This window comes from Beta vulgaris, chromosome 3 (assembly GCF_026745355.1).
Source record: "Beta vulgaris subsp. vulgaris cultivar EL10 chromosome 3, EL10.2, whole genome shotgun sequence".
Classification (NCBI taxonomy): domain Eukaryota; kingdom Viridiplantae; phylum Streptophyta; class Magnoliopsida; order Caryophyllales; family Amaranthaceae; genus Beta; species Beta vulgaris.
Genome location: NC_079204.1, coordinates 21,742,640 through 21,814,728, shown reverse-complemented (window position 1 = coordinate 21,814,728; position 72,089 = coordinate 21,742,640). Strand labels below are relative to the sequence as shown.

The window sequence follows — 72,089 nt, the reverse complement described above, 5'->3', positions numbered from 1 at the left end:
GGAAAATACACATATATATCCAAATGATCCAATATTCCTTTAAAAGGTTGTCAATGCCAGACAAAAGCAATATCAATTCCAATCTCATCAATCACATTCCCCAGACCAGATAGTGTTTAGCAAAAAAGATAGTATTTGTCCAGCACAATAACTTTTCACTTTTCAGTATATGTAGAACATGTGCAGGAAAGATTAAAAATTGGAAAAAATAATAGTTTACCTTTGCAAGAATTGTTCCCAAGAAACGGAAGTACTCCAGATGCTGCTCATGGACTAATCCTGATCCAGGATTAGGATAGAGTAGGTGATCAGCTGTCTCCTGGATGCACAAGCCAAAGTAAACGTTTTAATGCAAAGAGCAAAGCGAGATTATATAAACTAAAATGAAAACTTCAGAAACTAGAATCACTGGAATCTGCAGTGTAGAAGCTGCAAAAAGCGACTTTGTACAGAGGAAAACTAACACGACTGAAGCAATTAAGAGACTATTATCTACTTAATGGCCAAAAAATCACATTGATAATTCTTTGAGAAAGATATAGCACAGGCACGCATGAATACATTCAAGTCACTAACCTTACATCTTTGGCAGCTACACTAGAATGGATATTGATTATCCTTAGGCATCCTCTAAACGGAAAAAAATAGCAACGCTTTATACAGCAGGAGAAAAGCCAACAAATATCAGAAGTCGGAGTTACTCCAGAAGCAAGGGTTATGAGCAAGCAAAGAAAGCGCTAAAAAAGGTAAGGCAGATAAAGGGGTATTATCAGTGTTAAGAATATTGGAAGTCACCCAATAAACTCTAAACAACTTCATTAACAAGCTAGATCACGGTTTACAAATATTATTGAGTACCAGTTACTATCTCTTTGGGTTGCAACAAAGAGGTCACTTTCTAAAAAAGCTTCAAGAACAAAGATATCAACTTTTTTGGCCAAAGAACAGTCATTTATGAACATGTACACTATACAATCTGTAGTCCACAAAAACTTAGCAAACTGCAGAATGCAAACTTTATTTATAGCTTCAAACTAGAATTCAGAAGTGCAATCAACATATTCAACAAGGCATCCAAGAGGCAAGCTCAGTAAGTAAAAAGATTATAAAAAAGGTCAAAAATTGACAACCTTAAACAATCCGTACTGTATATCAAAAGCAGCTCGTGTGACGTTCTCCATAAAATCTTTGAAAATCCCACCACCATCTACTCCAGCTTCCTCAACCCCAAGTTCATTAATGAATGTTACACGCATCTGGAATTGGGAATAGGAGAGGGACTCTGATTAATTGCTCAGAAAGAAAGACAAGTAAAGGCTGACACAAACCAGAAAACAGCAGAACTAAAGACAGTCCCACCACCCCAACAGAAAACAAGAAGACCTAAGGTTATCCATTTTCAATTTAATTATAGGAAGATTACCCGTTCTCGAAGGTCGTCATCTGCACTCAACTGATTAAAAGAATCTTCCAAGATATGATCTCGCCGTATTTTGAGCCGATTTCTAGTGAAAACAGCCCGCGAACCATCTATTTTTCTTGCAGCAGCCAATAGAGACTAATAAAAGGAGTACAAAAGCACAAATCAAAACCGAAGGTTGCCAAAATTATATACTAAAACACAAGTTTTACAAAATGTATGACCTTAAGAGTCGATCCCAACTGGCATTGTAAGAGAAACAAAAAAATACACGCACACAGACAATTGCAGCTTCAAAGAAACAAGATGACAGTCTGTCGACTACTAGCATGAGAAGGCCTACCTGTTCCCATGAATCCTCTTTCAATCCACAGAAGAGAGAAAGAATTCCTTATTGATTGACAACAAGCCAACCAAACCTTAGCTGAGTATGTGGTTTTGACTATATGGCTCCTTTTAACATCTAAATAGCTTATGAACTCGTGCAATGAAGCTCCAGGCAAGTTTCAGAATAAAAGCTATGGCTGCCTGAAATTTTACAGAACTACCTCCCCCCATAGAAAAGTCTCAATTGTGGAAGTGGCCATAAAAATATAATCGGATTTACACCAATTTTCATATGTTGCATTTAGAATTCCTTTGTACTGTTCTGTATAATCTGAAGATATTCATTGCTCGTTAAGGTATGCCCAAAACTTTAAATACATGATAACCTAAAGGTATAATGCAAATATAGCACAGCCAAAAGATTTTGCAACAGACCATTATTCATTTACGTGTAATAACTTTGACAAGAGCTGGCAATAACTGATGTAGTTACATAACAGCTTCTAAAGATGTAACAATTTTAAAATACAATTTTGGATGCCTGCATATAACACCCTGTAAAGCAACAGCAAGCTAAAAATGCATCAACTAGTGGCATTTACGTTATGCAACAATCTGCACTAGGTTTGATACCTCCATCTCTCCTACTGATTGGAAAGCCAACCACAAGGAGAAAAGAAATAAAGCAAAGAAATATGATAAAAAGATAACAGATTAAAGCAATTAGGTGGTAACTCACAGCAAATATTTTAACCCTGCTTGTAAAAGGCACCAGAAATGGAGCTTGCTTCACTATTTCACGTGCCCTAGTATTTTCCTGCATGGCCTGGGAGAAAAACATAATACAGGAATGAACATAAGAAAAACGCTTCTAGCTCTAAAGGATCACAGATAAGAAACTAATACCTGAGAAATGAAAAAATCATTTACACCATCTGCGTGGAAGTCACTTGAAGGGGCAAACTGCCTTCTATTGTTCCAATCTTGCAACTGTAATTATGAGATGAAGTTAAGCAAGTACACAAGCAATTGTATAACTTTAGTACTTTACTGTCCCAAAAATTCATTGCAGGCAGAATAAATTTTTGGAGAGACTCAATGGCAGGTGACCAGCCCTTCAGTTTTGTTCATTTAATAAACTATACAAAATTTCCTCTTTTCTTTCTTCCTTCTGACAAAACATTTGCACAATTAATTAAATAAAAAAAAAAGAATACTATAGAGCTTAAAACTCAGTGTCCAAAGACTTGTTAAGAGTTGTTTTAAACAAATTGGATAAAAATTGTAGCTCTTTTAACTCAGACCTGCTAAAGCTCTATCAGCTCTGCGTAGGTTGGGTTGGTGCGGTTTGGGATAAAACCCAAACCTATCCCGAACAAACCACAAAGATGCAGTTTGATATTGATCCAGACCAAACTGCAACGCACTTTTTTGCCCACACCGACCCAAACCACCACCACGTGAACGGTTTGGTGCGGTGTGGCTTAACCATTTTTTCATCCTTGATGTGAGTTTTGCAACCATTATTCTTATATTCGTGGAACGTTTGGTGTGGTGCGGTTTAACCATATTTAGTTTTTGTTTTGTGGACTATGGTAAAGGTTTATAAACTTGTTGTTGGAAAATAGTTAATTAGCTACAAATTGTTGGAAAAGTAACTCATAAATGACTAAAGTATGTAGCACAAAGTCGTTGAAAACCCAATACATAGTTCTCCCTAAAACTAGATAATCAGATACAAAGAGTCCAACTTTCCAATGTAAAATAAAAAGTTCATCTACATAGTTTTGCGGTTGGGGGGGGGGGGGGAAAAGAAAAAGAATGAAGATATGGTTAGGTAAGGAAAGGAACCCAAAACCCTAAATTCTCCTACACATTTAGTTAGTTTCAGAGCAAAAGGGTACAAGAATTCCTCCCTCCCATCCAGGGGTGCTTATCGGTCTAGCCGAGCCCATAATCTTTTTAGCTTGACTCATGTGTTCATTTAAGTTTATTCGAACTTGACCGAGCTTTAACCAAGCATCGAACAAGCCGTTATCGAACTGTTCACAAACAAGCTTGACCTATTATTATCTTTAGTTTACTCATCTTCCTTACATTTCTTTTTTGAATTTTTTTTGAGTTTATTCTTTGACAATAAAACTATTAACTTATTATTGTGTAATATCTAGAATAAATATAGTTGAGTATACATACATAATACATTGATTCCATATATAAAGAAGTAATCCAACCAAGCTTGTCATAACTAAGCTCGGCTCAATAAGGTCACGTGCCTAACTCGAACTCGAGCCACAACGAGCCGAACTCGAACCAAACTTTAATGAAGCTAAGCTCGAACTATTCACAAACAGGTTAAGCTCATTACCACTCCTACTTCCATGTTTTTCTAAGAGACAAGACAACAAAAAGTTGTGGGAATGGGTCACGGTGGAATCAGCGTTTGACTGAGCTTGTTTTTGGGTCGCCCGTGGGGTTTGTTGCTTCTCCAGATTGCGGGTGTCATATCTCTTTCCCTTTCTCTCTCCCCTAACTCCAGTACAATGGTGGTGGATTGCTCATCTCTTTCTCTAGGGTGGTGGTGGAGTGGGCTGCTAGTCTCTTTCTCTCTCACACAATAGGGTGGTGTGTCTCTCTCTCACGCCAGATCTTGTGTGGTACGAGTGGGGTGGGCTTGGGTCGCCGGTGGGCGTGGGGGGAAGGGGGAAGGTGAGTCAATCGGGGATGGTGGTGGTTAAGCCTAGTCAAGGTGGTTATGACATTAAGGACTATAGGGGAAAAGGAAAATGAAAAACCATCCAAATAAACAACACAAAAGGGAAACAAGGGTTTTATTTCCTTTCCCATCCTTGAAAACCCCTAACGAAACACCCTCTCGATATATCCTATTATCACTAGGAGTATGTCTGTGCATTCCTTGTATCTGATGGATGACAGAACTACACTTTGAATTATTACCGTAAACTGAGTCCATGTATCCTTCGAACCTTAGAACCTATATTAATATTGTACCAAATATCAAATACTCATATCCACACCCTACACATTTACAACAGCTACCCAAATCATTATGTACCACAACCTTTTTTATAAAAAAAGGTAAGGAGAAGGACATTGGCTGGAACTTAATCATGGTCTCTTAGTCCAATATTTGGAGGCTAAGCACTTGGGTATAGGTAGGGAGGGAGGGGGGAATAAGAGATCCCTACCCCCGAGTACTGCATTTTGGTGGATTCAACCTTGTGACCTCAATTTTCCAAGGTGAATCCTCAATCAACTACACCAAGCCTTATTTAATAAGTGTTTGGCACTATTTGTTAATCATTGGGATGATGAATACTTCCAACAAGATTTACCATCAGCTAAGTGCTAGGCTAGCAAAAAACCTAGATTTATCATAAGCTTGGTCATATATCCTCTAAGAAGTTCAGTAATTCTGATTACACTTGCAATTATCGGGCATGAACGACAACAGAATCTTCAGTAGTTTAGTCCAAACTAGTTATTGTGCCTAGCGATATCCTAATTTATTTGGTAAGACGCTATGATATAATTGTTTGGGTTAATAGTTAACATTTTGTTACATGTACAAGTTGTAGCTTGATCGTTAGATAATGAATTGCACATTAAAGAATCAAGAATTTGATAACTCTTACAGATAGTTTGGAAGGAATGGGACCACATGTGGCGGTGCCTCAATTCTCTTTTTCTAGTTGTATCAGCAAATAAAAAACAAGTTGTTTTATTTGTATTTACATATGCAAACAAAACATCATAGTTTAGTCCAATCATATTTTAAGCTATTCTCTTTATTTCTTTTATTTTGTTTTATAAAAACTTGTTATGAATACTTTAATAAGTTTTCTTAGAAGTAAATGAGCATCATTGATATATTAGGTCAATAGAGGAGCTACATATTATGTATACAAGGTTGTGGGTTCAAATCTTATTGCAACGAATTTTGTTTTTGAATGTAAAAGCTTCTGCATGAGAAGTGAAATAGGGCAAACATGCCTAAGTGGTGAAATGCGCCATATCAGGGCTTGAAAGAGGGGTGAAGCGTAGTGGGCTACAATGCTTGCCCACACATTTTGGTAATATATTGAATATTGAGATTTAGTCTATAGTTCAAAATTGATATTCCTTGGAAGCAATCAATAAGCTCTAACAAGCACCTTTTTCACTTATTCCAATTACTAAAATCTATCTAGATAAAGAAACCATCCATTGCCATGGACATTCAAATTTAGAAATTTGAAACTCAGCCATTTTATTGTGAAAGCATCTCAATGATTGACAGTTAACATGATTCATCAAGTTAATGAGACTGAATACCTGACTGAGAAGCTCAGCCACAACTATGCTGACCCTATGCTGCAAAAATTCTAAAGGCTGCTTCTTGGAAGCCAATCTCTCAGCCTTAGATTTAACCATGTCTAATGGAGCCACTGGATTTACCCACAGCAGCTGCCACAAAGCCTGTACAATGAAATAAAAGCATCATTTAGTTGAACAGGAAACCACAGCATAACATTATGACATAACAGGAAACCACACCATAACATTATGACATACTTTTGACGGTGTGTTTAAGTTTCAATGTGAAGTTGACCAACATATATTCATGGGTCTCATGTAATGATGTATCCATGTCAATCTGAAGGTTTTGAATCAGGAACTCATGTTGTTACTTTGTTCACATAGAAAGGGATTCATAAATTTTTCTGGCATTTCTAAGATAACATGACACCACTAGTTTTTATGTTCTAATTAATTCATGAAGTTGGTTGATTCTGGTAGCTACTGAAAACAAAAGATATAAAAGCATAGCTACGGAACTATAGAAAACTTAAGTGCAGTTAGGAGAATCCATAGACCTAAAGGACCAGCAATTACCTGTCGTAAAATAACAATTAAGTATCTAATATCCATCAGCGCCAAGGGTTTTTCATGTTCATAGAACTCTTCATTATCAACAATCATCAGCATGTGCCTACACACCACAATGGAAGGTTTGGTAACCCTTGCATGCAACAGATAATTGAACAAAAAAAAATAATTGTTTCAAGAAAAATAACTACTAGAAGAAGAAAAGAAGCCTGTCATATGATTTATTCTATTGATAGGACATCAAATAATTATTATCTTTTCATCTCAGCTTCAGTCCCTAAAAATTGAAAATTTTCGCAAATTGCACTCATAAAATAGAAGTTCCATTGTAAGCCCTTACAATTAGATATAAGCTATAGCACCATTACTGCCACAAACAAATTAACTCGACATCTTTCATTACTAGCAGTATATGCACGCGATGCGTGCGACAGTATATTAATATTAATAGTAACATCAAAAAGTACTAAAAACTAACTTAGACTGTAATCTTTATGGTGAATATTGATGAGCGTTATGATTTTTTATTAGCATTGCTCTAGTGTAAAGAGTAATGTTTACGATAAAGGACTATGTTGAAGTAGGATACCTTATCTTGTATTTGGTAGATAATTCAACAACTCTCCTTTTTAAATGATGATCTAGGCTATGTTATTTATTTATCTATTTAAAAATACATACATATATTTTATAGGCGTATTTCATGAGTAGTAGTTTAATTTAATTTCACTTGATAATTGAGGTTTTTAGGCATACTATAGTGAGTAGTACTTCAATAAAAAAAATTATGAATTGATATTAGATGATGAATATTTATCTCTTTAATTATTCATTATCCCAACTAATTGTGATCCCCAAAATATTACAAAAATAAATATTCTCTAAGTTTTTTTAATTATTCTATGGTTTGTTAATGCATTTTATTTGAAATTATAAATTGATAATAAGAATATTTATCAATCTTTGCTTTTATTGTTTGAAAATTGATCTAGTCATTAGTTTATATTTTCAATTATGAGTTTCTTTTCACATATTTTTATGTATTTCTTTTTGGTAATGTATAACTTTCCTTATTATCTTGTAAATGAGGAAAGAATTAAGAAAATCTTTTCTTTATTCTTTTTTGTGAGATTAAGGGTATAAAAGTCCTTTCAAGAGTGGACACAATAGCTCCCCCCTTGGCTTATATAATAGAGATATGTGTGAGACAATGGAAGTATTTTATCAATCCTTGCCATAATTCATGTCCAATAATTTTCGACATACAATTCGTCTACGTTATAAACCTTGTAATTTATAAATTGTCTATCAAACAAAAATTTCTCAAACTATATAACTCTTAGTTTAGGAAGTTGATAGCTATTTTCATAACACTTGAGTGATCCATAAAATAAAATTCTTATGACCACATATAAGCACTTCAACTCTTTTACATGAAAAGACGGGGATCACGTCATAATCATATCATAATTGAACGGAAGTTGGATAGGATTACTCCCAACATTTTAGAATATGCTAAACTTTTGCTAAACACTTGAATCCCATATTAGTGGTTTGGTTTCTAAAAATTAATTTCATGTGGGATTCAACTTGTTTTTCAGGTTCCAAAAATATATCCTCTAAGTGGCCACTTAGCTTGGGTGATGGGGGAGATGGAGGGGTAAGTTTAATTTAACCTGAATATGCAAAACCAGTTACTTAAGAATATTTGAAAAGGCAGAGAACCACAATGGAATTATCCCGAGTGAATGAGAGTTGGATTATTCTTGGAAGACCATTAAGAGTTTGGATTATGCCAGTAACTTTTTCCCAATTAAAATGCACACCAAAATATTCTGATGCTGGATGATTTGATGCTGATGATTTATGATTTTTCCCTATTGCCCTTGCTTTAACATATGCCACTTCTCCCTAGCATCAACTACATCTCCCCATTGTTTTCAAAGAATAAAAAAAATATATATTCTCCCCATTTCTCTTTCACCTATTATATTTACCTCTCCCATATTTTATTCATAAGTTAGCTAGTATCAAAATCACTTCCATTTCGGGTAAACATCATGTGCACTCAAGCTAAGTTTACACAAAAAATGGTAGGGGTGTTCCTATTGAAAGTTTGAAACTGTTGCAACTTGCTACACGAACATGGATATGTATAAATCCATATAGCTGTTCAAAATCATTTAATAAATAATGAAATAATGTTTTACTAATTATCTCATCACAAAAGATCAGGACTGAAAAGATTAAGCATAGTATAAACACTACTACACTGAACAGGTACCATATTAATAAAGCTCACATTTGAAGAAGTTTGATCAAAGCCACAGCCATACAGTCTTACACTTATATCGGCACAAATTATTTGCCAATAGACCCTCAAATAACACAAATGTGTAAGCAAGTATACACCCAAACAAGAGGATGCCTGAAGAAATTACTCACTACGACTATTATGAAAGATCCATATACGAAAGCAAATGTTGAAATAAATATGAAAATGTAGAAGATGGGGTCAAAATGTAAATACATAAATGAATACAGTCAAAAGGTCAGAATAGGATCTCCCTGGCAAGAGATAATAAACAGTCTCATAAGAAAAAACTGACCAGAGACAAAAAACCAGAATTAGCACCAAATTATAAACAGCTTACTTGTATACAGGGCAGAAAACGGCCAAAGGCAACAGCCAACCAGGTACACCTTCCGGCAAGTAAAGGGATCTCTCTGCCACTATTGACCAGTTCTGAGTCTCATGACACCGCTTCATAAAGCTCCAAAGAACAGGAACAAGTGTAGTCCTGTATGCTAAGATTGTCATAATGCGTTCAAGTGGCAAGGTGTTAAAAGTCACATGCAAGAAGGCGCATGCTGCTCCAACAGCTATCACTTCTCTGTTGTCCGTACTGACTTTATCCGTGAATGAAGGAAATCCTCCAAGCAAAACATTAATCTGCAAAACAAAATAAATTTCTTTCTCTGATTAGGAATAAATTATATACATACATTCATACATATATACATATACATATATATTCTCTGTGTGAGTTTGACGGCCAAAAGTGGTGAAAGAAAATCATAAAAACAATGTTATTAAGATAAATTAAAAGCAGGTTATCAGCACACCAATTGAAGAAGAAACCGTGGGTCTATCGCGCTAGTAATCTGAGATTCCAAATCCTCACTTAAAACATTTCCACTATATTCTTCCACTTCGATCATTTCATCATCCTCCATAGTAGAATCTGAATCAAAGTTGCAAAATAGTGAGTTCAACTATAATTTACACTTGGCACTTGCAAGATTCAAAGAATAGTTTTTCATAGCAACAAAATAAAGTAAAAGACAAGAGAACCATACTCTCTGTAGTTCCTCTACTGAATGACTTTAGAGGAGGGAGCATTTCCAACAAACATGTCGCTACTCCAGCTAGGTCAACAGCCTGAGAGACAGCAAAGGGAAAAAGATAACATAAACCATCATGACTCTTGACTCATCCTAAAACATCACAACAAAGAGAACACAAGAGAATATGATCTGAACTGGTTATGAAGAAAGAATAGAAAAAACATAAATGCGTCAACAGAACCCAACATGTATCCCGCTATTAGTCAGGGACTACTACGGTACTACCGATTAAGCAATTACAATGATAACAGCATCTCAGACAGTTAAGCGTGAACAATAATCAGTTCAAAACGTCCACTTCCACAATAAACGGAATCCATATCTTATTCTATTTTCTTTTGCTTTCTTTTTTTTTTGGTGAGTGAAACCTAACAATTGATTGTTGAGTAATAAGGAGGACCAAAAGTCAGCTTAAATTCATTGACAAGAGCACTAAAAATATGAATGCTTGAATTTCCCACTACTGCTCCAGGCAGAGAATATATGTAAGCATCTCTGCTATTCTATGTCCTTTCACACCTTCTAAAACCTCAATCAATGCATTTGGCACTTTTGCTCAACTTCAAAAGGTCCCAGAAATCCCATGTTTACCCCTTTCCAAATTTCCTCAACTAGGTACATACCAGAGATCCCATGTTTACCATTTCCAAATTTCCTCAACTTTAAAGTACATACCATAAATCCATGTTTACCCTTTCCAAATTTCTTCAACTTTAAAGTACATACCAGAAATCTAAATGCATGATCATGCCCAGAACAAGACATACTATCACCATGAAAAGCTAGGCTCAACCAATACAAATACCACACATATGAAACTGAAATGTCTGATATGATAAAAAGCTTTGTTCACAATCTGCAGACTATTGCTTTCAATGTACACCACCAGATTGCTAAACAAATATAGTTTTCACACTGAACCAATCAAATTTCATCTACTACCTTCACTAGGCTCCACATATGTCTCCGATCAAAAACCAAAAAAGAAAAGGCAAGAAGTTTGTGACCTTGCCAGTCTCTGGTTTAAATCTGACAAATTCCAAACAGATACAAACACAAACATCATAAACAGAGTAACCAGGCACAACGAACTATGAAAGATTGACAGATAACGTCATAACGCACACAAATTCTGCACAAAAATATATTTACAGAATAAACATTTTTGTTCAACCATAAAAAAATCAGTAAAAATCAAAAAGAAGAAATAGATCCACACATCGCAAAGACGCAAATAAACCGGTTACATCGGCAACACATTCATGTACAACTTAAAAATCTATCATGCAGTCCATGGAAAAAATAGGCGAAAAGGTGCTGAAAAGAAAAGAAACTACGAGAACATATTAGCATCAATACCATCTCAAATGAGCAGCTAGCCTCCGACAAAGCAAGTGCGGCTGCTTCTAATACATTTCCGAGTAGACAAGCATAACTTGGATATTCAGCTGATACATCTTTTGGTAGAATGTTAGTGTGACTTCGCACATGTAATGACATCTGGTGCAAATAATGCTTGCACAACTGCTCTCTAGCAAATACCTGGAAAGATAAATAAGAAACCAAGGAAATTTGAAGTGTAGCCACAAAAAGAAGCATATATTAATGCTCCACAATTGCACGATAGAGCTAACCACCTGATATAAGAGCCATCAAGAAAGAGTTTGGAGAAAAAAATAACCCCCACAAGTTCACAGCAAAAGACATCTTGTAAGCACAGCTACAGCAGCAAAAACCAACATACATAACAATAAATTTTTAAGAGAAGACTCCTAGCTTTTAGTATAATTTCCAACCTAATTCTTTCTAGAATTCTAACATAATTGTGTGAAACTCTGGGGCCTGTGATGGAATTCTCTGATTGGCATTCAGACTAACTGAAACATTTGTGGTTATTTGCTTCATTTTTAGGATAACTTGGTATTTTAATCTATAATCTTTCTCATAATTCTTTAACAATCATTTTTATATCCCGAAATAGGAACGTTAAGTAAACATAGATTTAAACTATTAGGGCTTAATCGTAGATACTGGTTAAAAAGCAGAAAACAACGGGCTTATAAGTAACTCATGTAACTATTACGTTGTCGAGAAAGATTCATAATAAGACACAAGCAACTCTTCTAAGTACTTTCCTAACAATAGATAAGGTAGATCTATGGCAATCAAAATCACTTTGCCCAGAATGAAATCAAATTTATCTCGAGAACTTAAAAAAACCTTTAGCAAACCTACCTCTTTTAGGCGTGGAAACATCTGCCAGAAAAATGGTATCGTAAGAATTTGTGACGAAAAGCTACACCAGTGATCAGCTGTTTGGCACACGCATGGCTTCTCACCAACATGAGGTACAATTAGGGTAAGCACTTGCTCCAAGGAAGACACTTTCATCATATTCTGAGTGTTAAAACTTTCCTTCACAACATAAAGCACGTCATTTAGGTTCCTTAAACAAATAAACCAAGAAACACAGTTGCATTTTAGAATATCACTACCAAACAAAAAGAACATTTCATCACAATGATAAGGATGTAATACAAAGTAAATTATTCACAGTGACTTGTTAAGAACACAATATGTGAAGAAATGCCAAAACTAAAAGAGAGTGTATCTATGAGATGTGTGCACATCACATCAACAATGATATGGTGCAAGCCCAACTTCTTGCAATCTTTGTTTAAATGCCCTTGTAGGAACTCCTTACCTTTCTCCTAAACTGAAGGTTTTGTAAGTGGGCCTTGTTTGGTTTAATTAGTATCTCTTCGGCTTTAGGAAAAGGGTCTTATATGGTCTCAATTTGTTAATTTTGCACTTATGGGTACACTCCATAAAGCAATATCCACTTCATTATGAAGAACGAGATAAAGACCAAACTCTGCATCTTTGTAACTCATGATACAGACATTACATAACAAGTCAAATCTGCAAATTATCAAGAATATTTAATCATCCAAAACGGCCACCCAAAAGCTCTTCAACAGTGCCACAGGGCGCAGGCAAGATTCTTTAGTCAAAGAAAAAATAAAAACCTAAACCTAGGAAACCATAGTAAAGAGTAAAGAGTAAAAAGTAAAGACCCAGACATCCAAACATGGCATTCCCAAATAATGGCTAAGATCTTGAGAATTACTTCATTATGACCTTCCCAAATCATGGCCTGTGAAATAGAACCATGGTGTGAAGTAGAATGAATGAAGCAAGAAGAATCTTATGCCCTTACATTCAGTATCCTCATCTGTTTTCAAAACCCCCATACACCGAAACAAAATGCATCAAAAAAGCCATGCTGACAACTACACGACTTTGCAACTTATCTAAACACACATGACTTCTGTGTGCACATTTCTTGCCCATAAAGAGTTATAAAATAGAAAGGAAGAACAAAATATTTGTTATCTTGTGTGGTCCTAACTTACAGTGTAATATACTAATATTCAACTAATTTCGGCTCACCTGAACTTATCTAAACGCAATTTTATGAGTTATAACTTATCTGAGCTTATTTTAATTACTTATTTGAACTTAACTCATTTTTTCTGGAGTCTAAAAAGTTGTATAGGACTAAACCTTAGTAGAAGCAACCCCCTGTTCTATATCCTCTTAGTGTCCCACGCTCCCCCACTGTCTCTTTGCAACAGATGGTGCTGCTTGGCCAGAACAGCAAAGATTCATCAGAGGAAGGAGGTAAGTGCAAGAATGTCATATACATCTTCATAATCAAGGCTTGCGCTGGCTTCTCTCTCCCGACAAGCGGAGGTTCAGAGAAACGTAGATCAAGAAGAGAAGAGGTAATACAATATGGAAGATAAAATTGAGCAGCTAAGAAAAAATTCCAGCTGTGGCATAAGGAGAGAAAAGAAAGAAGGTGTATTTAAAAAGGATAATTAATGGTAGAAACAAAAGAGAAAACGCAAGAAATCAAAAAAAAGAGAGAAAAGGAACATATCTAAGGCCTAGATCTTCGCATCAAATATCAATGGTGAAGGCATCACTAGTTATCCCTTCTAGTTTACACAAAATGCAGTTGTTTAAACTTTAAGATTTAAGATGTAGAATGGTAAAAGTGATAAGAGTGCATATAACAAGTTCCTACATGCAAACAAGCTGAACCACATTCATGTTTCTTCTTTTACAATGCACTTTTTAGAGCATTAACGGCTCAAATGTAAGATGTTGAATGTGATAGAGTGCACACATGAGTTATTACATGTAAACAAGCTGACTGATACTCTTGTTTCCTTCTGTTAGATATCTAGAGTACGCCAGAAAAGGAAATTTTTATCAGAGATAAGCAACGAGCTATGTTACTGAGCTACTAGAGTCAGACTCTGTTCAGATGTGAGACTGGCCTTTCTATGACAACTCCGCATTTCTATGCCCAAAATGAAGTGTCAAGCCCCCACACCCTTGTCTCCGTATCTGATTACTTAATCTTATATGACAAATGAGAATATCGAAAAATCAAGGATCATAGGTGACAAATCTAGCAGAGGAAAGGCAAAAATAGTATGAAACAGTGCCTACAGAATGCATATGTTACAAAGAGCAAGCAGATAAAAAAGAAACCAAAAATTACATTGCTTTATTTGACATCAATTAGTAATAAGGTCCTCTTTCTGATAGAAATTTTATATCCCAATTTTGATCACACTATATAAATCCCAACCACGGGTTATGCTACAATAATCCCGGCTATAGAACGTGCCTTCTCAAATGAACCCAAGTGACCTAGAACTTGGTATCTAGTTGTTTTTTGTCTTGTTCTTCCCATTTTTTCCCTTTCTCTCTTGTTACCTCCCCTACAGCCTTACCTAACAATGTAGAGCTTCACATATCATCATTTAACCTCCTAATAATTTCAGGTCAGTAGATCATTTTGAGAACGATCCCCCAATTGTTGGGATTATCATGGGATAACCCACAGTTAGGATTATTATCACGAGAAGATCAGCCTTAACTGGATTAATCATGTAAATTATTCAGTCATTCCCAAAAATAATGCTCGAAAAGATTGTCATGTAAAGAACGGATAACACTGACACCGAACAAGATACCATCAGCTTTAAAGATGTGATAAAAATGTATACCTTGGCAGCAAGAATTATCTCTCTAAATAAGGTAAAGATACTTCTGTTAAAAAGATAGCAAACTGTTCCACAAGCCCATGGAAGTTTGGGATCAATCAACCTAGCAGTAGCTTCCAGCAAAACTGTTAAGATGTGTGAATTGGATTCTGAACAGGATGATTGTTTCTTGAATCGACTCCTGCAAAAAGAAAAAAGAATGAGAACACTGTAATGAGGAAGACTTTATGAAGTTACTTTCATGGTATCATCGTGAATAAAGAGACAGTGTACGATACTTAATGACATGTGATTTTAGAAAACCTTCACCCTAGAGGAAAAGAAAAAAGTCTCCACATCAATCGATAGTGAACCTATATGCACAGTAGATACTTGTGAACTTGTGTGAAACCAACAATCTACCGAGTGACCAACAAAGAGACGAGAGAAAGGGGAGAAGAAGATGTGAACGGTGAACCTGGATTATCCTTAGTCCAATCATATTCGATCCCCTTTTAGGGGTAACAAAAGAAGAAATTTTCGTATCAAAATAACACATACAGACTTCGACCACAAAGTCAAGCCTAAGAGAAATACAAGAGGTGCAAATTAAATCTTCTTTTTGGGAGGAGGGAAGTGGGAATGAGATGCGCACTGCTAGTCTGGTATATGGCATGAGCTATACACCACCTTCTACAAGGGCCTCCATAGCAATCTAATCAGGTGTGAAGCACCTAAGACCAATATAACCCAGCAAACTTACCTAGAAAGTGGAATGTTCAAAATGTTATCCCAACATTATTGGACAAAGAGTTATTTTTTCATCTCATTTAGATATGCACCTGAATCCTAACAATATTCTTTATCTTAAAAGGTCAGAGGTGCACCAAGGTGCAAACGGTCTTGGAGCCTAAGCACAAGGCGCAAGCCTAAAGTACGTGCATCCTACAGGCTAGGATTTTCCAATTTTGCTTCACGGGATTAGAAAGTGAAAGAACCCAATTATAAGTGATATTCAAAATAATTTCTTTATTGAAGATGAAAAGTTAACAGTTAAAAATACTCAAATATGAAAGAAGCCATTTGAAAAAAAATAAATTGGAGAGGGGGAAGGGCTCATATGTCTGTCTCAGTAGTCATTCTTCACTGAGTTGCTAATCAGGGGAGTGGGGACAGTGGGACACCAACCACTAATAATTAAACTAAAAAGGGAAAATAATAATAAATTTCTGTGACAGGTAGAGATCAAAGAGGAAGGGAAAAAAAAAAGGACTAGGAGCTGAAATTTGTAGATCCAAGAGAGAAGGATGTAAAGGGTGACAAAAATAGACTGAAGAAAGAAAATGATTCCCGCGAAGATCGAAGAAAGAGGGGTACATCCAAGATAGAGAGAACAAAACTTATCTTGAAAAGCTCTACTGATGTCAACCAAAGGCCCTGATGCCAAATATTACACATCTCTGACAAGAGAGTGACCTTTAATATACCTGATCTGCAAATTAGAAGTTTCTCCGGATTATTAATGCAACTAATTTAGTGATTTTGCCTGAATATGAATGTTAAAGCTTAAGTAAGCTATAATAAGAAAGGATTTGGGTCTTCTCTATTGTTTTCAAATCAGATCTCCTCTCTCTCTCTGTCTCTCTCGCACATTTCAATAAAAAGAATTCAAGCGCGGATGGAGACGTGCATATCTCATCGTCTGTGGTAGGTCATATATAGTTACGCCTAACTTTTCTGACGCAGATTTTCTAGTGTTTGGATCCACCCCTTGCTCAGACGCACCTTGGACATGCTTTTTAAAGCTAAGACAACGTTGCATCTAACATATACATTTTGCAGCAATTGTGTCTTATACTATGTGCTAGTAACAATAAAGTTTTGTCTCTTAAAAACACCATCTTCTGATTCTCTGGAGGCATACAAGCAAAGAGCGCAATTTATAAAGCAAATTATTATTAGTAAAATTAGTCACTTGAATATAAACAAAAGCTGGCAAGGAAACCACAATCTCCAAATCTAAGAAATTTACCCCATATGTCCAAACCAACTACATTAACTGTCTGCCAAAATGTATTCTTCAATAATCCCAACCCTATGTACCATAAATACACAAAATTTAAATGAACACACAGACCCATATGCAATCTGGGTTCTGAACCCATATCCTGATGGTAAACACATTCCATTTCAACCACAGCAACACAGTAGATAAATTTCCTCTGCTTCAAGTGTACATTGTTTTTCTAACAGATATTCTCATCCCAATAATGCTTCCACATCAGAGCTAAAACGTAACCCATTTTGTTGTGATATTGATCTTCTAATTGATGAACAACAAGGGCCAAAATACTATAAGAGTAGCATGGAAATTTGGCATAATATTTGATAGTTCAATGATCAATGCTTCATCTGGATTTAAATTAATGCAATGTATTATATAAGAAAGAAATCTACTATTAGAAATACCAGACCAATATTTTCCCCTAAAATTGCTTTTCTACTTTTTTTGTAAGCCCTGCTTTTGTAACTTGCCAGTTTTGAAAATGTTTTTCTCTCAGCAAGTTTAACATAAGAAACATATATACTATAGTGGTCTGAAAATTGCATTATTGTAAAATACCTTGGCCCTCCCAAATCCTAGTAGATGAATGCTATCCTGTTGTGTCTAAAACCGTAACAAGAGTATTTAAACCTAAGAGGACCCACAGTCATCCAGATGCAACAGAAAATATCACGCCAATAACACTCCAAACTGACAAGGGAACTTCTAACAATAAATCCACAGCATGCAACCCAAAGCAAAAACCCTTTAGCAAGCTGTCCAAAGTTTGCTACTGTTTTTAGAATGTAATGGTTGGTTATATCCTAATTTGCGAATATATAATTCGTTACAATTTTGCGGAAAAATGATAAGGAACTTCATTGCCACTACAGGCATATGTTTTCTGGAGATACCTTTTTGCCAAATACATATGAGAGCAAAACCAAATGATTGACATTAAAGTTCTACTATTTTTATTTTTCATCTGGTGATGAGGGCAAGCCCTATAACATTTTTATCTGGGAGGATATATCCTTGGCAAAATACCTTTCCATCTCTCTCCAAATAGTTAGCAACTCTCTTTACCATCTCTCTCTTGATTTAATACGAAGCCAGAAGAGAAAGATAAAGCATAAATCAACTTGACCCCGAAACAAGAATTCCGAAATAAAAAATTTAATTCAATACATTCTACAAGCCATTTTACCAAACGAACCTATAAGCATGAACAGCACGAATACACCCATAAGACAGCTGCTTCACCCTGTAATCAACCAAACTGCGGTTTGATGAATAAGCCATTCCTGTAAACAACGTAATGACATCCCCTACAAAACATTTAAAATTATCAGCATTGATCACAAAAGAAATGGGATCATTGATACAGAACAAAATCTACCTGGTGAGGGCATAAAGAGTATAAAAACAATACTATTGATTGAGGCTTAAAGAGGCAATCATAATTTTGAAAAAGCCTCTGACTGAGTGATCTCTAAGACACACATACATATCCTACTTCCTCATACTTTGCCTTCAGTAAATTTGAAAAGGAAAAACAAAGAAAAAATGTTCAAGAGCTTGTCGCTCACTAAAGCTTCCATCTTTTAGATAGACAACACGATTAAAGGCTCCCTCTGTATAAAAGTATATGTCACATTGTCTCAACTCCTCATAATCAAGGGGAGGAAAAAAACATACTCATCTTTCAGGATATGACATGATTTAACACATAGGCAATCTAAATCATAGTAGTTGGGTACTTGTGTTATTCCCAGCTCACCCACACTCTTCCCAGCTTCCCGCCACTTATTCTAAGCAAGGTAATATTGGAAAATCCCAATCATCAACTATATTAGAAAAAATTATAAATTCTTCAAACATTTTAAAATAGTATATGTGCCTAGTATTTTCATGAAGAGGAGCAATATCTATCTTTAAATGTCCCATCCCCATATTTTTGTCAAATCAAATTTATTTTTCCAGGATACGGAAACATAATAGATCATCCTATCTTAAAACTAAAAGAAAGACTGTTAACATCCAGTGCAACAATATACTATCCACCCTTCATAGAAAAACGTAAACTGCCTCCTATATGTATAGCACAAAGAGACACAAATTTTCTTTCAAAGACATGGCCCACAATTCCCACAGTTACCCAGCTCTGCGGACAGCTCATTACATGATACAGTGAAATCAAAGCCTACTAACCACATACACTAAAAGTTCATTATATCATCAAGGAAATAGCTCTTTCAATCCATACAGCCTTTTAGAGACTTTTTTTCATTTAAATTCTCAATATTTCTAATAAAAGCACTAACAAAATCCTTGTCAGCTACAAAAGCCTAGAAGGAAACCTATAAATGAGACAGAATCACATTGTTCATGCAAGCTCGTGAACCGTAGAATAAATCCCAATCAACACGGTTAATATAGACTCCACATGCCTGGTAAAAATGGAAGGTTATAGAGCATTACCCTTCAAGGCTTCATCGTTCAATCACATTAACAGCCAGTATATACAATTATACATACACCATAAGCTTGGGTACTAACCATATCATCTAAAGTCTAGACCACCAATCGTTTCTTCTCCAATTAATTTCCACTCAGCCTTTGCACAAATACCTCTAGTTTGACACAGAATTTGGAGAAATAGCAAAACAAGTGCTCCTAGATATGATCAAAAGGAGCAGAAAAGAACCATCAACAGAATCAAGCTTTATAAGCATTAAACATCCCCCAACAACCTATGTCAGATATGTGAAGGCCTTCAAAGTAATTCAATTACGGAAACAAAAGATAAAAAGCATGAAACACCAAGATAATGTACACTCCCAAGTTACTAACTGAGACCCTTAATGCCACAACACAACAAACCATTGAAGCACAAAAAACAAGAAACTAATAACAATATTCGAACAGAAGTTGAATACAGGAATAAGTAACTAGAAAATCACCACTATCTTGAGCAAAAGCCTGAAGTAGTCGGCAAGTCTCCGCAAGAGCAAAAAGATCTTCCTCATTTCTCGGATTGAAAAAAAACAATAATTCACAGAGAAACCTTGAATCTGGATCAAAACAATGTCTGCAGAAGCAAAACATATATTATACATCAAAGTGTCAGTGAGGGAGGGGGGAGAAGAGCCGAGTACAATATTTAACCTTCACCTAAAATATAACAATTTTCAAACACACGATGATACAAACAGTGAACCAGGCAACCAAAGAGGCGACCAAGGATACAAAAGAAAGAAAGAAAGAAAAACAGATACATTGGAGTAGAAAGTAAACATATATCATCTTTACCTGCCAACATTCTGGCAACGCTTCCCATATTTAACAAAAAACTGCTCCCGCATCTTTTGGTGTTCAACTTCAACAGCCTTCCAGGCTCTGTAGCATTTCTGCAAATAATAACCATGTGTTGATCAAGTGCCTAAAAGGATACGTACAAAAGGCTTTTGCAGCTCACTTGGACTACCAACTAAAATGAACTAAAGGGGAGGGGAGACCAAAAAATGCTTCAGAGAAGAAACATGAGCAACATGTAGATGTAGAGGTCTAAAATGTTAATTAAAAACGTCAAATAAGCTCTCTCTCTCTCTCCAGACATCCTACTGACAAGGAAAACGAAGCAATTCTATAGATGGATGAAGTTGCTCATCAAGTCTAATGATAAGTCTAAGCATGATCATCTAACATATAGCTGCGTGATGAGCATGTTATATTCTTTTTTTTCAAAATTGTGCATTTGCTTTCAATCAAAAACTTCTGCAACTAGCTCAAAGACCAGATAGCTTGGAGCTCTCTACTGCAACCACCGGACAACCTAAGGTTCCTCCTAAAGCTTTTGTGCTCAGAAAGTTAGCAAGGGAAGACTCTGAGCAACATAGTGTAAGGCAAGAAGGTAACTTTGATCCAAAGCAAGCTCATTTATCATAGATTAGGACGTGGTATCCGCATAAACGCAATAATACGGCATGAAACACAGCCTTCCACTAGCAATATATCACACCATTAGAGGCATAAGATACATATCATAATAGTGACTTCCGCATACATAAAAAAGTCAGCCCAAAAACAAAATCATAGCCACAAAATTAACTAAAATAAATTTCTGGAGCAAGTACATATCAACTTCACTCATCCCAATTTCCACCCATAAACTTCATTTTTCATTAATCAATCATCAATTCAATAAATCATAAAGAAAGTAAAGTACATGAAAATGCAACAATACATTATAAACCCAACATAATTTATCGACCTGAACATCACTAAAATACCCACAAAATAATGTTCCAAAAATTCAATAAATTCATCCATACAATGGTCTACAAAAATACAAAAAATTAAATAAAAACAAACAAACCTGAATTTTAATAGCAGCAGAATTCTGTTCACGTTGAAACAATCTACGTTTTCGCTCCAACCGAGTTTGCTCCAAAAGCTTTTGCCTATCTCTCTCCTTAGAGCTTCGACCCCCCAAATCGACCCGCTTTCGAGACGATGGATCGCCCGAAAAAAACATTCTCTATTTTTACCCTCTTCTCTAAAAATCAAATAAACCAAAACCCACAATTAATCAAATGCAATGACAATGAAATTTACATAGAAAATGGAAATTATAGTAATTAAGCTGGAGAAAAAGATGGTTTTTCTTCAAAATAAAGATATTGAGGGTTTTTCCGATTGATCGCTGATACCTTAGTTTGCCCTAAAAAACAAGTTTTGATTTTCACTTTGCTTCTTCTTATACTGATGTTTTGGAAAAGCAAAGATTTTGGAAGTTTTGTTGGAAATGAGTGTTGGATACAATTATAAGTACTTGGAAAATTTTATTTTTTTTTCCTAATTGCGCCTGTTCTTAAACTTGTCTCTCCCTCTCTCTCTCTCTCAAACTCTCTGTAAATTTTCCGAAAGAGCTCACGATTGGACTTGATTTTGTAAGGAAATTTCAAGAATTTCATGCACACCAATAGTCCGATACTAATAGTTTTTTTTTAATTAGGTTTTAGCAGTGGTTAGCAAAAGCAAATATTTGTACTTCGTAGCTTTTGTGAGGGTAATGGTTAGTGGAATATATATTTTATATTTAAATTATGTTTGAGTTTTTTTTTTTTAATAAGGAAAACAGACTGAGACTGACACCCTAGTTTGGGGGCCAGCCTAAAACATCCTTTCAGATGATAAGGAAAAGATCCATACAGTACGGGGGGAACCAGTACACTAAAGAGGGGTAGTCGTGGGCCTTCTTGGCCATAAAGTCAGCCGCCTTGTTTGCTTCCCGAAAGCAATGACGAAACTGACAATCCTAGAACCGACGAGAATTATGTTTGAGTTTTTTTTTTTAATAAGGAAAACAGACTTAGACTGACACCCTAGTCTGGGGCCAGCCTAAAACATCCTTTCGGATGATAAGGGAAAGATTTATATAGTACGGGGGGAACCAGTACAGGTAAGAGGGGTAGTCGTGGGCCTTCTTGGCCATAAAGTGAGCCGCCTTGTTTGCTTCCCGAAAGCAATAACGAAACTGATGATCCTGGAACCGACGAGAATCCTCACCTGCATCTTTCACAATATTAGAAATCTCCCATGGAATATGCCAAGAATTCTTCATAGAATTAATGACAATAAGGTTATCTCCTTCAACTATAATATGCGAGATATCAAGAGATATAGCTCCTTTAACACCTTCTCTAAGGGCCCAAGCCTCGACTTGAACAATAGAAATGTGAGGCCCCAAAGACTTAGCCCCAGCTAGCTAGCAAAACCTCACCATTACTATTACGAATAACAAAACCTAAAGCAACATTGCCAGTGCTATCTTTAGAACCATCAAAATTGAGCTTACAGAAATTAGCGGGAAGGGAGGACCAAACAAGATTGGGACCTGCTCTGGCAACCTTCGAAAAAGGCTTGATGATAGTAGGGGAAGGAACAATGATATCCTTCCCACCTTCAGCAGCAGACTTACTCCACTGAGAAAAAAAAGCTGCTAATCATAAAGCTAACCCTATGAGGGGAGAAACCTTCATCATTAAAAATAACTTTATTTCTGATGAACCAAATAAACCACCACACAAAGGCCAACTTAGAAATAGCATCAGAATCAAGAACAGAATGACACACCTCAATCCAATACCGAAAAGAGGAGTAGTTAGACAAGTTAATATTACCCGGGAGACTAGGCCAAGCATCACAAACTTGGAGACAAGCAAAAACCTCTAACGTAAACGGGCACTGAAAACAAAGATGAGAGATAGACTCTGAGGCATTACAACATAACACACATTGCTGAGGAACAAAAACTTTGCATTTTTCAAGCCTATCCTTAGAGGGAAGCCCATCATGACAAGCTTCCCATAAGAACATTTTAATTTTAGGGGGGACTTGAAGCTTCCATAACCAAGCAAATTCCACTTTCTCAAAATTTGGATTAAAAACACCCTGAGCTAAAAGTGACCTTGTCTTGACTGAATACTCATCGTCAGCAGTCAAACCCCAAACCAGAGAGTCTTTCTGAGAAGACAAAGGGAGATAATAAGAACATATCCTAGAAACAATATGTGAGGGAACTAACGAACCAATCTTGATTCGGTCCCACCCCCCAAACTCGTCCATAAGATCACTAACCCTAAGGTTTTCTGACCCAGGAAGAGGACTAACCACCATCCTAATAGGATACTGGAACACCCAATTGTCATCCCAAAAACTGATATCTCTACCATTCTCTACCTGCCATCTTAAACCCTTTTTAAACAAAGGCCTAATAGACATGAGTTTTTTCCATTGCCAAGACGCAACTGAGGAGATTTTATGAGTAAGAATATCTTGAGATTTAATATACTTCTTTTTAACCAAATTAACCCATAAATTATCTTTTAGCTTGATAAGTTTCCAGAGAAGTTTCATCTGCAAAGCTACATTATTGACATCAGCTTTCTGATGCCCAAACCCCCATATTGTTTAGGAAGACAAATTTTGTCCCAACCAATCAAATTTGCAGTCTTGTTAAGATTATCTTTATTCCAAAAAAAATTCCTATAGCATTTATCCAAACTAGAGAGAATTGGCTTAGGAAGATAGAACTTTGCATCTGATAATTAGCTTGAATTAGGACCGTTCTACCTGCTTGCGATAGGGAATTCGCTTTCCACTTAGGCAACTGGCGAACCACTTTACAACAAACTTTCCCAAAAGTTTCCTTTGTGACTTGAGAATCTATAATTGGGCAGCCTAAGTACTCTCCTAAATTGTCTACCTCAGGCATACCCAACGTAGAAGCAAAATTAATTTTGGAAGAATCTGGAACATTCGGGGAACATTGAAAAGCGGACTTATGAAAATTTACAAGTTGACCAGACATAGAACAATATTTATCAAGAATCCGCTTAATAGTAGAGTAACTAACTTCAGAGGCCCTAGCAAAGATCACAGTATCGTCTGCAAAAGTAAGGATACAAACACCAGATTTTCCTATAGAGACTCCAATTGGCTTGTCTCTTTGGGCATTAGCCGCAGAGAGTTGCCTAGCAAGGAGCTCCCCACAAAGAATAAAGAGATAGGAGATAGAGGGTCACCTTGACGAATACCTCTAGAAGGGATGAATCTATCACCCGGGATACCATGGACTAGCACCGAGAAAGAAGGAGTTGAGATACAACATTTAATCCTTTCTACCCATTGAGAGCAAAAACCCAACTTTCTAAGAGTAACTAATATATAATTCCATTCTAACCTATCATAAGCTTTTTCCATATCGAGCTTAATAGCTATTCACCCCTCAGAACTAGATTTTTTACTGAAAGAGTGAAACACTTCATGAGCTATTAAAATATTATCTAAAATAACACGTTCAGGAACAAAGGCACCCTGAAGGAGGTGGATGATTTTTCCAAGGACTGATTTTAAGCGATTAGTAATGACTTTAGAAATTATCTTATAAATTGTGGAACAAAGACTAATAGGTCTAAAATGATTTGCACATGAAGGATTATCTATTTTAGGAATGAGAGCAAGAAAGGTGTGATTAATTTCTTTCAAAATATGCCCAGAATGAAAAAAAGCTTTCATCGCTCTTACAACTGAATTTCCAACAAGGGTCCAATATTTTTGAAAAAAGAAAGGAGGAAATCCGTTAGGACCAGGAGATTTATCAGGAGCAAGATCGAAAACTACATCTTTAATCTCTTCGGGTGAGACTATTGCTACAAGCAAAGCATTATCTTCATCTCAGATAATAGGAGAGAGAAGACTAAAATCAACCTCTTCATTAAAGTTACATAAAGGGTTTGAGATAAACCTTTTAGAAAATTCCTTTGAAATTTGACTAGAAGTAGTCGCTGGAGATGAGATTATTTGACCCGATTCTATTGTAAAACTTTTAATTTGATTTTTGTTTCTCCTTATAGACGCATGAGTATGATAATATCTAGTATTAGCATCCCCAAGATGAAGATAGATAGCCTTACTTTTTTGTTTCCAATATTCATGACTAAAAGATAACAATTTTTCTCTTTTTTGGAGAAATCGATCTTGCTGTAACTTAAGAGAGGAACACAAAGGATTAACTATTAGATTAGCTTGAATATCAACCAGCTTAGAATCTACAATTCTAAGCTATCTAAAAACTATTATTTCATTATTTTGATAATGACAAATAATTAAAGTTTATTTGATTTTAGTTTATTTGATTAGTCCGTTTTTAGTTTATTTTGTTAGATTTAATTTCGTGTGTTTTAGATTTATTCTTTCTGTTTTGATTGTTTTATTTTAGATTTATTCTTTCAGTTTTAATTAGTTTATTTATTTTTAGACTTCACAAATAACATGTTAAATGACTTATGAAGAATTGATTAGGAGTTTAATCAAGATTAAGTTGTTAAACCTTATTTGTGACAAGCCGTTAATATTATGGAGGTAAACAAGTTGATATATTATGATTCCATAATATTCTGTTTAGTTAGTTTGTGTGCAGCATTTTTGTTTTCCTATAAACGAGGAGCCGCCAAAAACTAACCTAAGCAAGTGCCCCAAAATAGATGCGTTGAGGTAGTTCCTACAATTTAGGAACCACAACAACCAACCTATTAACAAGGCGTGTGAACGTGGAAGTGCGCGTGTGTTAGTGGCTGAGATTGTGGAAGCCTAACTAACTAACTGCTAACGGTAAAAATTCAACGGACATATCAATGGGAGAAGTGGCTGAAGCTACGTGTGATCATGGAGAAGATCATGGAGAAGATCTTGGAGAAGATCGTGGAGAAGAACTCGAGAAGATAGGTCTCTACAAATAGCTATTTGTAAAGATCTTTTTATGCAGGCTTTCAAAATTTTCTATGTAATATTTTTAGTGAAAGTACATTCAGTTTTCTTCTTCTTAGCAATTGATGTATTATAGATTGGGTTGAGTGAATCTAAGTCTGTAATCATTTTGAGAGAAAAAGAGAAAGAGAAAGAGAAAAGATTTCGAGTGAAGTCAAGTGAGAAAGTCAACTGTTCAGGGGGAACAAGCTGACAGAGAACCAGTTCCTAGTGGAACAGAGTAGGTCCAAGTTTAGGTTGTACAAAAGAGAGTCTTTTGGCCTAAAGTTATTAAAGAGAATTGAGTCAAAATCCCTCGTGGTCAAGGTTTTTCTTCCTATTGGGCCTAGGAAGTTTTCCTTGTGAAAATCTCGTGTTCCTAGTTCTTTCTTATTCATGCAATTATTTCTTTCTTGTTCAATCATTCTTTTATTTTCGCAAAAAGATTGAAAATCTCTCCAACTACAATTCACCCCCCTCTTGTAGTTGTTTAAGTGTTTGTCCAAGACTAACAAAAACATTCCCAAATTGAGACCTATTCCAGTTCTTTGATTCCTCCTTTAATAATTTACATTTCTTTACAAGATTAAACATATGAGATCCATTAAAGCGAGTGCACCACATTTTCTTAACAAGGGTATCATATTATTACCTTGGCACCACATTTTTTCAAATCGAAAAGGAGGTGATTTTATACTTTTATTCTTCGTTAAATCTAGGGAGACTTGGCAGTGGTCCGACGAAGTAAATGGATGATGGATTAATTTTGCCTGAGGGAAGCAATTAAGCCACATGGGACTAGCTACCCCTTTATCAATACGCTCCAAGATATTATTTGGGCCTGCTCTTTTTTTGCGCCATGTATATCTTGAACCCAGGAAAGGAAGCTCAACACAAGAAATTCGAGATAAAAGATTTCTCATATTTCGAAGTCTGTTAGAGTTAAAGGCAGCACCCCCTAATTTATCTTGTTCATAACTAATATCACTAAAATCGCCAAAAATAAAAAAGGGGGAAGTTAAAGAGTTTACATAATCAAATATCTCGTCCCAAAACTCTGCTTTGTGCTCATTTTTGGGAGGTGCATACACAAAGATAATAACAAAAGACAAATTATCATTTAAGAGAGTAATGTTACTAGCAATAAACCGAGAAGCTTTATGTAACACTATTAGATTAAAAGGAGACTAATTACAATCTTTCTAAAACAACCATAATCCACCTGCCAGACCAAGAGTGGGCACATAATCAACATACTGAAACCCACATTGAGTTGTTGTGATAAGGGGGGGGGGAGCTTTAGACTTAACTTCACAACCATGAATACTTTAATGGAGTTACTTGAACAAAAATCTTTGATAGATATCAGTCAAAGAGTTCTTTTTTAACACACCTCTAATATTCCAAAACCCAACAATCATAATTATTTAATAAGGAAAAATTCGAACCAGAATTTAGCTCGCATGGGGGACTGTGGGAAGCACTCAAGTGAGTGACAACCTGTACAGTAATATAGCAATACTTAACATGATTTTTCAGTAGAAGATGCTTTTGTAAGAACATACGACTAAGAAAAATGAGCGCCTTTAGAAAAAAGACAAAATGTAACCGGGAAGCCTTGTTTTATAGATGCAATAGAGCTATAATTTGCAACCTCATCTTAGCTCGAAATCTAGAAGTGGAAAACATTCACCTGATCAGCCAAGAGAATAAAAGGTCACAAAACATAACCAAAATTCTAAACGGCAACATCAGATTAGGTAGATGTCTAGAAGTGGAACTCATCCACCTAATCATCCAAAAGAATACAGGATCATGACCTTTAAACCATCTATTTTCATACAAAGATAATACAAACATTTTTTGACTATAATCAGAGAGGATTTCTGAAAGCAGGATCTGCATCAAGGCCTATTGACTAAATATTTATGATAGTTTTTTTTTAAATCAATAATTTAAACCGTTATTTATTTTGACAATTATTAACTAACCGCTAAATACGAACCACTAATAGCTAATAGTACAGTTTTATACTTCCTCTGTTTCTTATTATATGAATTATATTGATTTGGCGCAACTTTTTTTTTTTGACAGGAGATTGGGCACAATTTTGACTATCAATATCGAACATATACATAATTTTTATTCAATGATTTCATGTAAAAATATATTTTAAATTTTTTTTTCTAACGAATTAATCTACTAACGAAATTACTCTAATCTTTAGCATTCTAAGATAACTATTAGTTACCTGGAACGTCGGGAGAAGAGGTGGGCCTAATGAGATATTCAAGAGCTATGCGTGCAATCCAAGTACACTTCAAACACTAAAGTATCACGAATAATAATTGTGTAAGTGAAAGAAGTAGAAAATATTAATAACAATTTAATGAGAACAAATGAGAAGTAGAAAAATTAGAGAAAATCTTGGAATAGCCGCGTGAAATGGAGGAAATGTCAGCAATATTTTTCTGAGACTTGGTGATTAAAGGGGATGATTTATGGAGGGTTAAATGATTATTTATGATGGAGGTTATGGGAGTTACAGAAAACAAAGAGACAACAAATTAAAGGAAGAAATTTCTTCCATTCTCCACCATATGGCCGGCTGCCATAATGTCAAGCCCACATAAATTTTAGTCCTTTTCATCCACAATCCAAGTGATAAAAGGTCCATTAAGCGATAAAACGATAAATTTCTAAATCGCGTATAAACTTAAAGATAATTTATCACAATAAAATAATATTTACAAATTATATTATAAATATAAATATAATTCACATCATAAGCACATCGAATAACAAAAATATTTCAGCTCCCAATAAATTTTAAAAAACAAAATCATCAATTAAAAGAAAATATTAGTTTTAGGGAAAACTTTTGTAAAAAACTAGGAGCAAAATTATGGGGTATTATAATTTTCCCTTCTTAAATAAAGTTTCATCCTCGAAACTTTGGAAACACCAAACAAACAAAACAAACACACAACGAATATCTGAAACGAATAATTTCGAATATTTAAGTTGCATCGACTCTTTAGTTTTCCATGTGGCTTCTTCGTACTTCTGACTTCTCCAAAGTACTTTAAGCAAGGAAATCACCTTTGAGCACGATTCTGGTGGTACAAAATTAGAATTGGTCGCTCCTCAAATGTCAAATTTTGCTCGACAGACTCGACAGGAATCACATGCGAAGGATCACTACGATACCTGCGCAACTGCGACGCTTGGAATACATCATGAACCTTCGACAGCTCTGGCGGCAAAGCCAAACGATACATGGCCTCCCCAATTCTCTCAAGAATCTCATAGGGACCCACATACTTCAGACTCAATTTGCCCCTTTGACCAAATCGCATCACCACCTTCATAGGAGAAACCTTAAAAAGCACCTCGTATCCTAAATCAAAGCTAGGTAATAGGTTTTCGTCGCAAATCTGCATACAACTTCTGCGTTCCTTAAGCAGCCTTCATCTTAGCCTGAATCACTTTTACTTGCTCAATAGTATCTTGAATTAACTCTGGCCCTAAAATCAATGAATCCCATACGGAGCCATTTAAATACTAGTGTAACACCCCGATAATTCTTTATTCTTATTATAAAATACCTTTTTCTCATAAAACACCAAGAATTACCAAAGTATTATCGCTCGTGTGATAACGTATCGACTTATTCAGAATTCTGCAGCAGAATAAATAGATAGCTTTGAAAACATAATTAAACTTAGTCAACCACAAAGTCAACTCCAAACTGAACTATAGTCAAACCAACATAAAGTCCAACTACTAATATAACCAAACCAAAAGTACTTAAGTATGAAAGAAGTTTAGTGTTGACCCTTGAGTTTTGAAGATGACTTAACCACAAAAGACATTGTATTTTATTTATGTTGTTGCTAGGTAATTCATTCTTGAGCAAAGAGAATACTTGATCGAAGATTAAAATGGAGAATTAATCAAAGATCGAAGTGAAGATGTTCGAATGATGAAGTATCAAGCTTGGAGTGAAGATTAGAATACATTAGGATGTATTCAATATGTTCTGTTAAGGTTGAGTGAATGCTCAATTTAGTTTCTGTTGAATTCTCAAACGGAACTTGGTTATTCCCATGAAAGGAACAAACATTGGCACAGTTAGGAACAAGGTTAAGGAATAGACTTAGAAACGACTTAAGGAACCCCAAATATTTCCTAAGTTGTGCGCCTAACACTATTTTTGCGCCCAACTGGTTAGTTAGGATCCCTAGGTTAGTTTTGACTAGATCCATTATTTAAGGGTGTTTGTTATTAGTTTGTTAGGAAAAGATTTAAAATGATTTTCTGATTTAATCAGGATAATATCAAACCTTTTTAAATCTTATCTTTTATATTTTAATTAAACCAAAAGATTTTGTTTTCAAAATCAAATATAATTTTCGGTTATAAAAAGATTTTCTTTTATATTCAAATATGATTTTCGATTTTAATTAATTTATTTATAAAGATATTTTCCTAAAAACTATTTAAAGTAAATATTTTAATTACTCTCCAAGAAATCAAATATGACGCCTAATCACTACCGCTATACGTTTGTAGTTAGTGGGCTTAATTAATTTCGTCTTAAGTCTAAATTAATTTAATTAGATTAATTATTCCCCAAGCATTATTTACAATCAACTAATGTTTACTGCTTCTTGTTTTTAAGCTAAGTAGTGGGGTGAGTGGGTTAATTATTTCTTAATAAATATTTTATAAAAACTAATTAATTCATTAAGTTCTGGACATCATGGGATAATGGACTTAATTAGTAGTGGATTGTTTCTGTCTTGCCTAAGTACTCTATAAATAGGCGCCTAAACCTTAGATTATTTTGTGTCTGACTTAGCTAAATATTCTTAGTTGTCTTAAGAGTCAGTATCGTTCCTAAGAGAATTCATACTTACTTTATTCGAGTTATTACTCTTCCATAGTCTTATAAGATGTATTTTTGGGTAGTAAAAGGGTTTGAATGAACTTTTTTAAGTGTGAGAAGCTTTGAGTGAAGCGTAAGAAAGAGAAAGAGAAAGTAACTTCGAGTGAAGTTTGAGAGGGACGACAGTTATGGGAACTGTTGTTGGTAACTTGAGTTTAGGAACTCAAGTTGTGGCCCGAGAGAAAAGTAAAGGTTTGTAAACAGAGTCGTTTGGCCTATTATAGTGGAAAGTTTGAGTTTAAAGTCCCTTGTCGTCGAGGTTGTTTCTTCCTATTGGGCCTAGGAAGTTTTTCCTCGCTAAATCTCTCTTGTTTCCATTGTGTGTTCCCAAGTTAACTTTTAATTCCGCAAAAAGTATAGCTTATTCTATCACTATAATTCACCCCCCTCTTATAGTGCTTATATTATACAACATTTAGATATAAGCTCTCCAAACGAATTCCCGAAATCAAATTAATAGTATGCATCGTCTTCAAACCTGCAAAGGTCAATGCTTTATTAATCCTAAACGACTGTTCACCAAATAGGTCATTACAAGTTCAATAAGGTACAACCATGGTTGACACACAGAAAAGCACGTAATCAGCAAAGTTGAGTACTTCCGTAATAAATAAAACATAAGACCTAGCATGATACTAATAATCAGTAAATTAGAGAGAAATAATAATATAGCAAAATAACATATGCTGAACTTGACTCCACAAACCAATAGATTAATTACAATTAAAATGAATAGTCAATGGATAGTGTTGTCCAACCAAATCATGTCTTCAATATAGTAGACGAAGTATGGGCGCCACTCCGTACTCCCGCGACCAACGATATCGAGGTACTACTTAAATAAAATATGACAAGATGATCAATACGACCCCAAGAAAAGTCATGGCTACCACCATATACTCCAACTCATAATAGTCCAACACTTTAGACGTGCACAGGTCTAAAGCTTATTGTTATTCACTTTCCACTTTAAGTATTAATAAATTATTTATTTGTTGTGACTCACAAAAGAAGACAACTAATATAAATATCATGGATACACAAAATTCCCATTTTTATCTTAGGATTAAATACGTTGACTAACAAATCAATTAATCCAAGAATAGTCCCACCATTAACTAATAACCAACCAACCTTTATTTGTTGACTTAAATCAACAGCCAACCAACATGTTAATAGGTGAATATCCAACTCTCCCAAACAAGTCCCACGGTCCTTATAAAATACATAATAATAATAATAATAATAATATAACAATAATAATAATAATAATATTATAACAATAATAATAATAATAATAATAATAATAATAATAATAATAATAATAATAATAATAATAATAATCCAAGGGAACAACATGATACAATTCATGATTCAATAAACAATATATTTATTAATCCATCATGTGAATTAATAAAATAAACGTTCCCAACCCACATGCTTGCATCAATCATCCATACAAACATATAATATTCATCACATGCAACATGCTTCACACAATGGTATAAAACATGCAAATTCATTTAATTATAAGCCACCTATGAACTATAAAAAGTTCCATACACATGATACTTATGACATGATACTAGTTCAATAACACATAGGTATGTATGTACCTTGTGTACACAATGTGAGAGGCTACTTTCTCAACCTCATATTTCACTCAAAGTAAAGTCTCCGCCTATCAAATACCAAAACATCCAAGTATTAATACTCTAATAAAATTACAGCAACTTTAAAATACTTTAAACCCTCTTTAAAAATATTTTAAAACTCTCTTAAACATTAAAACTTCAACCTTTAGTACCCTTTAATGTATTACTACCATACTAGTCATGAAAAACCCTTGAACATCAATACTTTAACATTTAAAAACCACCATAAGTATACTAAAAAATTCCAACAACATATACCATCTTTAAAACCCGTTTAAACTTACTTTAACATAGTTATAAAGATTAAAATACTCAATTTTCGTAAATTATAACATAGTACTATAGTTTTAAGTACTATATTTTTAACTATTCAAAATATTAAAAAAGCCATGCTTTCATGCTCAAAACCCTAATTTAAACATATATATTAAATTTGAAATATATTTCCTTTACTTAACTAATTATATAATCCGAAATTAATATTTAAATTGTTAAAGATACAAACTTTAATAATAAAACCACCAAAAACATTAAAACTAATCATTAAAATAATATAGAGAAGGAATTAAGATAAAATAAACCAAGAGGAGGGAGGGAGGGAGGGAGGGAGGGAGGAGGGCGACTGGGCTGCTGCTGGCCGGCAGTGCAGTTGGCCGAGAGGAACCGAGCAAGAGAGAGAGAGAGAGAGAAGAAGAAGAAGTCGGGTGAGGGAGAGGAAGAAGAAGAAGAGAGAGAACCGAGTGGGGGGAGAGAGAATAAAAAATTAGGGTGTAATTGTGTGGGGATTTTTGGGCTCTCATGGGGTATATATCAAGTAGTATTTTGATGTTTTAATAAGATAGGTTTATATTGGTTAAGTACTGTAGTAAAAATAATTAAAAAGAACCCCAACCCCTCTTATTTCTCTCTTCTCCCCGCGCCCTCCTTTTCTTCTCCCCTTCTTCGTGGCTTGCTCATCAAAAGCCATCACCTATTTTTTTCCTCATGTTCTTCATGTCTTCAACCTATGATGCTAGGTTAATTTCTTCAACCTCTTCTACCAAGAACTATTATTTCTATCATCAATTGAAGAGTAAAAGAGGACCCAAAAAATCCCCAAGATCCCCATAATCCCAAACCCTTACCATTGAAACCTCATCCATCTACCCCGTTACTCTCTCACTTCGCGCATCTCCTCCCCTTCGCGTGGTGTTGGCGCTCCTTTGTTTTTCTCGCGGTGCCTGTCTTCTCCCTCCTCTGTTAGCGTGCAATTTCCGTGTTGTGGTTGTTGTTGCTCTATTGCCTGGCTGTCGGCGTTGCTATCCGCCACTTCCCTTTCTTTTCTTGTTGCTACTACTATTGTTCTCAGTGTGGTGTAGGGATGGCAATGTGCAGGGTCTGGGTAAGGTAAGGCTAGAACCATACCCATACCCTAATTTTTGGATATAGACCAATACCCTACCCATACCTATAAGGTAAATTTTTAGGACCCGTACCCGTAGGGTTCGATAGGGTCTGGGTAGGGTCTAGGGTCTAAAATGGGTCCAACACAAAAAAAATCCGCGTACATTATCACATGTATATATAATCGTTAAGTACGATTTTATATATTAATTTCGAAATTAGCTTCTACTAGTTCTACACTTCTACTTCATTTCTAAAAAAAAACATCACATGAAATTGCGTACTCTATGCAACAGAGAGATTGTGAGTCTGATAGAAGTGAGATTTGCGGCTAGTAAGTGAGGGAGGGTTATGGTTTTAATTTATAGGAAGTCTGCTAGAAGTTGGAACTTAGAAGGTTATGTTTATATCTATATTTATTGTAACTTTAAAAAATAAAAAATATATATTATATTTAGATGGGTCTATGGGTAGGGTCTGGGTAGGGTCTGCGTATTTGAGGAGTTGACCCATACCCTACCCTTACCCATAGGGTCCAAAAAATTAAGACCCATACCCTAATTTTAGGGTAGGGTCTGGGTGGATCTGGGTAGGCTCCTGGACCCCTTGCCATCCCTAGTATGGTGTTGTTGTGCACTGTTGCTGCTAGTGTTCTTCGTGCACCACCACTCGCCGCTGCCGCGCGCTAGCCTAGTGGTGTTGCTGGCTTCTCTTCTCTCATGGTGTTAATGCCCTTATTGGTACTAACCTCTTTTTACCTCTCTTTTGAATTGGATTTTGTTCTAATTGAAGTTTATAATTTCATTACTATGTTGATTATGAAATTGTTTAGTGGTTGATTATGTGAATAGTTATGTTGAACTATTATTATTTGTTTAAATTAAAAACCCAATGGTGTTGTTGATATGTTGTTCTTGTAGCACTTGTGTTGTTGTTGTTGCATTGTCGTTATTGTTGTTGTGCTGTTGAAGTTGTGGTGGTGGTGGTGGAGTAGTGTTGTTAATGTTGTTTTAGATTCCAGCAACACAAGAATCTTTTGGTTCTTGGTAGTGTTAAATCAGATTATAATTCTGTTTTGCCATAGTTGAAATCAATTAATGAGTTGAACAAGATTTCTATGTTTAGTATGAATTGTTGGGTCAACTTAAATGGAAGGAGTTATCTGAAATGGTTCTTTATCTAATTGAATTAATTTTCTCAATTATAGATTATTGTTTGAATTAGTGGATGGCTTATTGTATTAAGAAACTTAGCTAAGTTAGCTTTCGTGAACGGATATTAATTGCGGAATGGAGATTGGTGTTTATTAAAATTAGCAAGGTGAATCATAGAATTAAGTTCTGAAATATTATAGTAATATGTGAATTGATTTGCTACACCTATAATAATGTCTGAACTAGTATTAGAATGTCCTCAAATTGGTAAGTATAATTCTACAAAGTTGTGTTAATTACATGAAAGATTATATTAAAAATGTAATGATGAGCTATAAAAGTTAGTTTCTAAAAGAGTTTATAATCTGATTGAAATTGTACAATTATTAATATAGTATCATATGAGTTAGACATTAAAATTGGATTGTCTTAATTAGTAATTGCACATGAAGTCAAAGAGAAGTTCGACTAGTTACTATTAATAATATGAAGAGTATGGGAGTTAGTTTACCTGATGTGTTTAATAAAGTATTTTAGCTCGATAACTATTAATGGAATAATATAATAAAGTTGAACTATTTGACTCGTGTTCGCTAAAATGAGTTGGTATATGAGTTCAAGTAAATAAGTGAATACAAGTACAATAATTACCTTAAAAAAGTGTCGATTATTTAATTTAGTTGTTTCTAATTAGAAAAACGGTGGACTCGTTAATGTAAGTATGAGTATGGTTCGTAGTTGGACCCATTGTTGGTAATTAGAATTTAGTAAATGGTATAACATGTACCATATTTAATTTCTTTCATTCAATCTTTGAATAATGAATCTGAAGTGTGGTGCTTAATCTTCTTAGTTAGTTCTAAGAGACAGACCTTTGGAAATTGTTGTTGGTGCTTGATAACGATTATTATCATTATTGAGATAAATGTTGATTGATAACCATGAAGTATAAAAGAGTATAAACTATTTATAAGCAAGAATATGAGTTGTGCGTAAGTGATTTAGTAACTCTCGTTAGTTAATTCTAATGGAGAGACCTTTTGTCATTATTGTTGATATTTATCAAGTATGATTGTTTACAAGTTAGTGTGGTTTAAAATTTCTATGATTGGTGTTGAATTAAATATAAAAGTATATATGTATCAACCCTGGAATACTTGTAAGGATGCTCTGTTAAGCGATTATGATTCTCTAAGTTAGTTTTCTGGTTTGGCTGGTTATACAAATTTGTTAAGATTATTAAACTATTAGATGAGATCCAAGAATGATCTGATTGAAATATGAATGATAACGAGAAGTGATCCAAAGGGGAAAGTAGCCTCGTCTGAGTCGACGGATGAGGTGACATGAACAATACCTCCATGGACTATGAACCTTGGGGGGGGGGGGTCCCACAGGGAAACCTGCCCATATCTCTGTCGGGCGATATATCAGGTAGTGTAAAATCCATGGATGGCTGATTGAATCAACGGAAAAATGTACTCTAGACTAGTCGCGGTTATTGGCCAAAAGTAAAGCGAATGGTTTGGTGACGACCCCCACTGTTGGAGTGTAAGCTTTGTCTCCTCCGCGCGTTCTCTTTCCCCCTGGTCAAAAGAAAGTTATCTTAAAGTATGGAAGTTATTTTGATATTTGATTCCCGATAAGGAATCGTATCACGATAAGGTTTTTCGATATTGGATTCCCGATAAGGAATCCTATCAGGTAATGTAATGAATGTTTATTCAGTACTTGAATATGAATGATGATGTTGGATTCCTGCTAAGGAATCATATTTTGATACTGGATTCTCGATAAAGAATCTGTTGTATTCACAGTTTTAATAATGATGACAAATAACGTTATTGAGTCAAGGAAATTAATTGTGTAACTTAGAATTTATTTTTACATAAGTTCATATTATCTTGAGAATAATTTACTTAATTATAACTTATGGAGAAATAGTTATAAGTTTAACCTAGTAAAGTTATTTAAATAAATTAGTACATATGCTCGAAATGTTATGTGTTATAATTTGCTTTGAATTAACCTAATAACATGGACTATTATTTTAAATAAAAATAATTTCCATGATATTTGTTGGAGTGTGCATTTGTACTCCCTCCGTTTCCTAAAGATCTTCCCTCTTTCCGTTTAAGGGTGTTTCCAAAAGATCTTCCCTTTTTTGCTTTATTCCTTATTTGGCAAAACCAATTTCCCTATTTAACCTCTCATGTCACTATCATATGGTCCACCATTACATTATTAATTCAATTTTACTCCCTTTCTCTCTCCTACTTTAACCCCTTTTTATTTGTTTATTTATCTTAACCCCTTTCTCTCTCCTACTTTACTCACACCATGCCCCACACAACTTGATTTTCCTTGGTATCTGTAGGAACAGTAAGTGGGAAGATCTTTAGGAAACGAAGGGAGTATTATCTTACAGGTTGAAAGAATTAAACTATTGTAGACATGCAATAACAAATCGGGGTATAATGAAGGAAACTCAAATCAGGCTGCAGTTCCTAAGTTCTAGGGAGACTGGAAACTGACTGACCAGTCAGCTCCTAGAATCCAGCAGACTGGAAACTGACTAACCAGTTAGCTCCTAGAATCCAGGAGATCTAACTAACTCCCAAATATTAAGCCTCAACAACAAACTTCACGTTGGATATGGAAGTAATGGCTGATTGTATGTGGATTTGATTGTGGAGTTAGTGGGAGAAGATCATGGATAAAATGGCTACATTAACGGTTGATCATGGGTCACTTCTAACACCTATGTCTGCTTAGTAGAGAAAAATTAGGAACTGTTGTGGTCTTCTATATATAGCTCAACAAAGAACCAGAATAAACCAACACTTCCCAGATTTATTGTCTTATTCTGTAAGGAAGTTTATCTCGATTTTGTTACTCTTCAAAGCTATTATTCTTGTAATACATTCGAGTGTTGGGTGAGTGATATTTAGAGAACAAATTCTTGTAATCAAGAGTGAGAAAGAGAAAGAGAAAGAGAAGAGAGAAAGAGAAGACTTCTAATGAAGTTAAGTGAGGATAGTCAAGTGTTCAGGGGGAACAAGGTGACTGGGAAATGGTTCCTAGAGGAACTTCCTCTCACTACCACTAGTAGAAAAAACTGCTTTTGCTACTTATCAAATGCTCCGGTTAACTAATCAACCCGAGCATTTGTGAAAATCTCAATAAAAAAATTCACAAACGCTCGGGTTGATTAGTCAACCGGAGCATTTGAATGTCAAATGCTCCGGGTTGGTTAGAACCAACCCGAGCACTTAGACCGTCTCTCAATTCATGTTGCATTGTACCGATTTCTAGGATACTTTTATTTCGACCCTCGTCATCTTTTTTTTCCCTGGATTGTTTTCCCCTCCCTCAGTCCCAACTCCCAAGCCCCTCGCTCAAGTGAAGTTTCGCACTGTACTCCACCACCATCGTCCCTCCCTTCGTCGTCCTTTACTCACCCCACCATCCCTCCTCCTTCGTCCTTCGTCGTTCTCTCTCTCTTTCTCTATCTCCATCAAACTGCTTCTCTCTCTCTCTCTCTATCTCCATCAAACTGCTTCTCTCTCTCTTCCCCTCTTCACTCTCGGTCTACTCCTTGGAATGCATGTCCAGGTAGTTTCCTTCGACATTTATTATTGTAATTTAGTTTTATTGCTGTATTTTAGGTTTTTTTTTGGTTTTCTAGATTTGGGGATTTTGTTAGGGTTTTCTTTGATTTTGTTTAGGGTTTTATTTGGGTCAAAAACTTTATCTCTTACCTCGATTTCCTAATTCTCTCGCCCTCTTTCATGATTCTTCCAGATCCGGAGCCATGATTGTCATCGTCTTCGGTAACCTCCAACTCGCCGGCGAACAACACGCTGTCAAATTTAGTCGAATTGATGACTTTCATTTAATTGTTCTTTATGTCGTAAAAGTTCGAATCACAGGTTCATAATCATTTGTATTCATTTGAGTGTAGTTAGTAGAATTGGATTGTTGTTCTACTGATGAATTTATCATTCTGAAGATTAGCAAACAGCCAAACCTCCCTTCCCCATATTCAATGCACTACACCTCTGTTTGCAACCTCTCTGCCCACTGCATGCTGCCTTGTCACACACTCACCATTTTTAAGTGTCTGATTTCATTGTTATTGTTTTAGTCATATTCATGTCATTGCAAGTTGTGAAATGTGGCATCTTTACATCAATTTAAGAATGATTGTGGAAAATATATTTTCAATTTATGTGAAAGTGAATTTTGAATGGAAAATCTATACTAAAACATATCCTTTTGCTTTTTAATGTGTTCTTTCCTTGCATTTCTGACTGCTAATCATGTTCCTATATTTTCTTATTTCTTTCCTCCCTATTTGGGTCTATTAGAAGCGGGAGCGATAGAGGGAAACAATCTCATGTGGAAGGTTGCTGGATTCTGTCTTTCTGTTGGTCGTTGCCACTTTGTTAGCAGGCAATCTAGATTGGTGCTTGTAAAGACCTAAGTTCCTATTTGAATCTTGATTTGATTTATTCTCTCTTATCCTTTAGAAGGCTCCTTTGTCTGTATGGATCTCTTTTCGTGGCAATGTGCTTTGTATTTTCTATTGGTTATTTCAAGCAGGGCTCATGTGGTACTTTTTACAATTAATATAACCTTTTGTTTCCTATTGAATTTAGGTTTGTTTTGTTTGTGTTTAAAATCTTGCCATCAGATTCACACAACCTCTATCTGTATCCTATTCGGAAACCTGCAATCTGTTACTTTGTTTCTATTATAATGGCAATGAAGTTCCTTGCAGTGGTTCACCCGATCATGATTTCATACATCCTGTTCTGCCGGTTTCTTTGCCGTATATGTTCCTTGATGGCGTTGTAGATTTGTGCTTTAAGAAGAATAGAGTTTCACATTATAAAAGCAGTTATTGTTGTGTCTCTAGTTCTGCAGTACAGTTATGTCAACAGTTTCATATTATAAAAGCTTAGTTTTGGTATTGTTAGTATGTTATGCTCAATTAATTATTATGCAGTTTTTTCCCCTCTAAGTAATAGCCAATGAGGTTGTATGTTTCAGCAAAATTTTGACTGTTTATTTGTGCTTAATAGAGATTGAAAACTTTGTTGATTTTTTTTTTTTTTGGTTTTGTGAGTTATTTATAGATGGAAATGGGTCAGAATCAGCAATCTTCTTCACAGCAACAAGACCAGTTACAGCAGCAACAACTACAACAGGTTGTCCATTGTCTCATAAGCTAATAGTTATATCCTGTGCAGCCTTTTTTCCCCACCCCTGTGTATGACAAACACTTTTTCCTTTGTTAAAAATGAACAATATGTGGTTGGTTTAGAGTCTATGTTTCTTAATTCTCTTGAAGGGTGGACAAAGTGCTGGTATCCTCTGGATCTGGAGTTTTTGAAGATGAAGATTCTATTATTTGGAGTGAGTTTCTTAGTCTATTGAAAATTAGAGATTTTGTAGCTGATAGAAGTCGAGAAAGGAACTCCTTTGTTTATTGGTGCCCAGCTCGGGCTTCTCCAATCAATAAAATATCATCCAGTTCAAGTACTGTAAATCATGGTATGGTTAGTGCAGTCACTTCAATTCTTAAATCTTTGGGAGAACATCGACTAAGGGAAGAGCTTATTGATACTCCTGTACGATTTGTGAGTGGCTTATGAACTTTCAGAACTGTAGTTTGGATATGAAGCTAAATACATTTGCTCCTAATGAGTCGGTACCTCTCAAATCAGATGGCGACCTTAAATTGGACACAGAGATCCACAGTGAGGTTAACTTGTCGTTTTGGTCGCAATGTGAACATCACTTGCTTCCTTTTTATGGAGTTATGCATATAGGTTACCTTTGTGCTAAAGGAGTGATTCCCCTTCGGAAGGCTCTTGTTCAGTCAATTGTCCACTTTTATGGTTTCAAGCTCCAGGTACCTGACTAGACAAATTGCTGAAACAGTTGCACCTCTTGTTGGTGGAGACATAATAGTGGTAGTAGAGGCTAGCCATACATGCATGATCTCCCGAGGTATCGAGAAGTTTGGGAGCAGCACAACTACAGTTGCTGTTCTTGGTCGGTTTTCATCTGATCCATAGCTAGGGCATTGTTTTTGGAAAGCCTTCCTAGCACTAACAATTTCTAAGGTTGATGTTTTGAGCTCGGAAGATTCTTTTATATAATCCCTGTTGCAAGGCATCACTAGGCCGTGTTGTCTCGAGCTTTATTTTCTCATTTCATTTTATTTATGAAGTATTTGTAATGTATACATGGGTTTTGGGTTCATTATTACATATTTTAACTAGAATGGTTTCTAATGACATGTTATTGCTATTTTGATGCTGTCTTCCCTTTTCTTTTTCCAATTATTTAGACTTTTTCACTTTTTGAAAATATCAGCATCTGCAATTTTTCTTTTTTGTGGTTCTTCATGACTTTTTGTCTCATATTTGAGTATCCTGCAGGACTTAGAGAACGGAGGAATCTCAGATAGGCCAGATGATGTTGCCGTTTTTCACACTTACTTTTGTAGGTAACATGCTGGTTTAGAGCCATTGTTCTCACCCTTCCCCTCACAAACATTTCGATTCTCACTTGAGTAGTTGATTATATGTGCTGCATACTCTCTTGTGCATTTTTCTTGAGCTGTTAGCAACTTTAGCTGTAGAAACTCAAATACTCGTATGACGTCTGCTACGAGTCAGATACAAGAGAGCATTTGAGCATTTGAGGACTCAAAAGAATGAATATCATAACAACTTAGTATATTATAAATTATCACACAGAATAACTACCAATTACCATCAATATCAGCATAGAACAAAATAAAGGCATTTGAAACTATACACAGTGCTGTTGCCTCACTGAAAAGAAGTGGCACAGAGAGAATATCAAAGGAGGGTAGACAGACATGCCAATCAGTTAAGACTTACAGAAGAAAATTACAACCAAAGAAAGCAAGAAAAAACATCGAACACAGTGACATAAACTATATATTTGGCAGACAGAACATAAGAAATAGACTATCACTAACTAAACACAAAGATGAGGACAGGGCCTTAATGGCCTCTGAACCACGATAAAAAAAGCATGATTACCCAAATGATATATCGCATTTCATCTTGATACAAGTGCCAATTGGGAACATTTAATTTTCCTGTTTTAATAAGATTTGATCTTCTAGTGACCTACTAGATCACCACAGGTTATATGAAATTAGCCATAATCATCTCCCTCTCATATTTGATAGATAAAATCAGCTACTTCATTGCAAACAATATGGATTAAAAGATTATTTTGGATCAACCATTTGGTCATGCTTTTGGATATTCTATATTATTTCGGTCTTTTTCTATAATTTAATGGTAAAGCATAGTGAACTAGTGATATCATGTTGTGATTTGTTGCAAAAGTTGTATAAGTTAGATCTAGAATAATGTCCTGTAGCCATTGAATAGGATTAGTATGCATGAGTGGTCCGTTGCTATTCTGCAGCTCTTCAGGTTTACTATCAATTAGCACTTGTTGCACAAGTTTTTCTACTAGTGTGTGTTATAGAATTGTCCATTAAGTCTTCAATTGCAAGCTTTACCCCATTAAACGATGCTTTTGAAGTTTAAACCCTCCCTCCTGCTTTAATTTCAGTCCTTGATCTTTAATCCTAATATGCATTATGTCATTGCTGTTTGCAGAGATGGGACCCTCGTGTATCTGGAAGCACACGGCAGGTTAGTGTATAATTATGAAAGACCTAATAATGTTCAAATGATTTGAAAGTAGCTGCCTTCTGCTTATCATGAAAATTATAAACTTGACCTTGAGTATGTATATTTATGCTCTAGTTTCCAGGATCATCCAGAGCAGTCAGGTACCATTTCTGTTCCCTATAATTTTCTTAGTCTTAGAGATTCCTCTTTTATCTTAACAGGGATTAGGAGTGCTTGTTTTGGGTTGTGAAACAAAGTTAGAGAACTGGTTTAGTGGGTGTGTCGTCACTTACACTTGTTGATGAAATCTACCACTAGGTTGGGTTCTTGTTCGGTCACGGCACTACTACAAATATGTGCAAAAGTATCACCTATGAGAGACCTCCTTAATGACATGAGTGATTATTCAGCAAAAAAAAACCTAATTTGTTCCACAGGTGGTCTGTTATGACATGATAAATGAGACCTCTTCTTTAAAAAGGTGGTCTTTTTGAACCTTATCAAAAATTTCCAATATTAAAGAAACCACTTATTCCTATTAAGTGGTAATTTTGATTTTATATTTTAATTTTTTTTTCATATATTCATGTACGTGTTTTCAGGTATATAATAACTATATTACTAACTACTAATTTTAAAAAAAAAAAATCAACACACACATCTATATCCACTAACAGTTAGTTACCTTTTATATTTCTATTTTTAAAAAAGTAAAACCCTAAATATACTATTCTTTAGTTACTTAATTTACCTTTAATTACTCCATCATTAACAAATTATAGCCCATTGCAATTTTGAAAGCCAATAAAACAAAAAAAAGCCAAAAGCGTCATCTTCCTCAAACACTACCGATAGAACGATACCGCACCACCGCCTGAAATTTGCGCCAAAATTCAATCGCCGGAAACCGTCAAGTTACCTTGCCGGCCAATTCGTCTGCCAGTGGAGTCGGGTTTGTCATCCAATTACGTCTTCGCCGGTCTCTTAATTTTGTCTGCAGTGGAGTCTTGTTCGATTACCACCACCACGCCCCAGCGACGCCACCACGCCATAGCGCCGTAATTCGTCCGCCAGTATCCAGGTATTAAAGTAGTTGAACCCAATTCATCTCGCCCTCCAATTTGTTAGGTAAGGGTAATTGAAATATATATATTTTGATCGAAATTCTTGTTTAATTTGTTTATAGATTTTCATTATAAATTAAATTGTATCCTGAATTAAAAATTATTTACATATACAACATGAAAAGATTCCAAGATATGTGATGATAATTACTCTGCTATCGATTAACACATCTAATTTGTTTTTAGAAAATAACAGTTAGTAACCACTCAACAACTCATCTCTTAGAAGTTAAAGTTATGTTCTATCATCCGTGATAAGTGTTTGAACTAATATGGAAAGAATATAGTAAAGATTTAGAGAGTAATGCGAGTATCTCAAGGCATAAAATTGAACCCTGTCTACTCATCGGCGTTTCATTAAAACAATTACGAGTTGTGGTAGAGGAGACTGCTGTGAGAGCATATAGCATTCACAAGAAGAGCACCAGATTTACAAAGGCTAGAAACTCAGTTCTGCAAGAAACTACTCAGTACTACTAATATAAAATTCAACTTCCTTAAATTCAGAAAGTCAATCACATAATTAACTGCTAAAATTCCACTTTTTATTTGCTACTATTTTTTCGGTGCTTATATGCAATCAGTATGTATCGTATCTTGTTGATCCTATATGTATGGAGTACACTCATTCATCATCAGCTCTATGCAATGTCTTTGGTATATATATCTGCTGTCTGGAACTTTTTATTTTAACATGTGTCTTTGTTGCTCTCTTGACTATTTTTGTGTCTTCTACCTGTAGAAGTTTTGTAGGCTTACAAATGGTTCAAACATCAATATAGTTTAATCCCCCTGGCCGCCAATCATATATGTGTAGTCAATTGGGCTTGTTCAGGCAGTATCCATTGATACGCTCTCATATGAGTTTCCTTCCTACTATTGTTGTTTGTGGACTAGTTATAGGAAGTGGCAACACCAAGAAGATGCTATCTTTCAGATTACCAATCAATGAAGAAATGTCAGAAGCAATTTCCAAATTGTTTTTTTTGAAGCATTGCTATTCCCTTCTTTATTATATTCGAAGGCCTTTATGTCTAGCATTACTAATAATGGACATGACCTAGGGCAGTGCAAGTCTTTTATAAGAACAAGAACAAGTCATTGGTATCAAGGCTCAGTTGGGAAAATATCATCATTTCAGTTGAATGTTAAGCTGAGTCGTTTAGATTGCCATCGACCACATGCAAATTCTTGAACTAGAGATTTAATTGTCATAGTTTGAATATTTGTGAGGTGGAAGAACTTTTCAATTTTTTTAAGGTTAGTTCTTGCCGTAATTAGCAGCGAATTAGGAATTTCACACTAAAACTGAAGGTGAGTTGGAGGAAATCAGCTTTGGGTGCTACTTGGGAGACAGTAAATAAGAGGTGCAGAGGCGGTTTTTGTTTGGAAGAAATCAGGTTTGGGTGTTACTCTAGAGACAGTAAATAAGAGGTGCAGAGGTGATTAAATAGTTCTGAGGGCTTAAGATAGCACCCCAGTTAGGGGCTTTTTGCTATTTTTTTTAGTTTTGTTTACTTATGTTTTATTTGAGGTTTTCAGTTGGGTGTCCCCTGTATTTATGAGCATCTTTGCACTGGCTTGATGTGAAGAAGAGGCCAAAATGATGTATGGTGCAACTATCGTTACAGCATGGCCAATCAATCTTGTCTCTATCTGAATGTTGGTTTAAGCTTGCTTTTCTATGGTGGCATTATAAAATGTCACATCTGGCTAATGTCACGCATATATTAGGTAGTCTGATTGATTGCAATATTACTACACTTAGCTTCCTTTCCAACTTCCAGCTTATTTAAAAGTTATACACATGAGTTGCCCATGTTTTCTTCTACTGCATCATTTTTTAAAGTCATAGGTACAAGTCTATAATATTGTGTGCTGATAACATCAAGTTTTGACTCAGATGCTCGACGGATCTGTGAAGAAAATAGCATTGGATTTTGTTCATTGATTGGTAATCTGAAAGATAGCATCTATTATACTTTATGCATGCACATTCGATCAGTTTCACTTTCCATTTCTGTACTCACTCTTGGAGAAGGAAAGCAGGGAAGTGTAATAAAACAAGAAAGATCAATTAAAAGGCACCATAGCATTATTCATCAATAATACCTGCTGCATCTGTATGTCCCTAAGAGAAGGCCGAGAAGTATGACCATACAACCCTTCTGAATAAAAAGTATGGATCCCCCTCCCCCGGTTCATCTGCTTATCGTGACCATACTTAATCTTTCTGTTGCACACTTGGACATGTATATATTAACTGAAATGATTTTAAGCAGAGGGACAGCTTGTTTCTCAAACTTGGGTAATATTCAAGTGAAATAATAGGGAGCTTAGGAATCTAGATTGTTTCTGATTATAAATATCTACCTGTCGAGTATTTATTATCAACTTTGACAATATCTTCTCTTATTTGCAGTACTTTGGCGGAGTTACAACTGAATTTTCTCAAAATAAACTTGATGAACTCACAGACTTGTGGATCAAATATGTGGATGAATATAAACAAGTGGATGAAGAAGAATTGGAAGATAATGACCATTTTAATTAGGATGTGTGTATTTTCTTTTTGCGCGGGATTAGGGAGGTGCTTTTATTTTTGTGCACATGAATTGGAAGAAACGATTGGCCCAGGTGTTCTATTATTTTTTTATAACTTAGTTGAATTTTTGGAATCTTTTAAACATTATATGTGATTTTGTAGTGAATGATATTAAATGAATGAAAAAGTATTCCAATTTTAAAGTCATTTGAATTATTTCAATATAAGTGCCTAAATGTTATATATATATGTAAATTAGGAGCAAGTGAAACAGATTGGAGAAGCGCGCGTATAATATTATTAAAATATTTTTATTGTCGTTTTTTTTTAAAAAAAAAACAGGTTAAAGAGACCACCTTTTTCTTTTAGGTGGTGTTTTAAGGAATGACTAAAAAGACCACCTACATATTAAAAATGATTTCTTTGTAAGATAAAAAAGACCACCTATTTGTAAAATGTGGCGTCTTATCCCTTTTTTTTTCTTTCCTATTTAAATTCCTAAATAACCACTTATTTTGAGGAAGTGGTCTCTTTTATCAAATTAAGAAACCACCCGCAATAAGTGGTTATTTATCCTGAGAGACCTGTGAGCTGAAGACTTACAGAAGAAAATTGCAACCAAAGAAAGCAAGAAAAAACATCGAACACAGTGACATAAACTATATATTTGGCAGACAGAACATAAGAAATAGACTATCACTAACTAAACACAAAGATGAGGACAGGGCCTTAATGGCCTCTGAACCACGATAAAAAAAGCATGATTACCCAAATGATATATCGCATTTCATCTCGATACAAGTGCCAATTGGGAACATTTAATTTTCCTGTTTTAATAAGATTTGATCTTCTAGTGACCTACTAGATCACCACAGGTTATATGAAATTAGCCATAATCATCCCCTCTCATATTGATAGATAAAATCAGCTACTTCATTGCAAACAATATGGATTAAAAGATTATTTTGGATCAACCATTTGGTCATGCTTTTGGATATTCTATATTATTTCGGTCTTTTTCTATAATTTAATGGTAAAGCATAGTGAACTAGTGATATCATGTTGTGATTTGTTGCAAAAGTTGTATAAGTTAGATCTAGAATAATGTCCTGTAGCCATTGAATAGGATTAGTATGCATGAGTGGTCCGTTGCTATTCTGCAGCTCTTCAGGTTTACTATCAATTAGCACTTGTTGCACAAGTTTTTCTACTAGTGTGTGTTATAGAATTGTCCATTAAGTCTTCAATTGCAAGCTTTACCCCATTAAACGATGCTTTTGAAGTTTAAACCCTCCCTCCTGCTTTAATTTCAGTCCTTGATCTTTAATCCTAATATGCATTATGTCATTGCTGTTTGCAGAGATGGGACCTCGTGTATCTGGAAGCACACGGCAGGTTAGTGTATAATTATGAAAGACCTAATAATGTTCAATATGATTTGAAAGTAGCTGCCTTCTGCTTATCATGAAAAGTTATAAACTTGACCTTGCAGTATGTATATTTATGCTCTAGTTTCCAGGATCATCCAGAGCAGTCAGGTACCATTTCTGTTCCCTATAATTTTCTTAGTCTTAGAGATTCCTCTTTTATCTTAACAGGGATTAGGAGTGCTTGTTTTGGGTTGTGAAACAAAGTTAGAGAACTGGTTTAGTGGGTGTGTCGTCACTTACACTTGTTGATGAAATCTACCACTAGGTTGGGTTCTTGTTCGGTCACGGGGTTGATAAATTCACTCAGGCATCACATGTTCCCTGACTACAAGTCTCATGCAACTGTATAATCTCGTTGATTCTCACATACATCACTTGATTGGTTTCACATACTTTTTCAGCCTACAGGTCTTAAAGATTCCACTTAGACCAAATTATTCCTACTTATCCATATGTTGTACCCACAGATCTTTTTTCATGTAGTTTGAACCCTTGCATCTGCTCCTGTATCATTAGAAGGCACATAAACCTTATACTACTAAAATTTTTGACCCAAAAAAGCTGTATAAGAACTTTCTAATTGCTTCTTTGCATAAAATAAGAATTGGTAGATCTGGACTATGCGTACCTTAGTAACTAACTTGGTTTGTTATGCCTTGTTTGAATAGGAAATGTTTGGAATCGGAAAGCGAAGAATCATATACCTAAACTTGTATCAAGGAAGACTATATTTATCTTGACATTTGGGTGACTATACTAATATTGTGTGATCTTTTGCTACCTGTGACGCAAATTATATGTTTACAGTACACTTGTATACTTTAGTAGTTTAGTGTACCTTTACAGTAGTTGTACTTGGTTTTTGTTATCCCTGTTAATGTAATATATTAAGTATTGTCGATCTACCTTGAAGTTAGATATAATTTTGTCGTAGAGGGAATTGCTTGGACACACGGGAAGTGTCTAATGCAAGGGTGCTACTGAAGTTGTAATGCTTAATTTCTCATCAATGAAATTCTTATATGTTCACTACGCTTGCTGTTGCTGCATATCATCAGTAAGCTCTACTTTTTTTTAAAAAATATATAATTGGCAAATGCTCCGGTTGTTTAAGAAAAATCGGAGCATTTGTACCACAAATGCTCCGGTTTTCCCTTAATAACCGGAGCATTTGATAGTCATATGCTCCGGTTTCCAAAAACAACCGGAGCATTTGAGGTACCAAATGCTCCGGTGTCAACCGGAGCATTTGTAAAATGGTCAAATGCTCGCATGGCGTTTGCTACGCGTGAAATACGGAGCATTTGTGGGCTTTTTAACCGGAGCATTTGAGCTTTTTTCCACTAGTGTACCAATCCACACTCTGCTAGCCCAAGCAGTCACAAGTCTAGCAGTCATTTCCATCTACAAGGATATATTAAATAATTCCACAGTCGTTGGGAAGTAACTAAAAGTTCTTCCAGAACAAAAGGAAGCAAAGCATGATTCAGACATAGATTAATGAGAAAGGAAAACATACGATCATGATGACAATAACATGCATCCAAAACCATAAATCTCACAAGTGATACAAGTGATAGTCAACATCAAGTAAACAAGATATAGTGAGTAAATCAACTCTAGAATACTTAAATAACAATAAAACAAAAGTATAACAACTTATTGAGTCGGAAACCGAACGCTAGTGAATCGCAATTCACATCCTAAGGTTTGTCAGATCGCAATTTCCAGGTCAGTCTATGGGCTTACGTTCCCCACTACATGTGTCTAAGAATGGACAAACTCCCGATGCAGGGTAGAACACATAGAACTCCTTGACCTCTCGAATGACAACAATTATACCAGGTTTACCCCTAGTTCGCAAACCAGGTGGTTGGCATGTTCTTCACCGGGGACTACATCTATCCCACCGGATGTTCTTATCTCCAAAATAAATAAAATCCAAAATTATCCACCAACTCAAAACCATTCTTCAAAAAGAAGAGATAAGGGATGCCACCCGGCCTCATACCCATGATTCATAAAAAAAAACAATTCTTCATAATTCCTCAAAATAGTAACTTACAAACTTACAACAAATGTCTCCAACAATAAATACTTTGAACATCACTAAGCATAAAAAAATGATAATAACTAGTTTTTACAGCACTAATAGTTCAATTAGAAATGCATCATATCAAATGAGATCACCATATAACTCCAAGGCTTATTAAATATATGAAACGTACACGACTAATCATTTTTTTCATAAACCAAACTTAAATTCAGTAATACTCAATAATACTCACAGTAACCTACTAAACACCAGCTTCCAATAACATAAAAGGTCACAAATTATTTCTGATTAACAAGCCCTTATATAATTGAAAAGAATATCCTCAAACTCACAATAAAAACACAATAATTATTATTAAACTAATCAGTATGATCAGTAAAATAACACAAAAATTACCATAGGACCATTATGGCTCTACGGACATGGTATAAATTTTATTTTTAATTTTCGGACTCTAAAAGTATTTTTAAACATTAATTTACAGAATACTCAATAAATCCAATATAATAATTAAAAATAAAAATAAATGCCCAAAAATTATCAAAAATTCACATAACTTGTATAAACGCTCGACAATACATAATATACAAATAAATGAATTTTTCAGCCTCCAGATATAATTTTCATGATTTATATACTGGCAGACACGAAAATGCAAAAACAATTAAACCAATTAAATAAACCTGTAAAGAGTAGGAAAAAATTATTCCAAGGCATTAAATACATACTACACATATAACATGATTCATGAAAAATGATTTCAGAAATTTTAACATTTGTTCAATAATTATTTTGCAAATAAGCCAAAAACGCACAAAATACCAAATAAATCGAATAAATACTAATGCTCGGACGAAAATTATTTTTATGTATACAATATTCATACAGAAGGCATAAAGTATATTCACGTCAAATTTCATCAATAATTTCATTCAAAAGTATTTTAAACAATTCCTAGCGTATTAATCTAATACTGAATAATACCCTAATCACTATTGTTCTAAGATAACTACTAGTTACGTGGAACATCGGAGGCGAGCTGAATATTACTAGAAAATCCCATTATAGGCATGTAACCTTGTCCTTCTTCAATCACCAAAGCACCACCTACAAGAAAGAGGCAAATAGAACAAGTCACGAACAATTGATGAAGAGTAGAAATGGAAAAATTTGCGAAAATGATGAAGATGATGATGTCCGAATTATTTTGCATATGGCAGCAATGGAGTCTTGATTTTAATCAGATTTTTAGAGTGTTTAAAGGATTAAAATAAATGGATTCATTAGGAGGAATGATGAGGGGGTTATGGAGGTTACACAATACAAAGAGTCATCAAAATAAAAATAAAAAGAGGTGAAAGAAGAAAAACTTCTTTCTTTTTCCTCCACATAGCCGGCTGTCCAAGCCCAACCACACCAAAATAATCTCGGCCCAAGTCATCAAAGATCCATGCATCAAAAGTCCGTCACGCGATAAATCGATAATTTCCTAAATCGCGCCTAAACTTTGAAAATACTTAATAATGAAAAATAATTCTAATAAATCATATTATAAATATAAATATAATAGACACATTAGCACGCCATAAAAATAAAAATAATAATTCGGCTCCCAAAATTATAAAAATAAAAATCATTAATTTAGAGAAAATATTAGTTTTAGGGAAAACTTTTGCGAGAAAAACTAGGAGCAAAATCATGGGTTGTTACAACGCCATATTATTGTCGGGTCCTAGGAGCAGAAAAGTTATGATCTAGTCCTTAATTGCTGCAAAAATCATCAAACTTGGAGTTTTCAAACTCCTTACCATGGTCAGATCATAAATGTTTCAATTTAAAACCAGTTACTCTTTGAGTTCTTTAAGCAAAGGTCACAAATTCATCAAAAGTTTCATCTTTGATATGAAGATAAATAACCCAAGTGTATCTTGAAAAATTATCAACTATGACTAATACATATCTCTTACCTCATTTGCTTTGGACTCGTACATGGCCACATAAGTCCATGTGAATCAATTCTAGTGGACTTTGTGTATTTACCATCTTCTTTGGTTTGAATGAGGATCTAACTTGTTTTCCTTTTGCACATGCGCCACAAACTTCATGATTTGAGACCTTGATTGTTGGAAGACCAACAACTAAGTCCTTACCACTTAGTTTGTGGAGCAAGGTGATCATACTTGCATGACCACACCTTTTATGCCAAAGGAGTGGTTCATCATCTATCGCACTTAGATAAGTTAATTGTTCCTAGAAACTAGGTTCAGGTCAACAACATAAGTGTTTCCCTTCCTAGTTCCTTCCAGAATCTTGGTACCTGTACCTACATCACTTACTACACAACATTCATTAGTAAACTTCACATTGTTTCACTTGTCATAGAATTGGGAAATGCAAGTAAATTATGTTTGAAACTCTCAACCAAAAATATATTATCTATGGAATGTGACTGAGATTCCCAACCTTACCTACAACTACTATATTACCTGTAAGATTGTCTCCAAATGTCACAGTTCCTCCTTCATAGACTGAAAGTGAGAGAAATTTGGTTTTATCCCCTATCATGTGCTTAGAACAACAGCTATCGAGGTACCACAGGTTTTTCCCCCTCACTTTAGCCTATATCTAGAACTATTAGTTAGTGGTAGGAACCTAGCCTGACTTGGGTTCCTCTGTAGGGCTTGAGTTTATTTTAACTTTCCACACTTGCTTGACTAAGTTCTTCTCAATATTTTCTTCTCGATCTGGTGGAACAGTCAGATACTAAATGACCATTGTTCCCACAGTAAGAACATATTCGGTTGCTTGGCATGTCAACATATGTCTTTATTTTGGTTTTCTTCTTATGACTGAAACCTAGTCCATTTCTTCCTTCATTTTTATATTTTTGTATCCAGCTAACTGGATCAGGAAGTTTGGTTCTTGAAGATTCTAATTTCCCTTTAAGTACCAAATTTTCATTTAAAACAGATTCATAGTCAGATTTCAACTTCTCGAAATCTGTTTTGGTATTTCTAGGGGAACTGGTTCCTTCGGGAACAACTAGTTTTAATGCCAATTCCATATTCAAGAAGTAGTTTTCATTTTTATCTTTTTCACATGCTTCTTGAATACATCGATTTTTATCAAAAATTTCAAAGAACCGTTCCTCAATACTTGAGTTTAAAATTTTAAACCAGTTTGAATGCTCTTTAGTGACTTCTAAGGCATTCTCCATATTCTCTTCTCTAATGCAGATTGCCTTGTAGTCATCCAAAATTTCTAAAAGCAATTTAATAATTAAGTTGGTTCTTTTTAAGTTTTAATAACTCTTCTTCAATAACATTAAAACATACCTTGGTGTTGGGCAAGTCACTTTCGTCTAGCCTTTCTCCCGTAGTATTCATATATTTACTAGGTACTAGCTCCTTAATGTTAATTGATTTCGGAGAAACCGGGCTCTGGTACCAATTGTTAGTCTAGTATAAACACTAGATTAACTACAAGAGGGGGGTGTGAATTGTATTTGAGGAGATTTTCGACTTTTTGCGGATAATATAAGTTGAAAGCTAATGAAGATCAAAGACAATAAGGAAGAACACAAGAAGATCCTTTTAACAAGGTTCTCTTCCTCAATTCTTTAGGAAGAAACCTTTCTCTTTTATTTATAAAAGTTATTATTTGGGATGTTCCTTTTTATTAAAATCATAAAGTTTTCAGATATTTCTTTTGGAAGCTATGAAACTTTGGTTTGAGGTTATCTTTAATTATTGTTTTATAGTAGCATAACCGTCCTGACGCTATTTTCGCTAACGTCTTTTTAGTAAATCTTGATTAGATATTGTTTAGTATCTTAGTAGTAGAAGGACGGGGTGCTACAGTTAGTATCAGAGCAAAGTTACCCGAGACCCTTACTTAGTCACTAAGAACCTCCTAGGAAATGTGTAGCTGAAGTAACTAGGATCATTAGAATCTTAGGCTTCAAGAAAAGTAGTGGTGAGAGGGTCACTTGGGTAGGAAACCACGGGAAAATATTTTTATTACTTTGATGTGATAAGTTGTTATTTACAACTAATAATGTGTTAATTAATGAATGTTTAACTTATGTTTGTAGAATGGCGCCTCGAGGTTTGACTAGTGCTAGAAAGGAGGCTGTCCGAAAAAGGCGCCAAGCACTTGAGAATGCTATCATAGCTATGGCTAGTCGGTCTGCTGCTCCGTCTAATGGGTAATTAATATGTCTTTGATCGATTTGACCGTCAACGTTCGTCTACTTTTGATGGGACTTTTGATCCTGTTGTGCTAGAAGGGTGGATAAGAGAGATGGAGAAACTGCTTGCTTCTACTAGTTGCCCTGCTGCTGAAATGGTGTCTATTGGTACCTACTATCTGAAGATGGAAGCTGATAACTGGTGGAGTACTATTCGTGCAAGCTACATGGTTACACCGGGTTTTGGATGGGATGAGTTTCGTACTAAGCTGAAAGAGAGGTTTTATCCTGATGAACTCCGTTAGCAGAAGCAAGAAGAGTTCTTAACTATGTCTCAGGGTACTCTGAGGTTGCACACTGATAAGTTCACCGAGCTGTCCAGGTTTTCTACCACAGTTGTACCTACTGAAGTTGAGCGTGTGAAAATGTACATCAAGAAAATGGATCCTAGGGTGAGGACCCATGTTCTGAGTTAGGGTGCTTCGACTTTTCAAGGAGCCTATGAGATAGCTCTGAGTATTCATGCCTCTTTGAAAGAGGAGGATTCTGCTAAGGTTGTTGGTGCTAAGAAGCCTGCCACTAGTAGAAAAAACCTCTTTTGCTACTTTACAAATGCTTGGGTTGTTTTAACAACCCGAGCATTTGAGAAGTTTTTTGGAAAATTAAAAAGAAAAATTCACAAATGCTCGGGTTTTTAAAAACAAGCCAAGCATTTGACTAATTTAATAAGCTGGTTTCTGTTTGATTCTAACTTCCTAAAAAAAACAGAATATTGCTATGTTTGGGGGATTAGAATGTTGTAACAATTGACTGTAAATATTCGTCTTGCTATTCAATTCACCCATCTGTACTTATATTTCTACCCCACCTTTGATTTCTAAAGGCTTTAGAAAAAGAATGTGTCTTTGTAGCTTTAGAATTTACTTTTGGGAGAATGTTCAATATGTACCTGCTAAAAGCTACTTGTAGTAAGTACCTGCTAGAGCTATACAATTTTTTTTAGAAAAAAAAACTATCAAATGCTCCGGTTGTTAAGAAAAAACCGAAGCATTTAACAAACAAATGCTCCGGTTTTTTCTAAACAACCGGAGCATTTGACTGTCAAATGCTCCGGTTTTTTAAACAACCGGAGCATTTGAGTTACAAAATGCTCCGGGGAAAACCGGAGCATTTGTAAAATGCTCAAATGCTCGTATGGCGTTTGCTACGCGCTAAATACGGAGCATTTAATGGGTTTTCAACCGGAGCATTTGATGTTTTTTCTACTAGTGCTAATACCTATGTACAGTTCCCGGCTAAGAAGCCGAGGTATGAGGCGTCTAGTCGAGGAGGTTATCAATAGGGTTCTGGATCTGGTTATCGTTCGAGTTTTGATCCGAGAAAGTGCCGAATCCGTGGTAAAGCTGCTCATCTCGGGAAAAAACTGTGATGGATCGACTGTTGTTTGTTTCTATTGCAAGGAGGTGGGGCACAGGTCTTTCCAATGTTCTAAGAACTAGAGCTCTGTCTTATTCTGCTGGTCCTGCTACCGCAGTTGATTCTTCTGCTTCTCCGAAGAACAGGATTTATGTGATGACACAAGCTGAAGCCGACGTTCACCCTGATGTCATCTCTGGTACTTTTCTTGTAAATGATACCCCTGCTTTTGTTCTGTTCGATAATGGTGCTACGATATCTTTTGTTGCTAGTTCCTTCGTTCGAAAAGCTAATCTTTCCTCTAGATCTCCTGTTAAGTCCCTTATATCTCTTTCGTCTGGTGAGAATTATCCCTGTCATTCTGAGTTTAAGGGCGTGCCTATCAGCAATATGGAGTCTGAGTTGCCAGCCGATCTTAAGGAGTTTCCTATTTTAGAGTTTGATGTGATCCTCGAACTAGACTGGTTATCAAAGTATCATGCCTGCATTCAGTGTCGTGATCAGAAGGTGGTGCTTCGAGATTCTAAGGGGAATAGAATTTCTTATACTGCCGTTGTAGTGATGAAGGGTGTTAAGTGGGTGTCCGCTCTGAGAATGCGGAAGATGCGTCAAAAAGGTGATGTGGTATACCTTTGCATGGTGAGGGATTTGTCGTCTGAAGATCAGCTCGAGAGTATTCCGGTAGTTCGGGATTATCCTGATGTATTTCCTGAAAAATTGCCAGGTATTCCTCCTGAAAGAGATATGGAATTTTGTATTGATTTAGTACAGGGTACTGCTCCTATATCTAAGGCTTTGTATAGAATGGCGTCGTCTGAATTGCAAGAGTTGAAGACTCAATTATAAGAGTTGATAGATAAGGGCTTCATAAGGCCTAGTGTGTCTCCTTAGGGTGCTCCTGTTCTGGTTGTCAAGAAGAAAGACGGGAGTATGCATTTGTGCATCGATTACCGTGAGCCAAATAAGGTAATGATCAAGAATAAATATCCGTTGCCTCGTATTGAACATCTGTCTGATCAGTTAAAAGGTGCTGGAGTATTTTCCAAGATTGATCTGAGATCCGGATATCATCAAATTCCCGTTAAGAAGGAGGATATTTCAAAGACTGCTTTTGCACTAGGTATGGGCACTATGAATTTGAAGTGATGTCATTTGGTCGTACAAATGCTCCTGCAATTTTCATGGATCAAATGAATCGCTCTTTCCACGAGTACTTGGATATTTGTGTGGTCGTGTTTATCGATGATATTCTCGTTTACTCTAAGGATGAGAAGGAGCATGAGAAGCATTTGAGATTAGTGTTGGATGTTCTGCGAAAGCAAAAGTGGTTCGCAAAGCTGTCTAAGTGCGAGTTCTGGCTGAAGGAAGTTGCTTTTCTAGGGCATGTAATCAACAAGGAAGGAGTTAAGATGGATCACGCTAAGATCAAGGTTGTTTTCGAGTGGGAGAGTCCTAAGAATGTGACCGAGGTTCGGAGCTTTCTGGGTCTGGCTGGCTATTATAGGAGCTTCGTTCAAGATTTCTCCAATATAGCTGAACCTCTGACTCGCTTGATGCGCAAGAACTGCAAGTTCGTCTGGACTGAGGATTGTGAAGGGGCATTTCTGAAGTTGAAAAAGAGTTTGACCTCTGCTCCTGTTCTTACTTTGCCATCTAAGGGTGTTGGGTATGAAGTGTTCATTGATGCATTAAAGAATGGTATGGGTTGTGTTTTGATGCAATAAGGGAAGGTAATAGCCTGTGGTTCGAGGCAGCTGAAGGTGCATGAGAGGAATTACCCGACCCATGATTTGGAGTTAGCGGCTGTGGTGTTTGCACTAAAGATATGGCAACACTATCTATATGGTGTTCCGTGTAAGGTGTATACTGACCATAAGAGCCTAAGTACATCTTCACTCAGCGCGATCTTAACATGAGGCAGAGAAGGTGGCTTGAATTGATCAAGGATTATGATCTGACCCTGGATTGCCAAGAGGGTAAGGCGAACAAAGTAGCAAATGCTCTGAGTCGCAAGAGTAAGCATTCATTAAACGCTGCTATGGTGGTGCCTCGTGAATTGTGTGAAGAGTTTTGCAAGCTTGATATCGAGGTTGTTTCTCAGGGTTATGTGTCTGCGTTGTTGGCTTCCATGAGTGTTGAGCCTGAGTTATTCCATGAGTTAAGAAGCAAGCAAAAAGGTGATATGAAGCTGGAGAAGATCCGTGAAGCAAAGATGCAAGGTCGTGCTGAGAATTTTAAGATCTGTGCTGATGATAACTTGAGGTTTAAGGGGCATTGGTGTGTGCCCAATGATGGTGAGCTTAAGAGAAAGATTCTCGAGGAAGCTCATAGTACTCCTTATTCCGTTCATCCTGGGGGTGATAAGCTTTATAAGGATCTGAAGGTTAATTTTTGGTGGCCTAGTATGAAGAGAGAGATTGTCGAGTTCGTAGGTAGGTGTTTGGTCTGTCAGAAGGTGAAAATTGAGCATCAGAGGCCTGGTGGTTTGTTGCAACCTTTGCCTATTCCTGCTTGGAATTTCGACTCGATCTCGATGGATTTCGTGATGGGTTTGCCTAGAGCTGCTGGTGGATTAAATGCTGTGTGGGTAATTGTGGATCGGTTGACCAAAGTGGCTCGTTTCATTGCGATGAAGAACACTTGGTCTATGGAAGAGTTAGCTGAAGCTTATGCTAATGAGATCATTCGTCTTCATGGGGTTCTCAAAGACATTGTCTCTGACCGTGATTCGCGATTTCTATCCCATTTCCGGACTGCTTTGCAAGAGGCTTATGGTTCGAAGTTGAAGCTTAGTACTGCATTTCATGCAGCTACCGATGGTCAGACTGAGAGAAATATTCAGACCTTGGAAGATATGCTTCATGCTCGTGCCTTGGAATTTCAACTGTTTTCGGTCAAGTCGCTTAGCCTGATGGAGTTCTCTTATAACAACAGCTATCAAGCTAGTATCCAAATGGCTTCGTATAAGGCTCTCTATGGAAGGAAGTGTCAAAGTCCTACTTTGTTGAAGCGACATCAGTGACTCATTGATTTTGGACGGAGTTAATTCAGGATACAGTTGAGCAGATGAAAGTAATTCAAGCGAAGTTGAAGGCTGCTCAAGATAGGCAGAAGTCGTACGCTGATTTGCGTCTGAAACCTATTTCCTTTGAGGTGGGAGATAAGGTGCTTATGAAGGTTTCTCCTATGAAGGGTAAGTTGAGTCCGAAGTACGTAGGTCCCTATGAGATTCTTGAAAGGATTGGGGACGTCGCGTATCGTTTGGCTTTACCGCCAGAGCTGTCGAAGGTTCATGATGTATTTCATGTGTCACAGTTGTGCAGGTATCGTAGTGATCCTTCGCATGTGATCCATGTTGAGTCGGTATCAGTCGACCCGAATTTGACTTTTGAAGAATGACCTGTTTGAATATTGGACCGTCAGAACCGTGCTCTTAGAAGGAAGGTGATTCCCTTGGTTAAAGTACTCTTGAGAAGTCAAAAGTGCGAAGAAGCTACTTGGGAAACCGAAGAGCCGATGCGACTAAAATACCCGGGACTATTCGTTTCAGGTATTCTTCGTGTGCTTGTCTTGTTTGCGTGTTTTCGAAGTTTTGAGGACGAAACTTTATTTAAGGAGGGGAGGTTGGAACAACCCATAATTTTGCTCCTAGTTTTTTTCGCAAAAATTTTCCCTAAAACTAATATTTTCTCTAAATTAATGATTTCTATTTTTATAATTTTAGGAGCCGAATTATTATTTGATTTTTATGGCGTGCTAATGTGTCTCTTATATTTATATTTATAATATAATTTATTAGAATTATTTTTCAATATTAAGTATTCTCAAAGTTTAGGCACGATGTAGGAAATTATCGATTTATCGCGTGACGGACTTTTGATGCATGGATCTTTTATGACTTGGGCCAAAATTATTTTGATGTGGTTGGACTTGGACATCCGGCTATGTGGAGGGAGAAGTTTTTCTTCTTTCATTTTTATTTTATTTATTTGGATGATTCTTTGTATACTGTAACCTCCATAACCCCCTCATCATTCCTCCTAATGAATCCATTTGTTTTAATCCTTTAAACACTCCAAAAATCTGATTAAAAATCAGAACTCCATTGCTGCCATATTCAAAAAAATTTGGACATCATCATCTTCATCATTCTTATCTCAAATTTTTCCATTTCTACTCTTCATCAATTGTCCGTGACTTGTTCTATTTGCCGCTTTCTTGTACGTGGTGCTTTGGGGATTGAAGAAGGAGAAGGTTGCACACCTATAACGGGATTACCCAGATATTCAGCTCGCCTCCGACGATCCAGGTAACTAGTAGTTATCTTAGAACAATAGTGATTAGGGTATTATTCAGTATTAGATTATTACGCTCGGAATTGTTTAAAATACTTTTTGAATGAAAATACTTTTTGAATGAAATTATTGATGAAATTTGACGTGAATATACTTGATGCATGCTGTATGAATATTGTACACACAAAAATATTTTTCGCATGAGTTTTAGTATTTATTTGGTATTTTGTGCGTTTTTGGCTTATTTGCAAAATAATTATTGAATGAATGTTAAAATTGCTGAAATCATTTTTCATGAATCATGTTATATGTGTAGTACGTATTTCATGCCTTCGAATAATTTTTGCCTACTTTTTATAGGTTTATTTAATTGGTTTAACTGTTTTTGCTTTTCGTGTCTGTCAGTATATAAATCGTGAAAATTATTTCAGGAGGCCTAAAAATTTATTTATTTGTATATTATGTATTACCATGAGTTTATACATGTTATGTGAATTTTTGGTGATTTGTGGGAATTTATTTTTATTTTTAATTATTATATTTAATTAACGTTTAAAGATACTTTTAAAGTCCGAAAATTAGAAATAAAATTTATACCATGCCAGTAGAGCCATAATGGTCCTATGATAATTTTTGTGTTATTTTACTAATCGTACTTATTCGTTCAATAATTATTATTGTGTTTTTGTTGTGAGTTTGAGGATATTCTTTTTAATTATTTAAGGGTTTGTTAATCAGAAATAATTTATGACCTTTTATGTTCTTGGAAGCTGGTGTTTAGTAGGTTATTGTGAGTATTATTGAGTATCATTATGTTTACATTTGGTTTATGAAAAAAATGATTAGTCGTGTACGTTTCATTTATCTAATAAGCCCTGGAGTTAATTGGTGATCTTATTTGATATGATGCATTTCTTATTGAACTGTTAGTGCTGTAAAAATTAGTTATTATCATTGTTGATGCTTAGTGATGTTCAAAGTATTTATTGTTGGAGACATTTGTTATAAGTTTGTAAGTTACTATTTTGAGGAATTTTGAAGAATTGTTTTTATATTTATGAATCATGGGTATAAGGTCGGGTGGCATCCAATCTCTCTTCTTTTTGAAGAAAGGTTTTGCGTTGGTGGATACTTTTGGATTTTATTTATTTTGAGATAAGAACATCCGGTGGGATAGATATAGTCCCCGGTGAAGAACATGTCAACCACCTGGTTTGCGAACTAGGGGTAAACTTGGGTTAATCGTTGTCGTCCGAGAGATCAGGGAGTTCTGTGTGTTCTACCCTGCATCGGGAGTTTGGCCATTCTTAGACACATGTAGTGGGGAACGTAAGCCCATAAACTGACCTGGAGATTGCGATCTGACAAACCTTAGGAAGTGAATTGCGATTCACTGGCGTTCAGTTTTTGACTGAATAACTTGTTGTACTTTTGTTTTATTGTTATTTAAGTATTCTAGAGTTGATTTACTCACTATATCGTGTTTACTTGATGTTGACTATCACTTGTATCACTTGTGAGATTTATGGTTGTGGATGCATGTTATTGTTATCATGATCGTGTGTTTTTTAATCTATGTCTAAATCATGCTTTGATTCCTTTTGTTCTAGGAGAACTGCTAGTTACTCCCTACTGACTGTGGAATTATTTAATATATCCTTGCAGATAGAAATGACTGCTAGCGTTATGACTGCTTGGGCTAGCAGAGTGTGGGTTGGTAGTGAGAGGAAGCTTCTAGTAGTCTTTTTGGTAGATGAGTTCTATGGAGACAATAGAGAGTCCTATGTTATGCTAGGTCTCAAAGACATTTAATTTTATTTGAGTATTAATGGGAGACTTGCATGTCTCGTAGTTTTGGATGATGTTATGTTATGATTTGGGATGTTCCTTTTTATTAGAATCATAAAGTTTTCAGATATTTCTTTTGGAAGCTATGAAACTTTGGTTTGAGGTTATCTTTAATTATTGTTTTAGAGTAGCATAACCGTCCTGACGTTATTTCTGCTAACGTCTTTTTAGTAAATCTTGATTAGATATTATTTAGTATCTTAGTAGTAGAAAGACGGGGTGTTACAAGCGTGGTAGAAAGGAAAAATCATACTCTGAAGGACATGGCTAGAACAATGCTAATAGCCAACAATCTTCCAAAGAACTTTTGGGCAGAGGCAGTCAACAAAACTTGCTATATCATTAATAGGGTCATGCTGAGACCTATTATCTTGAAAACCCCCTATGAGCTTCTGAAAGGAAGACAACCCATTATCTCTTATTTTCGAGTCTTTGGATGTAGATATTTTGTGCATAACAATGGTAAAGATAACTTAGGGAAATTTGATGCTAGAAGTGATGAGGTAGTCTTTATTGGATATGCTATAAATTCTAAAGCCTATAGAGTGTATAATAAAAGAACAATGTGTGTTGAGGAAAATGTTCACATTATCTTTGATGAAACTAACTCTTTGGAGGAACCATGTTGTGATAATGATTTTGAGATTGGACTGACTTGATCTGAAGAGTCAACCAACTTTGATGAGGAACTAACTCCTTTAGGTACCAACATAAAGCATATTCGTGAAGAAGAGATGAATGTTCCTGATCCTAATCCTCAAGGGGAACAGGCAGATGAAGGAACTCCTGATAGAGAAGCAGAGAAGAAGAATTGCATCTAGAGAATGAATCAACAGAAGAACCTCAAGTAGAAGGAACAGAAACAAGAAGGTTTGAACCAAAACCTCGGAAGCACCTAAACTCCCATCCACTGGAGTTGATCATAAGTGATATTGAGAAGGGAACTCGGACAAGCTCCCAGCTCAAAAACTCTGTGCATTCCAAGCTTTTCTATCCATGACAGAACCTCGAGATCATAATGAAGCCCTACTAGAGTTTGATTGGATGAATGCCATGCAAGAGGAACTGAATGAGTTCTAGAGGAACAAGGTATGACATCTTGAGACCAAGCCTAAGAACCAAAAGGTAATTGGGTTGAAATGGGTCTTCAGGAACAAGCTATATGAGCATGGAATAGTCATAAGGAACAAAGCCAGACTTGTGGCTAAAGGGTATAATCAACAAGAAGGCATTGATTTTGATGAAACCTTTGCTCCTGTTGCTACAATAGAAGCTATTAGAATTTTGATTGCAGTTGCTGCATTTATGGGGTTTAGGTTGTACCAAATAGATGTTAAATGTGCTTCCTTAAATGGATATTTAATGGAATACGTCTATGTGGAACAACCTCCCAGATTTGAAAACCTTGATCTTCCAAACCAAGTCTATAAGCTAGATAAAACTCTTTATAGGCTGAAACAAGCTCCTAGATCTTGGTATGAAAGACTTTCAAAATTCTTACTTTCTCATGAATTTATAAGAGGTAAAGTTTATAGGACCCTGTTCCTTCAATCTAAAGGAACAAACATTCTAGTAGTATAAATTTATGTAGATGATATAATCTTTGGTGCTACTAACGAATCTCTTTCCAAGGAATTTGCTGATCTAATGAGTAGTGAATTTGAGATGAGCATGATGGGAGAGTTGAACTTCTTTCTTGGTTTGCAAATCAAGAAAACTAATAGAGGAACAATGATCCATCAGCAAAAATATGTGAAGGAACTATTGAAGAAGTATGGACTTGAACAAGCAAAGACCAACCATACTCCTATAGGAACAGGAATAAGGTTGGATGAGGATCAAAGTGGTAAAGTTGTAGATCTAAAAAAAATACAGTGGTATGATTAAATCTTCACTTTATCTAACGGCTAGTATACTTGACATTTCGTTTAGTGTTGGTTTGTGTGCTAGATTCCAGTCAAATCCAAAAAGAATATCATTTGACAGCAATCAAAAGAATTCTTAGATATTTGAAAGGAAGTGATGACCTTTGTTTGTTCTATCCTCGAAGTGACACGTTTGATCTAGTTAGCTCTCTGATGCTGACTATGCTGGGGACTTGGTAAATTGCAAAAGCACTTCTGGAATTGCTCAGTTCCTAGGAACAAGCTTAGTTTCTTGGAGTTCAAAGAAACAAAACATCGTTGCACTCTCAATAGATGAGGCCGAGTATGTAGCAGCAGTTGCTTGTTGTTCCCAGGTATTGTGGATCAAACAACAAGTACGCGACTTCGGCATTAAATATAAGTGTGTTCCTATTTTCTGTGATAACACTAGTGCAATATGTATTCCCAAGGATCCATTACATCATTCTAGGGTCAAGCATATTCATATAACACATCATTTCTTGAAGGACTATGTTGAAAAAGGTCTTGTAAAAGTAGAGTTTTGTCCTACTCAGAACCAAATTGCAGATATCTTAACCAAGCCTCTTTCTAGAGATAGATTTGAAAAGATATGCTTGGAACTAGGGATGATCAGAATAATATGAAAATGCCTTTATATTTATATCCCTAAGTAATATTCATTACTAAGTGTGTCCTGCTATTTTCATGAATTTTATTCATACACCTTAGTTAAGGTTGAGGACTCACATTAGTCTCATAATATTCCCCTTAGTATCCTCACTAGTACTTTGAGAAAATAATACAGTACTTGTACAACTTAGTTAGATGGTATCATAAGCATGAGTTCAATTATTCTTCATTCTTTTTCTTTTATTTTTCCTCAAAATTTTTATTTTCTTCTATTTTTCTTCTCTCTTTATGTTTCCGAATTTCCATTTTCTTATTCATATTTCATACGTTACATTGGTTCGAAAATTTTAAATGCATGCCCATTTGAAAATTTAAATGTATAAGAAAAAGGGAAAGCACCACAATAAATGAACTCTCACGCATAAAAGCCCCCTTCATAACCCTTCCCTCTATCCCATCATTACTCGCGCTACTATTCACTCTCAACATCCCATCATATCCGAAACTTCTCATCTACTCTCTCTCTCTCCTCAAAACCCTAATCTCGATGGCTCCAAAGCGTTTAAGCACCGAAAGTATTCCTCTTCCACAGGAGAAAACTCGTCTTGTGGAATATGATGAGAGCGAAAATGAAACAGAGGTTTCTAGTCAAGAATTCTCTGCATGCAAGGAAAAATCACTGGAATTGGAACTTTCTTCCAAGCACTTGGAAGATGACATTGACGATGAAGAAGAAGTAGAAAAGGGAAATTAAGATTCCCACAAAAGAGGTGAAAAGTCGAAATCCTCAAAATTTTTAATTAGTTTTTGTGTGGATTTGGTTTGGTGCAAGAAAGTTAAGTGGATAGAATTTCTTGACATTGTTAAATTTCAAAAGTGGTCGGATATTTTATGTGTTGATGAGGGGTTGTATGAAAACGTGATGACCGAATTTTATTCAAAATTTGTCAATAACAAAGGTTTGTGTATCAGTGTCGTTGGGGCAATCTGGTTCAGTTTGATGAACAAAAACTGAGTGAGTGGTTCCATGTACCTGCTGCTACATACAAGGAATATGTGAAGAGTAAGGCTAAATTAGATGTGGCTAGGGCCAAAAATGAGAAAATTTTGAAATTTTTTGGTGGCCATCCCTCTGATCTGTCTATGGACCAAAAGGACCTAAACCCTTTTCACAAATTTCTTTTTCAACTAGTTTGGCAGTTCCTTGTTCCTCGCACCTCAAAAAGAACCCAAGCCAATCTACTTCACCTCTCCCTCATGTACTGCCTAGCCAACAACATTCACATAAATCTCCCTGCCCTAATCATAACTCACCTCAATTATTGCATCACCCACAAAATTCGCATTGGTTATGGAAATTTTATTTCCATAATCTTGAAGAAGTGCAAGATCAAATAACCCTCCAAACCCTCTTTTGCCCTAGAACCGGAGAATTACCTCACTAAAGACACCCTCTCCCACCTAAGCTTGATAGTTCATGGGGGTGTGTTGGGCTTTGAAGTTGAAGAGGTTAAGGTGGAGAAGGAGACTGCACCTGCTATCAAGAGGAAAAGAGAAGAGGAAGTAGGATATGGAGTCAAGCAATCTGTCCGGAATAGTTAGAGACTGATTGAACTCAAGAGGAACCCAAACAGTGGCATCATGATTGATTTGGATGAGGATCAAGTTCCTCCAGGCACAACTACTCAAACTGTGGATTTTCCCCTCCTATCTACTGTCGGTCTTCATGGGTTACTAAAGGAGATTCAAGCCTCAATTGCTCTATTGGGAACAAGGGTGGAAGCTTTGGAGGCTCGAATTGCACATCAAGATGTTAAGCATGATCAACTTCTTCAAGCTATGAACAAGGGAGCCGCCTCCTTTCCCATTCATGAACTTCCTTGATCCCAGTCCCTTCTATTTAAGACTTTATATATTTTGATTTTGGGCTTGTATATTTATCGAACAACTGCATCTTACTTTATTTTGTCTTTTTCTTGTGGAAATCACAATAATTTTCTTAACAATCTATATATGCGTCCCTCTTTTCTCTACTTAAATCATCTTCTCTTTTGCTTTTTGAACTCTACTCCTAACATGCTACTGCTTTGTTATGCTTGTTCCTGTACTTATTACTCTTGGAATGTGTGGATGGCTAATATTCTGAGATAGTATGTTAGAGCTACTTACCTTAATTTTAAGATTGTTGACTCTCCTAATGCTACAGGTTTCACTACATAGTTTTGATGATGACAAAAGGGGGAAGATGTATTGGCACTTCAAAAAATTTCTGAAACTTTCCTTAGTCTCTACTTCTTTTCTTGATGATCTTAGTCTCTATCCCTAGTAACAGTTTAGTGTCTTAGAGTTTTGAATTTGTCTTAGAGTTTTAAAAGTTTTAGAGTGTCTTAGTGTTTTAAATAGTTTTTGAGTGTCTGAGAGTTCTCACATAATTTCTTATTTCTTTGTTTTTCTTTTCTTACTTTTTTTTGCCAATTATTTGCCATCATCAAAAAGGGGGAATATTGTTGTATTCACGGTTTTAATGATGACAAATAATGTTATTGAGTCTAGGAAATTAATTGTGTAACTTAGAATTTATTTTTACATAAGTTCATATTATCTTGAGAATAATTTATTTAATTATAACTTGTGGAGAAATGGTTATGAGTTTAACCTAGTCAAGTTATTTAAATAAATTAGTACATATGCTCGAAATGTTATGTGTTATAATTTGCTTTGAATTAACCTAATAACATGGATTATTATTTTGAATAAAAATAATTTCCATGATATTTGTTGGAGTATGCGCTTGTTATTATTCTACAGGTTGAAAGAATTAAACTGTTGAAGACATGCAATAACAAACCGGGCTATAATGAAGGAAACACAAATCAGGTTGTAGTTCCTAAGTTCTAGGGAGACTAGAAACTGACTGACCAGTCAGCTCCTAGAATCCACGAGTCTGAAACTGACTGACCAACCAGCTCCTAGAATCCTGGAGATCTAACTAACTCCCAAATATTCAGCCTCAACAACAAACTTCACGCTGAATATGGAAGTATTGGTTGATTGTACGTGGATTTGAATGTGGAGTTAGTGGGAGAAGATCATGGATAAAATGGCTACATCAACGGTTGATCATGGGTCACTTCTAACACCCATGTCTGTTTAGTGGAGAAAAATTAGGAGCTGATGTGGTCTTCTATATATAGCTCAACAAAGAACCAGAATAAACTAACACTTCCCAGATTTATTGTCTTATTTTGTAAGGAAGTTTATTTCAGTTTTATTACTCTTCAAAGCTATTATTCTTGTAATACGTTCGAGTGTTGGGTGAGTGAGATTTAGAGAAAAAATTCTTGTAATCAAGAGTGAGAAAGAGAAAGAGAAGATTTCTAGTGAAGTCAAGTGAGGATAGTCACGTGTTCAGGGGGAACAAGGTGACTGGGAACTGGTTCCTAGAGGAACTGAGTGGGGATTAATTTATAATAAGTTGTAATAACTTTTATAAATAAAAGAGCAAGGTTTCTCCTAAAGAATTGAGGAAGAGAACCTTGTTAAAAGGATCTTCGTGTGTTCTTCCTTATTGTCTTTTCTCTTCATTAGCTTTCAAATTATATTATCCGCAAAAAGGTCGAAAATCTCCTCAACTACAATTCACTTCCCCCCTCTTGTAGTTGATCTAGTGTTTATACTAGACTAATAGAATCATATCATGGTAAATTGTTATGATATTGGATTCTTGATAAGGAATCATACTTTGATATTGGATTCCTGATAAGGAATCGTGTCATGGAATGTTGTCATGCTATTTAATTCCTGATAAGGAAATACTTGTAAAAGTATAAGGAATGATTGATATCGTATTTGAAAGCATAAGTGTGGGTTTCCGCTAAGAAATTAACTAAAGGAGATAAAGTATATTGTTTTTATCAGAGTTGGCAAACTCATATCGTTTATAAGAAATTGTGTTGTTGAAAGGTTAATTAAATAATGATCTTCCTTCATTTTTTTTACATGTTACACTTTTGAAAATTGTGGTTACCTAGGCAAAAATTTTGTTGGGGATTAAGTAAAAGGAAGGGTAGGGATTAAAGGAAGTAGAGAACACTAGTGAGCCACCACCACTAGCGGGTAACACTGGTGAGCCACCACCACCAGTGAGCGACCACCACAACCACCACAACCAATTAACACCACCAATCGACCACCGACACCACCAAATTGATCATCGACACCACCAAATCAACCACCGACATCCTCCCCCTCCCGTTCCCCTGTTGAACGCACAACCCCCTCCTCTTCTCTTTCTGTTGCAGTCGCGCGACTAGGTTTTCGACGGGTGGGGTTTTTGGCGGGTGAGGTGGGGTTTTCCAGCCACAACCACCACAACCAATTAACACCACCAATCGACCACCGACACCACCAAATTGACCATCGACACCACCAAATCAACCACCGACATCCTCCCCCTCCCATTCCCTTGTTGAACGCACAACCCCCTCCCCTTCTCTTTATGTTGCAGTCGCGCGACTAGGTTTTCGACGGGTGGGGTTTTTGGCGGGTGAGGTGGGGTTTTCCAGCGGGGAACACCAGTGAGCCACCACCGCCAGTGAGCGACCACTGCGACCACCACAACCAATTAACACCACCAATCGACCACCAACACCACCAAAACGACCAAATCAACCACCCCCAACCTCCCCCTCCCATTCCCCTGCTGAACGTGCAACCCCCTCCCCTTCTTTTTCCGTTGCAGTCGCGCGACTAGGTTTTCGATGGGATGGGTTTTCGGCAGGTGGGGTGGGGTTTTTCAAGGGTGGGTGGGGTTTTTGGTGGGTGAGGTGGTGTTTTTGAGGCTAGGGTGGGGTTTTCGGCGTGTGGGGTAGGATTTTCGAGGGGTAGGTGGGATTTTCAGCGGGTGGGGTGGGGTTTTCGGCGGGTGGGTGGGATTTTCGCCGGCTGGGGTGGGGTTTTCGGCAGGTGGAGTGGGGTTTTCGGCGGCTGGGTGGGGTGGGGTTTTCGGCAGATGGGGTGGTGTTTCGGCGGGTTGAGTGGGGTGCGGTGGTGGGGAAGGGGGCTGCTGCGGTGGTGGGTATGGCGTTGGGCTGCTAGGGTGGGTGGATGAGGGGTGGTGGTTAATTGTTAATTGTTACTTTAGGTTAAATTAGGTTAAATTTAGTAGGTTTAATTTATGTTAATTGTTATAAGTAAGGGTAAGTTGGTAATTTAATAGGTTAAAACTTACCAATTTGGGAAAGAAAAAAAGTGTAACATGAATTTTGCACCATTCCGTTTAAGGAAAGTGTAACATGTTAAAAAAAACAGAAGAAGTATATGAAATGTCTCTATTATGAATGTTTGGGAATCCTCTTACTACATTCGTTGTTATGTGAAAAATGGTATATTATAAGAAGAATAATTGAATAAAGGTATTACCTATATGTGTTTGATAAGACTAATGCTAAGCACTATTATAATAGATGTGATTATCATGTATGTGTCCCACATGACAAATGTTATACACTGTTATGACATGTGATTGTTTTGGCCAGGTTGATCGTTGAGAGTCGTTTTCAAGTAAAAGCCACCAAAGCATGTGTTAATCTTGTTTATGGGTTAGTACCCAGCTTTGATGATGTGGGTATGTTGTTTTATCATTTCTGTGGCTTGTCACTTGGTGGGTGGCAGTATCCTAAATGTTGCAGGTTGAAGCCGTGAGTTAATCTTTTGCAAGTTAAAGCCGCTACCTATTGGAATACTACTTGTGTTGTATTGTAGAGAGGACCCTCGACTTTGTATTAGTTATTTATATTCTATTTCTAAATTAAAGAGTCGATAGTGCTCCTGATTCTCCATTGGTTGTTGCTTCGCGAAAGCGTTGCGACTGTTTTGTTTTTGGAGTTGCAAATATTTTATGATATTATAAACAGGATTAAATTATTTTTCGCTCTAAAGTTGTCCTATTTTCAAAGGAACCTCCATTTGATTTTTCGTAGAAATTAATGAGGATAAAGTCTAAGAATCAGGGAGTTGTTGTAATAGTTAATTTAATTTGAATAGAATTCAGAATTGAGTTCCACACTCTCCGATGTAGTTCGGTGAGTGTGATGGTAATAGTCCGAGTTATCTCGACTAGAGTCTCTTTCGCTGTGCTTAATCCTCTGTAAGGTGGTCCGGACAATTCGGGCTGTTACAAGTGGTATCCGAGCTTGATTAGTTTTGGGTACGCTGTGATCTCCATATCATAGTGTAAAGGTTGAAAAATAGGTTTAATGGATTGACTAAAGAGTTAGGTAAATGAATCAAGCCATATGAGTGTTTGCGCTTATGCGTGTACTATATGGATCCATTCATATGCACAATTGTTACTTGTTTGTATATTTGCTAAATTTTTTAGTATAATGCTAGTTTGTTATGACTTGATTGTCTTTGATAATAATTACTTAGTTTGTGTATTTTGACAAAAAATTGTATGATATCTTCAAGTAGATTTTCAAATGAGATCTCTGCAAATGGGATGATCGGAATCCAATGCCAACAAGTTTGCCCCTTTTGTTTTCTTTGCTCCTTGATTTCGCGAGTCAAGTTAAAGTAGAGATACAAAAGATGATGGTAGAATGGAGGGTGGACACCTAATATCTTGCGACCTTGAGATTTTGGTTTTAATTAAAATAATTATTTGCAAGTTTTGAGGACGAAACTTTTAATAAGGGTGGTAGTATGTAGCAGCCTTGAAAATTAGAAGAGCTTATAGAACACTAATTATAATTATTAGCCAAATTATATATTAAATACTCTTTATGTTATTTGAGTTGAAATATGAATATTTATATTTAGTAACGACTTTTAATTATTTTATTGTTGTTAGTATTATATTTTATTTATATATGTATATATATATCAAGTAGTATTTTGATATTTTAATAAGACGGGTTTATATGGGTTAAGTACTGTAGTTAAAAAAAACTACAACCCCTCTTATTTTCCCTCTCCACCCCGCACCCCCCCTTTTCTTCTCCTCTTCTTCGTGGCTTGCTCATCAAAAGCCATCACCTGTTCTTTTTCCTCCCGTTCTTCGTGTCTTCAACCTATGATGTCAAGTTGATTTCTTCAACCTCTTCTACCAAAAACTATTATTTCTATCGTCAACTGAAGAGCAAAAGAGGAAACCCAAAGCCCCAAACCTTACCCGTGGAACCCCTCCATCTACCCCGTTTCTCTCTCTCACTTTGCACATCTCCTCCCATTCATGCGGTGTCGGCCTTGCTTTGTTTTTCTCATGGTGCCTTTCTTTTTCCCCTTGTGTTAGCGTGTTGTTGCCGTGTCATGGTTGTTGTTGCGCTTCTGCCTGGCTGCCGGCGTTGCTATCCGCCACTTCCCTCTC

General features: G+C 35.8%; 2 protein-coding genes and 1 pseudogene across 2 annotated transcripts in view; 2 read left to right on the top strand and 1 right to left on the bottom strand.

Moving 5' to 3' along the window:
• The window catches only part of LOC104889144 (E3 ubiquitin-protein ligase UPL6), a 31,700-nt gene extending 9,500 nt beyond the window's left edge, over positions 1 to 22,200 (bottom strand). Inside the window, exons 1-18 of the mRNA XM_010674296.4 lie at positions 21,865 to 22,200; positions 21,531 to 21,710; positions 20,465 to 20,562; positions 20,116 to 20,243; positions 18,369 to 18,480; positions 15,133 to 15,310; positions 12,281 to 12,460; positions 11,405 to 11,587; positions 9,998 to 10,079; positions 9,764 to 9,882; positions 9,292 to 9,590; positions 6,644 to 6,740; positions 6,083 to 6,226; positions 2,654 to 2,737; positions 2,487 to 2,573; positions 1,424 to 1,558; positions 1,131 to 1,256; positions 221 to 319 (exon numbers count right to left, since the gene is read on the bottom strand). Of these exons, the coding sequence (XP_010672598.2) occupies positions 221 to 319; positions 1,131 to 1,256; positions 1,424 to 1,558; positions 2,487 to 2,573; positions 2,654 to 2,737; positions 6,083 to 6,226; positions 6,644 to 6,740; positions 9,292 to 9,590; positions 9,764 to 9,882; positions 9,998 to 10,079; positions 11,405 to 11,587; positions 12,281 to 12,460; positions 15,133 to 15,310; positions 18,369 to 18,480; positions 20,116 to 20,243; positions 20,465 to 20,562; positions 21,531 to 21,689 (2,310 nt within the window). The 5' untranslated portion in view covers positions 21,690 to 21,710; positions 21,865 to 22,200. The remainder of the gene's footprint in view (positions 1 to 220; positions 320 to 1,130; positions 1,257 to 1,423; positions 1,559 to 2,486; positions 2,574 to 2,653; positions 2,738 to 6,082; positions 6,227 to 6,643; positions 6,741 to 9,291; positions 9,591 to 9,763; positions 9,883 to 9,997; positions 10,080 to 11,404; positions 11,588 to 12,280; positions 12,461 to 15,132; positions 15,311 to 18,368; positions 18,481 to 20,115; positions 20,244 to 20,464; positions 20,563 to 21,530; positions 21,711 to 21,864) is intronic.
• A 17,934-nt stretch (positions 22,201 to 40,134) lies between these two features.
• Positions 40,135 to 41,808, top strand: LOC125495561 (GTP cyclohydrolase 1-like; annotated as a pseudogene).
• Positions 41,809 to 57,206: 15,398 nt separating this feature from the next.
• LOC109134564 (uncharacterized mitochondrial protein AtMg00860-like) lies at positions 57,207 to 57,785 on the top strand. The gene has a single exon (XM_019248340.1). The coding sequence runs from the start codon at positions 57,207 to 57,209 to the stop codon at positions 57,783 to 57,785; it is 579 nt and encodes a 192-aa protein (XP_019103885.1).
• Positions 57,786 to 72,089: the final 14,304 nt, after the last annotated feature.

Excerpts from the sequence above, each read along its gene's own strand:
- LOC109134564 (XM_019248340.1), top strand. The coding sequence starts at position 57,207 with ATGTCATTTGGTCGTACAAATGCTCCTGCAATTTTCATGGATCAAATG.